General features: G+C 44.2%; 3 protein-coding genes across 8 annotated transcripts in view; 2 read left to right on the top strand and 1 right to left on the bottom strand.

Moving 5' to 3' along the window:
• The window catches only part of ABR (ABR activator of RhoGEF and GTPase), a 608,507-nt gene extending 606,595 nt beyond the window's left edge, over positions 1-1,912 (top strand). For all 6 annotated transcript variants that reach the window (XM_077480318.1, XM_077480319.1, XM_077480320.1 and 3 more), the window contains one exon: positions 954-1,912. In XM_077480318.1, the coding sequence (XP_077336444.1) occupies positions 954-1,043 (90 nt within the window). In that variant the 3' untranslated portion in view covers positions 1,044-1,912. The remainder of the gene's footprint in view (positions 1-953) is intronic.
• Positions 1,913-23,516: 21,604 nt separating this feature from the next.
• TIMM22 (translocase of inner mitochondrial membrane 22) lies at positions 23,517-46,895 on the bottom strand. Its single transcript, XM_077480317.1, has 4 exons — positions 46,438-46,895; positions 36,027-36,223; positions 27,017-27,089; positions 23,517-23,951 (listed from the first exon to the last, which is right to left on the bottom strand). Exons 1-4 carry the CDS (start codon positions 46,688-46,690, stop codon positions 23,875-23,877), a joined length of 600 nt encoding a protein of 199 aa, XP_077336443.1. The 5' UTR covers positions 46,691-46,895; the 3' UTR covers positions 23,517-23,874.
• Positions 46,896-53,357: 6,462 nt separating this feature from the next.
• The window catches only part of SPECC1 (sperm antigen with calponin homology and coiled-coil domains 1), a 580,298-nt gene continuing 561,566 nt past the window's right edge, over positions 53,358-72,089 (top strand). The window contains exon 1 of the mRNA XM_077480312.1: positions 53,358-53,440. The gene's annotated coding sequence lies outside the window, so the exon portion shown is untranslated. The remainder of the gene's footprint in view (positions 53,441-72,089) is intronic.

The following is a 72,089-nucleotide window of genomic DNA, read 5'->3' as shown; positions in this document are numbered from 1 at the left end:
TACCTACTCCCCCCCCAAAAAATGGCATGCCAAATGTGGCATGCCAGGGGGGTGAGGAGTGCTTAAAGAGGAAGTTCTACTTTTGTGTCGAACTCCGCTTTAAGTCAAAATTTCACCTTGCGTTTTAACAGGTGCTATCTAGGGATTGGTGGAAAACTGTTAAGCAATATATAAATCATTTTTATATCTGCCTCTATAAGCATAGGGGTATGGTAAGATGGGATAGCAGGAGGAAGGACATAGGTCACTTTAGATAATAGGTAATGAATTCTCTTAAAGTGTAACTAAAGGCAAAACTTTTTTTTAGTTTTGGATAGAGGGGAGAGGGATTGGAAGGGCTGCCACCCCCACCCCCATTATGGAGCTTCACTCTCACTATTTGTCCTATTTTCTATGATGTTCAAAAGCCAAATTAAATGAAAATCCCAAATTTTGGGTTGACTTCAGAACAGAAATTGAGGGGAAATCTTACAATGGGGATACTAGTTGTGCCACCCTTGTATTACCTCACTTTGGAAGGATTTACTCTCACTTCCTGCTTTGGCTATGGGAAAGGACGTGAAGTGAAGGTAAATCTCTCAAATTGGAACACCGATGTAAAAAAAACAAAAAAAAACAAACAAAGGGTTCTAACCTTCCCTTACACTATCCAAAATGAAACAAAAAGCTTTGCCTTTCAGTTAGTTTTACTTTAATTTGAATGCAGCCCATAATATACCTACCTTCCCAGTATGATAGCAACTGGCACATTACTCCAGGTTCATTCTGCCTGCTCCTCACTGGTCATGTTAACATGAATTACAATAAACTTTTACTCTACATTCACCTTCAGTCTAAGGCAAAGCCTCCTTTGTAACAGATTTGTGTACATTTTGTCATTCAATCACATTTTGTTACTTATCAGTGACTTTCATTACCACAAATAAAATTTCTCTTTTTCTCTCCCATCCCAGGTCCAGGTTCTGCTCTATTACCTGCAGCACTCACCGATCAGCTTCTCTGAGTTGAAGAGGAACACTCTGTACTACTCTACAGATGTGTGAGCATGCACTTCTGCCATCCAGGAGAAGACGGGGCGGCTCTGCTCCTCTTTGTAAATTAGGCAAGAGACATTGTGAGGAGAGCAGAGTAGTTGGATGTTGCCACCCAGAGCGTCTCTTAACCTGCTGTTGTGCATTTCTTGAATTCTTTTGTACAGAAGTGGAAAGAATGAACCAGCACTGTGCTCCCCGTGTAACGAGCTGTATTTTGTATATTGGTGTTCAGGCATTATTTTATGTAGGAGCCAGAAGCGTAGGTGGAGCAGAGCTTCGGAGAGCATTCTTTGTCCTCCACACTCCTCGACGTGTGAGAACTTTCACAAACTTTCCGTAACTCCGCTGACCTTAAAGGTCTTTTATCCAGTTATATTCTTGTGCTGGAGACTGCAGCCTGCACGGTATCCTTCCTCACCTTTGGGACCACAGGGGCCAAACTCTGCTCGTGCCCACCGGACAGTTTCACAGGACAGTTCTGCCATTTTTGCCAGGCACAGACTCACGGAACGTGAGTGGGCTCTCAGTCTTTACATTTTTAAATATAATTAGTTGCCATGACGTTCTCTTCTTCTCTTGTCCTTCTATTGTGAATGAAAGTGCTTCTTGGTTCTCTTTAATTTACTTTCCCTGGTGGAGCTGTCACTTGTGATTTCGCTGCTTTGAGAAGGTGGTACATTTCTGTTACTGCGCACGATTTCTTGAAATTACTGGTATATGGACTCTTTTGCACTTGGAGAAATGTACCCTCGTTGGACCAAACATTCAGTCCAAGGAGACCAGTTGTTCCAATGAAACCAAAACCCATCCAAGTCTCTGCAGATATTACATTTGACTATATTGACAGTTTAAATTATAAAGACAAATGGTCATCACAATGCAATGTGTTCGCTATATTTTTGTTCCTTGATAAATTGTACTTTATCAGCCTCGTTCATAACTCCTTAGACAAGCCGATGGCATAGCTTAAATCCCCAGTCAGGATGTTGTAGATGATTCAATGCAGTGCCAGGCCTATACTTATGCAGTAGCACACTGATTTCTCTGTAGTTAGGGCTTTACTGCTGAGATTTAAAGGGGCAGCCCACTCAAAGTATATATCGTAATTCTGCTTGAGTGCTATGAGCAGAACCACCAACTGGCCTTTTGGTTTGGTGGGAGAAGGTGAGCATGAACATTGGTGCAGAGATCTAGGTTTTGGATGGACTGACGTGTGTGACAAATGTGTGTTTGGGCGGATTGTGGAACACTTAAAGGGAACTATAGTGTATTTGCATATTTTAAGTTATCAAAATTGTTGCTTAAAGCACTATCTGATTTGATGTTCCCATTTTCACTTGCTTGCCATACCATGTTGTCATGTACTTTATACAGATTGGTAGATTATTCCTTTTGTAGCTATATATGTCTGGATCCCTGCTGACATAAACATCTCAGCCACATACAGAGTGCATTATCTTCGGTTAGACAGGCCTTTCTGGTAGACTTGCATTGAGGCAGAGGAACAGTAAGACACCATCCATTGTGCTGCACTACTAAGTAGCAAAAAGAGGCTGCATATGTAATTGTCAAATATGACTGCCTCCTGTATACACTAAACATATAAACCAGGCTTTTATCTTCTTAATCACACTGATAAGATTATTAACTGCAAACTGCCTTTTTACAATATCTGTACAAAATCTACAATGGCAAGGCCATAGTCTTCCTTAAGGGAAAGGATTCCTATGGACAGATGTTAAGATTGTATGAGAGACCACTGGGCACCTGTAATACACAATCTAGTAAAACTATCCATAATTGCACAGATTTCTCTCCTTTGTGTATGGCCACAATACCTGGCAGAGAAGATTCCTTCCTTTACACTGCATTGAGATTCTTTCACCCACCATAGATGGAGGAATTTCTACTGCCAACCTTTGGATTCAAGCTGGCTCTGCACCCGCTACTGCTTAAATACCCGAACAGTGACTACATCTGAAAGCCAACAGGGCCACCCACAACTCAAATTTCATCATACATCATGCAGTTTTCAGCCATGGGTTGCTGGAAAGAAAATTGCTTGGTTCCCCCATCAGCACAGTTTGTGTTGATGGGGGAATCCCTCCCATAGCGCTATTGTGTTCTGCCAGTGGGAATCCTTCACCACCGGGAAAATACAATGGATTTACCAGCAACAACGAAGCAAGAGAGTTTATCTGGCTGGCTGTACACGCATGGATTCTTTAGGTAGACTTCTTCACTACATAGTTGTTGATAAATTTAGAGGATTTTACAGTATATTTGTAATGTGTCAATCCTAACAATACCTTGAAAATGTTTTAAATCATTACTGTCATATAAAAAGCCACAAAAGCTCCAGTAACCAGAAAAAAAAAGCCTTTGTCCAGTCTACAATGTTCATTGGGAAAACTACGTTTTAAGTTAAGAAAGGATGCTGGGTAAGAATTTTTGTATCCATTTCCAGTGAAGGGTCTTGTTGATGCCTTTTAATATGCGCCAGATCTGTTACATTCATTGATTTCTGTTCCATTAAAACATGAAGTTACAGTGAAACTGTCCAGAGCTGAAGACGCTTAGGCCAGATTATCCAAGTGTATTATTCCTTTCGTTGTGCCAGCACATTGTGTCCTCATCCAGGAATAAACGGGAAAAATCAGCTTGCCATGTTCATAGGGTCCAGGGTTAAGTAAATCCATCCATAACGGCCCTTGTAGTTTCAGCTTGACGTGTGCCTCGTATAAGGTCCTGCTGAACATTCTAGTGGAAATGTAGAACCAGGTATCAATCTTTCCATTCTCTCATGTGTTTGATTACACTGGACCGGCTCCACTGAGCGTTTTATTGCGGTGTGATTTCTCCACTGAATTGGTTGTCCAGACAAAGGCTGTGGTTGATCTCTCCACAAAGCTCCTTTGTTATCTATTGTTTTCTGTACTTTCTAAATGGTTGAAATTTAAATGAAGATATATATATATATATATATATTTATATATAAGTGTGTGTATGTTTTGCAACTTGCCTTGCAGAACAGTTTAAAGGGAACTGGTCATTGAGAATTCCTGTGCAAACCTGCAAAGAAATGCCATAGCAGACACAATGGGGTTGATTTACTAAAGTGCAAAATCTGGTGCAGCTCTGCATAGAAACCAATCGGCTACCAGTTTTTGTTTTTTGTTAAAGCGGAGTTCCGCCTAATTTATTTTTATTTTTTTAAAGTCAGAAACTACAAATACTGCAGCTGCTGACTTTTAAAATAAGGACACTTAACTGTCCAGGGTGCCCGCGATGTCGGCACCCGAAGCAGACCCGTCCCTCGGCGCTCAGGTGGAGGTGCCGCCATCTTTGGTAAGGGAATCAGGAAGTGAAGCCGCCGGTGGCTCAGCTATCTATGCCCAGAAGTGGGAGAAAAATACCTGTATTAGACAGGTATCTGCTTCCCCCTCCCCCCTGAAAGGTGCTAAATGTGACACTGCAGGGGGTAAAGGTTTCGGAAAAGTGGAAGTTCAATTTTTGGGTGGAACTCCGCTTTAATTGAACAAGCTGAAGTTAGGCCGCGTACACACGCGGGGACTGTTCGCTCAACTTTGTCCGTCAAACAGTTTCAGCGGACAGTCCGCTCAAAATTAGCGTGGACGGACTTGGCCACACACGACGAACGAACAGTTTGCTGAAACCGTGCGCGATGACGTGAACGGCATGTACGACGGGACTAGAAAACGACGTCCTATACACTGCAATGCAAACTTCGGCGTGTAAATCCTTTCTGAGCATACGCGGAACTTAGTTTGACGAACAAGCCTACACACGAGGGGACTGTTCGCTGAAACAAAGTTTCAGCGGACAGTTTTTCGGAATTTCCGAAAAACTTTGTTCAGCAGACTGTCCGCTGAAACTGTCCGCTGAAAGCCCACACACGAGCGGACTGTCCGCCGAAACACTGTTCAGCGGACAAAGTTGAGCGAACAGTCCCCGCGTGTGTACGCGGCCTTAGACATTGTTTGGCTGCCATGCACATCTGCACTAGTTTTTGCACTCTCTGGTTTTAGTAAATCAGACTTCATAAGATGCCAATACTTAAGCTTTGCTTCAGCTTCTGCACTCCCTGGAAGCTACAACATTTTGGGGGGTGCCTAGAAGGGAAATAGAAATTCAGCTGCAGTTTAGCGGCCCCCCAAGTTCCATAAGGTTTGTCGGACTATTCCGCTGAGATATGCATATTGTAATGTGGATTGTCTGACTGCTGATTTATAGCAAAGTCCATATTTTCATAATATTCAAAACCAGAGTTCAGGTGCTCCCGGGGCATGCTGGAGTTGAAGCTGAACAAGCATAGGGCATACACTGCAATTTTATGGCTGCAGTTTATTACAGGACTTCCTAATCGCAGGTTTACTTTACATTGATATTGTTTTTTCACAACCTTTCACATTATTTTCTCTTCTTACTGATTTTTTGTTAAAGTATTGGAAGGGTACATGGCTCCTGAACAGTTTGATATTGATATTTCCACAAAGAAAATACAGTAATTTAATTCAATATCCTTTTAAAATGTTCAACCTGTCAGCATTACAGACTGAAAAATATAAATTCATTTAAAGGGTAACTCCACTTTTATGGGGGAAAAAAGTAGCAAAAAACTAAAATAAATAATATAGCACATATAATTTCCAACACTAATCGTATTGTAATTGAATGTTATTAAAAAATGACCTTTGCTTTTCGATCTGCAGCTGCTGTAATTTTCTGAGAATGCATTGCAGTATGGCTACATGGAGTTGTTCTGTACACAGAGTGTGTACTGACCACTCCCCAGAAACATAATTTCCTGCTTGTGTGATTGGCTCACCTATGTTGCGAAAATTCTGGTCAGATTTCATTCATCCCCTGCAACAAAAATGTAATTTTTGGAGAGATACTTTCAATAGGAGTACTTCTAAAGGGATGCAGGCCCAGCAGATTTCTGCAGCTGCACACCTGACAGTTAATTATAAAACCACTCCCATTAGACCCACTCGGTACAGAGGCACAGACAAACACACATGGAATTCTTTAGACTAACAAAAGGTAGGAATCTGCAATAAAGGTTGCTTTAATCCTTGCAATGTACATAGATCACCAGGAGGGGAATGTTTTTTTTTTCCTCAACGAAAGTGGAGTTAAACTTTAATAATATATTTAATCAAAGAGCTGCGCAAACTGTTGGCACTATATAAATCCTAAATAATAATAATAATCACATAGACAACAGGACACTGAGCTCAACTGATTTTGGTATGTACACAGGTTTCCATCCATCCTAACAATTGTTGATAGAAACTCTCTCTAAGCCTTCACGGCTCTGCTCAGGGGTTTGTAAGGACACTGAGAATTAGGAGGGCATTTGCTAAGACCAGCACCAAGCGAATCCAATGATTATCCACTGCAGATAAGTCGCTTTTCCTTTGGCCCTGTAATCAATGTGCCTGTCTCTACTGAGGAAGTTTCTGTACATGTGTGATAAATGACGTTTCAGTTGAAAAAGGATTCATATATCGTTGGTGCTCATTTTAGACACTGCCAAGCATTTTGTATTTTTGGTGCCACAACATTTTCTAATCACTCGATGGGAGAATTCATTAAGGCTCCCAAGATTCCTTATCCATCTGAGCTAGTCACATCGTGTATATATTTTTGTTTTAGCAAGGCCTGTCCCTATACCCAATTCCGAATCCTCCCTGTCCATGAAACATGACAGCGGAAAAACTTTTATTTTTGTAGTGTGCTCTGAAAGTCCCCTTCAATTTAGTAGGCTGTTTTTTGGCTCTGTCCAATATTTATGACATTTTAGTTTACTTGTTTACATAGGATAGTCTAAGTAAAGCCATGTATGTCAGTGATGTGACCCATTCCAGGTTTCTCTTGAACATAAAAAAAAAACTGTTTACAAAGAAATAAACTTCGCAAAGCCCCCAGAATAGTAAGGATGATAGTGTACTGCACCAGGATCCGCCTTTATACAGTCGAAAAAAAATATTTAATATTTTAGGGTTCATCTTTATTAATCATCTGGACATAAGATAAACCTTGGTTCCTGTGGCAAACTCCATAACTCTCCCTCAACAAGCTCCCAGTGTAGACTGTGGTGGTGCCCGAATTGGGCCCGCAGGTCAGATTTGTTCTTTGTAGGTGAATACAGATTCCGGTACTTTATATGAGGGGTTTTTAAAAGGTTTCCACACTTTAACTATATTAAATTATAAACAAAAAAAAAAAGTGCAGAAGCTTTTTGAAGAATCCTCGTACTAGGTGTATTAGAATAATAGATCATTGTATGAAATGATGATCTTTTATGGCTGCTTGAATTAACTTTGATTATTTTGACAGTGAGTTGAGCGTTTCCAAATAAGCTGCTCAGAAGAGTTAATATATTACTGGAAACGGCACAGTGTTCTGTTAGAGCGGGATATGGATGCTGGTAAATACATCAGCAGTTTCCGGTTATAGTAATCTGAAGCAACTGCTGTTCAGTAGCAAATTTACTGCATTGTGGAGGTGGCACAGTCTGTATAATCATTTAGGTTTAGTGAAATAGGAGATTTAACCATAACTCGCATTGCCTGAAATTGAATGAAGCCTTCCCCCCCTCTAGTTTACTGTATACCTTACCTGCCAGGCTGATGGACTCTATTAACTACCCACCACCTGAAAGGGGCTCCTGAATTATTGTTTTTGACTTGGGGTGCCCTAAAAGCATGATATTAAAGTCACCCTCAAAGAGTTTAGATCTACATGTAGAATGTTTTATCATTTTAAGGGTTTTACATGCATTTAATGACTGCTGTCACTGATTTAACTTTGAGTTAAAAATGAAGAGGTTCCAGCTCCTCATAAAGCAGTGGGAGTAGTGCTGTCCTTTCCTGACCTCAAGGGACATAACTGAGTGAGGCCCCTTTCACACAGTTTGGATACGGTTTTTCTCAGCAGGAGAGCCATCCACTGATACCCAGCGGCACAGCTCAGCTCAGCAGGGTAACGGGTCCATGTTTGCTCCTCTTATGCAGAGCGGACACAGACACTGCCCGCTCTGCTATTATGGGCAGTCAGAAATAAATAGACCGGCTATCCAATCAAATGGACCAAACGGATCCCCTTCCGTTTTGTTTTTATCAGATCAAAGGTAGCATTTTGTTTGCTTACATCCGCCCATAGAGGAGAATGCAGGGTCCGCCTGGAAAATGAACAGGCGGACCTGATTGGACCTCTCATGTGCAAGGGTCCTTAGAATAGGGTTCCTTCACTAACCGAGGCTTCTATTTTTGCCCTATAATGCTGGCCTTTGTACACCACTCAAGCACTGGAGATGAACTCTCTGCCATGATCCCATATTGACCATTCCAGAATATGGAGGCTGCCATTGATGAGTTCCTTTTAAAATATTTGTTGCCTGGCTGTCTTTGAGAGTTTGCCACACACCTGCCAAATCAATGATTCAGGCGCAGTCCGAACTCCTGATGTCAGTGATTGAAAAAACTACTAAAGCTATGAGATCAGCCATGATACTGGGGCCTCTAGTACAAGAAGTCAGCAATGGTAGCTCACATTTTCCTTTCACAGCACTTTCCCTTTACGTTAACATCTGGACGGAATGTTCAACATTTTTCACCACAACCAATGATTTCTATATTCTATCACAGAAATGTAAATCTTTGATAAGCAGGGCATTACTGGTCACATCCTGGACAGATTCCCAGTGACCGACCACATAGTGATCAATAAATCTCCCAGGGCTTGTTCACACCAACATTCTTAAACATGACAATCCAAAAAAAAAAAAATTCCATTGCTCTCTACAGAACCTGTACACACCGTTGTAGGGTCTTGATGCCGTATTTTTGGAACAATGCCCAGGGTTGTCCCATTGTAGCCAACTGAATGGAACACGGTTCAATGCCTGTGAATGTGCACTGCGATGTGTTGTAAGAACAAGGCCAAATGTGTGCTAAGACAATACCTGACATTTCTAAACTGGTCTTTCAGGGAGCATTAGCGTTAAGAAAACATTTTTAGCACCCATTTACATGAATAGAAGGGCTAACATCCATGCTGGCAATTACTATCAAATTACAACTGGTGCATGTTGCTTCTTGTGGTGGGCAGACTATTCTGTTACAAACCGGTTATCCTCTACAATTAGCACTACAGCCTTTTGGACCTACCAGCTTTACAATCCGGTTCTTTACAACACATAAACATTTACTTATAGATGTTATTTAGTGTTAAGAAACAAAAAGAAATTAATGTAACCCACAGCATCCAACAAAAATGTTTTTATTTCTTTCTAAAATACAAGAGTGGGTTGCTCCGGGTTACAATTTTATGTCCCATTGTCTTCACAATAGCCTGTTGTACTTGTTTATAAACATGTAATATTTTAATAACATTTTATACCAGAACCCCAAATTTTCAGCACCGGGATCACCCAAGCCCTGAAGCACCAGATTTATTTAAGGATTTATTTGATGTTTTATTTTATTTTTCACCAATATTATATTTATAAAGCCCGAATAAAAGCGAGATTTCTCAAGGGATTTAAGAAGAAAAGATGTTATGTATATTTTTATTTTGTGTCTGTACTGTTGCAATGTATGCATATTATTATGAAGTTAGAACAGAAACAAAAATAGCAAGGATAATGTTAGTTAATAAAACATTTCAAAAAAAAAATCTTGTGTTTTGATTTGGACACATCATTTATTTTACAGTGACCTTTCAACATAAAGTCAATTGGCTGCGGTGACATTCTTAGTTCTCCAGATAGCAGTGGAACTCCAGCAAACCACTGTTACACAGGAGAAAGACAAATGTTGGCAGGAAAGACAGTCTATGTATAGAACTCTGTTAAGTCAGTCTTGTGATTTCAACCCAACTGCACAGCCAAGCAGGTTACAATGCAGTTTCAACTTTACAACTCCAAATGTCACCCTGCCCAGCTAAAGCCTGCTTATTGGACTGTAAAGCTGAATTTTTATCTTAGGAAGTAGCCTGGCAATCAAAGTGATCTACTCAGCTGGTCAGTGTGGCAGAGCTGTGTAATTAAGAAGGAAGGCTGAAAAGAAATTCAAAATATGTGGCAGGGAAAAAAGTTCAAATATGTATTTCCATTTGAAGTGTAGATAGTTACCTGGAGTTGCACTTTAAGCTTAGCATTAATGCATTTGTGATCAACCACTGTATAATAAAGAAAACGGCAAGCTTTCAAAACCTACATGTGAATAATGGCAATGTTATGGTGGAAAACAATTTAGATATCCCAATTCTGTATCTCCATGAATACAAGGGTTAATTCCCTATAGGTTGAAAAAAAAGCACACAATATTCATCATTAAAGTGTATGTATAGCTAAAAATAAGGTTATGGAAAATCTTTTTCTTGGTGTACGTTATAGGACACAGGATGAAGTAATTCAGGTACATTAGGTTATGCTATTGCCTGGGACACTGGCAAAACAAAACTGTAAAGACAACAGTAGGAGTGGATCTTAAGAACAGGGTGGAGGGCAGATCATCCTGTAGTACCTTTTATAAAAGGGCTCTAGGGTAAATTGTGTGACCTGTGGTGTCATGCCACACCTGGTCTTCCACCTAAGACTAGGCTCTCCTCTCTCACCAGAGACTTGGAGTAGTTGAAAATTAGCACCAAGTTTGTAAAGGTTCCACTGTATAAGTGAATAAATTCCCGTCTGGATTTCCTGATCGTTATAACACAAGAGCACATAATATTCAGGATTGTGGGACTACAGTATGTCAATACAGGGTGACCCTGTCCACATGGCTGGTCCCTACATAGGGTCCAAGCTTTGCCCATCATGGTGGGCATATCCTGGAGGGGTCTTTGACCTCTGGGTTCTATAGGGAGAATAGGCCACAGCCCTGGAACTGTAATAGCACCCTGTAGCGAACTACACATGTTGCACAAAGTACCAAGGTGAGCACACATGCAGGATCCAGTGCCTAAAGCAACATTACAACATCCCCATTGTATGAGGTCTTGGGTCTGGTTCCCAAGGTGTTATTTTTTTTACTAAGGTTGCACAAAGACAGCGAGGAGCTGATTGAGATTTCCGAAGTTAAATAGTTAAAGGATAGGTTCCTCTTTACAAAAAATAATGCAAATTTTTTTTGCAGGTAAAAAAATATTTTTTTGTTAGGAGCCTATAAAGCTTTGCGCCCACAATCATCAGGTCATGGGTATAATGCCACAGTCCTGCAGACTGTCTGTGTTGCCGTCTGCCAGTAAATCCGATAGGGGCGGGAAGTTACATTCTGACAGACTCCATGGACTACCTACCTTGTAGTTTTCACATTTAACCCTTAATAAATGATGCGGTAGGGCAGAGCCCCACACTGACGCATTTGTTTTTTAGATTGTGACAGCGAGTGGGAGGAGGGGAATTGAGGGGGTGGAGGTGCAGGGGTCGGTGCATATGTTACACCCTGAATATGGGTGTAACATTACAAAATGTGATCTTATCCTTTTAGCTTTAATCTAAGGGTGATATATCCATCAGCTTAGGACACTAGCAAAAGATTTATGGCGTGTGAGAGAGTTATTAGGGGGGAGGGGGGTGGATGCTTAAAAGCTTGCAAGTGTCCAGTCACCTGAAAGTACCAGACGAAGCTCTGTGAATATTTAGCCTGTGTCCTGTACTGTACTCCACATCATGGAGCTTTGCAGGTAAGTAAAAAAAAAATCCTATTTTCTTAATCTCATGTTACGGGACACAAGATGTATAATTCAGGCACATTGGGACATCGAAAAGCAACCCAATTAAGGGGTGGGCAACAAAGCCAATGAAAGCGAACAGGCCCACGAAAAAACAAAACAAAAAAAACTGGTTGATGGGCTCTTTGGAACCTTACAACTGATCCCGACATCAGATGAGGCCTGAACATCTACCTGGTAAAACTGAACATGTGAACAGAAGACCCCAGTGTCAGTCTTGCAAATCTGAAAAACATACTTGATGTTGATAAAGCCCTTGAAATACTAACTGATCTAAAGGAGTGTGTGCTATGATGGGAAAGGGGGGAACCTTGCGTAAATGATGAGCTGTCAAATCCATCTAGAAATAGGTGGCTGTCCTCTACAGCAGTGGTCATCAACATTGCCCTCAGGGCCCACTAACAGGCCAGGATTGCAAGATAACTGAAATACATCACAGGTGATATCAGTTGCTGCTCAGTGATTGCAATATTCTAGTCTGCATCTCCCCAAGGTGGTAATACATGAAACATGGCCTGTTTGTGGGCCCTGAGGACAGGGTTGATGACCACTGTTCTACAGGGACCTTTGTGAATGAAAGACCATTTCCCCAGTTATTCCAAAACTAAATATATTATGGTATACATACACTATAGGAGTGGTAACGGCCCTTCTGATCATCATAAACCATTATCACTTTGTCCACCGCTGCTTATTGTTTCCTTTATAAAGGAGAAGAGGGAACAAAACCTTTACATGAAATGCATGGATAGGTTAACCAAATCAGACTGTGGCAGGTCCCTGGTACAAGGAAGGGCGGATTATTTTTTTAAAGTAATCTATCTTTTCATGTATGGAAACTAGATTTTCATCCGAGCCAACCAACTGTTCTGATGGGAACGATCATTGTCTACTGTTGCCTATGAACCTAACCCCCTTCATGACCAGACCATTGTTTGCCACTGCATTAATTTGACAATTTCACGGTCATGCAACTCTGTACACAAATAAAATGTATTTTTTTCAAATAGAGCTTTTTTTTTTGGTGTTCTTTGATCACCTCTGGGTTGTTTTTTTGTTTTTGTGCTTTTAATGAAAATATAGCATACATTTAAAAAAAAAAAATATTTTTTCCTTTCTCCTAGCCAAGAAAAAAAGTTAAATCAAATTTCTTCATAAATGTATTCTGCTGCATGTCTTTTGTTAAGAAAATCCCAATATTGATATTGGTTTATGCGAAAGTTATAGCGTGAACAAATTATGGGATATATGCTGGAATTTTTCTTTTATCTTTATACTAGTAATGGCGGTGATCAATGACTTATAGTGGCACGAATACAGTGATGCACTGTCACTGTACTAATGACACTGTCTGGGAAGGGGTTAACATCTAGGGCGATCAATTATGTTTGTGTACTGTAAGGTGCCAAGTGTACTAAGGCATGTAACGGTTTTTATCCCCTGCTTTTCAGGGAAACAAAAATCGCCACATTCCTGCTGACTGGACAGAGCTCTGTCCTGTGTTCCTCCTCGCCGATCAGCGAGTGCTGGCGGATATCCATTGGCTGGCACCTGCTGATCGGCTTGTGCTGTGTCTAATCACAGCCAGCACAGGTGCCCCCTGCCCAGAAGTGTTGGATCACGTACTAGGTACATGAGCTGGCTAAGGAGAGTCACTATGCCGCCTTACTCATACGTGTGGTGGTTGACAAGTGGTATAACAATGATTTTCAGTTAGTTATCTACCCTGGTCTAGTCAATGTAGTGTCACCATTGGTGGAAATGGGCAACAGGTTCCTGCAGTGCGGCGTTCACTGTGAGTACCGTGTGGCTCTGCCAGGATATGACTAATACTTTGACCTCTTTCATACTGGGATGCTTTGCAGGCACTACATCACTAAAATAGCACCTACAAAGTGCCCTGAAAGAGCCGCTGCTGTATCTCCAATGTTAAAGCCCCGAGGGCTTTCACACTGGAGGGGTGCGCTGGCAGGACACTAAAAAAAAGTCCTGCTAGCAGCATCTTTGGAGCTGCTAGCCCATTGAAATCAATGGGGCAGCGCGGCTATAACGCCAGCATAGCGCTGCTGTTAACTCTTTTTTTGGCTGCTAGCGGGGGGTAAAAGTGCCCCGCTAGTGGCTGCATAGTCACGAAATTTACGGTGAAGTGCTGCTAAAAATAGCAGTGTTTTACCGCCATCGCCTCAGTGTGAAAGGGGCCTTAGGTGGACCCAGCACGTACAAATTTGCCACCATCTTTACCCGCACTGGGTGAATGGTATATAGAGAGTAGTTAATAATGGATCTGAGTGTAAGTATTTATTATTTTGTGGGTCAGAGGACCTGGTGAAGGTGGCAGTTAGGATGCAGAATAAGCCAGTGCCAACATATATGGAACGCGCGTGTATGATTGATTATGTCACTTCTTTGGGTAATCTCACCTGATTATCTGCAGCTGGAGAGGAAAAAAAAAAAGGCAATGTTAGTGTTACTAAACCCAGGAACCTGCATTCGCTATGGCTGGTCTCCCACGGTAGACAGAACATGGAAATGGAATAATTTTAGTAAATATAAGATGCTAAATACCTTTTCTCATCCGCAGTATAGAGCAGCCTTGTGCCTTCTATCAGTGCCCGGTTAAAGCTTGTAGAAGGCGTTTTCATACTGCACTGGCTGTCCTATCAGGATGCAGGACCCCTGACCCTTTGTCTGGACAGTGCTGATCACATGCACTCTCCCAAGGAAAAAAAAAAAAAAAATAACTTTCTAGCAATATACACCATACTGAGCATGTGCAGCCTGACTCCAGTAACTCTGTCTTATCTGGACATGTTCTGGAGTCAGTGGAAGAAGAGGAGGATCTGTGCATACAGGATCAAACAGCCTTTTTACACAATGTGGAGGATTAACCCCTTAGGTTCCACGGTGATTATAACAAGCATGCTTTACTGCATATACAGACTGATTTTACTGTTGTGGGTTTAGTAATGCCTAAACTTTCTCAGCATGTCTCTATTGCTCTAAGGCACCTTTCACACTGGGGTGGGAGGAGCGTCACTTTACCGTTGGATTTGCGGCGCTATTTGGCTGCTAGGGGGGTGGTTTTACACCCTGCTAGTGGCCGAGAAAGGGTTAAAACTACCGCAAGGTGCTGCTGCAGCAGCACTATGCCAGCGGTATAGCCACACTGCCCCATTGATTTCAACGGGCAGGAGCGGTGTATACACCACTCCTAAGATGCTGCTAGCAGGACTTTTTTTTACCGTCCTGCTAGCGGACAGCTTCAGTGTGAAAGCCCTTGGGGCTTTCACATTGGAGAGACAGCAGTGACTGTTTCAGGTCAGTTTGCAGATGCTATTTTTAGGCAATAGCACCTGCAAAACAACCCAGTGTGAAAGGGTCTAAAGCAGGGGTCTCAAACTGGTGGCCCTCCAGCTGCAGCGAAACTACAAGTCCCATGAGGCATTGCAAGGCTGACAGTTACAAGCATGACTCCCACAGGCATGCTGGGACTTGTAATTTTGCAACAGCTGGAGGGCCACCAGTTTAAGACCCCTGGTCTAAAGACTATATACTAACTAGATAGAAGTTCTTGATGCTGTAACTTTTACTTCAGTTCAGGATTGACGGAAAAGTGTTTGTAGAGGATTGTTAGTGATGAGCTGGCTGGAATACAGCTGCAAGTACTTGTGTGGCAGACAACATATAATAAAACCCAGCTATGCTTAGTACTGAGCCGGACAGAGCTGTACCAGAAACGTGTTTGGACAATTACTGCACTGTGTCCCATCTGCAGGTGTTCACTCTGTACATCGAAGAGGTGGCTGGTTAGCGGCCAATGTAAGCACAAGCTTTTTAGAAGCAACACTATTTACTTTGAGGTTAGAAAGCATAAAATAGACAGAATATTCCAAAGTGTATCTATAATCCAAACAGGAACCTTTTGTGCATCCTTCAGCCCTGGAATGCTATTACCAGAGATGTCCGTTCTGCTCACGCTGGTTTTGGTCCAGTTTCTGTACAAGAATGTTACTGATTTTCTTTAACAAATCTGGCAATGTGCGTCATATTCATCCACCACTGACCTTACTATTCATTCTCCTGTGATTGTCTTCAGACAAATTAGGATAAATCACCTTTATGAAGTAAAAGGGGTCAGGTCATCGTCACAATGAACCATAACTCCTTTGCTGCATCTAGTTAGGAAATAGGAACTCCGATAAGGGTTCTTGAAGTAGAACCAAACGGATATGACATCTATGCCCATGTAGGTTTTAGCCCACATTTGGCAGCTGCAGTTTGCAGACCTGTGTTGGCTCTATGGGCTGTTGGATGTAGAAGGATCAGGCTAACGATGATCCATTGCGTTTAGTTATGAAAAAATGGAGATGGAAACAGTCCTTTTCCATTATCTTTCCTGACCTGGACTTATTCAGTTAGATGTAAACCGATACATGTGCCTGCCCATACACTTGGATGGCGCTTTCAATCAGGTCCCCCTGAAAAATTGACAGGTAGACCTAATTGGAAAGGCTATGTGGAAGGATCTTAGGAACTACTTGAATCTAACCAGGGGTCAAGTCCTGAGGGAAAAAGTGTGGGAACTCCCACCCAAGATCCACTCGCCCACCAAAAAAAAAAAAAAAAAAAATTTATACGCTGATATGCACGACGCTTCAAAACTGGTATTTTTCATCCAATTTTCGTATTGTGTGTATGAAACTTAACTGTTAGTACATTAAAAAAAAAATCCTCAATAAACATAAATACAGTAATTCTCTTTACACTTTTCATTAAACAGAGTTTTTAATAACACAGAGTTAAACGGAAAGGTCATAAATGAACTGCACATTATCTGGACAGAATGCTTGGGGAGATAGTGATGTGTTCCTGCTTAGGAGATGTATGTTCGCTTGGGGGGCTGCAAACTGCAGGGCTCCAACACACTCTCGCTGCTATTCCAACCCTTCACATATTTCCACATAAACTTCCCTCCTGGCATTAAACTTTGCCAGGTATTGTGCTCAGCTTACCACCCCAAACTGATGTTCCTCCCTCAGCTCACCTCTCTCCCTGCATGTCCTGTGAGCAGAATAGCTGTGCTCCTCCTCTGGATTCTCTCATCATATGGCACTGAAGATAGAGGTGGGGGGGATTCAGAGGGACACACAGAGCAAGTATGCAGGAGCCTGGGGGGGGGATGAGGAGACAGAAAATCAGGAGGGGCGGGCGGCGGGGAGGAGCGCATCACGAGAGGTCTGACTAAATACAATCTCTTAGCAGCAGGTACCTGATCTACCCATCAGCTAGCTGTGATTGACAGGTCGATCGAAGCAGAAGCTGTCATGGGGCCTCCTACTGGCAATGCCTGAATGGTCAGGTGTGCGGCACTTACTATTGCGAGCTGTGTCGGCAGCTGCTGGTGTAGCACCTGCCACACAGCTCGCATACTTCAAAGTCTTATAGGACACGGCTGCTAACAGGAACTGAGTTCCTGTTGTGGAAAAAGTACAGGAACTCCGTTCCCACAGGACTTGAGCCCTGAATCTAACCTAGTAACAACCCCCTCCATTTAATAACAGAAAAAAATAAAATAACAAATATGTTATACTCACCTGCTCTGTGCAGCAGAATTACAAAGAGCAGCCCCGATCATCCTCTTCTCTGGTCCCTTGCCAGCACTCCTGGCCCCTCCGTCCTGCTGGGTGCCCCCAGAGCAAGCACCTTGCAATGTGGGCTCCCAAGCTGCAGCTCTGTGAGCGAGTGCCCTGCCCGTCTCTCCTCGTTGGCTGTGATTGACAGCCAATGGCTCCCACTGCTGTCTCAGCAAATGAGGGACGAAGTCACCTTATGACGAAACGTATGTCAGGTGGTCCAGATGTGCTGACACAATTACGTTGACCTTCTGAACGGGCTTTCGCAAGCTGGCTGGCATTTCATGCTTTTTTTTACTGCTCTGTTTGTGAGTATATTTTGTTTATTTAAATAAAAATATCCTGCCTGGTTTACGCTATGGGAGGCTTTCTTTGTGTTTTCCGAGTTACCATCTAAACCATTGCCTGCTTATGTGGAAATCTCCATGGTCCATTCGAAAGTGTTTCCGCAATAGGAGTCAGGATTGGTGCAGTTCGGGTGACAAATTCAATGAGCGTTTACATACCGCTTTCTGGTAAGCGTGCATTCCCACTGTTGACTCACGGGTTTCTGGCTTGGTGAAGGTGGATCGCACGGCTGACTGGCACCCTCTTAAAGAGATATCTCTTCCATTATAAAGACTTTTTCTCATTGGTTGTGGTTCACTGGCTCATCTTCTTTATGGATATAATTTTTTTTATTAATTTGTCACTGTTTTTTTATCTTATTTAATTATAATTAATAATCACTGTATTTATTTATAATTATTTATTGATTATAATTAATTTAAATTAGTTTACTTATAGTCAATAATTAATGCATTTATTTATTCATTTATAATTATTTATTCACTTTTTAAATATAATTAACTGTTATTAATCACTATATTAATTTAATCATATTTAATTTTTGAGCATTTATCACTTAGTTTTGATTGTATATGAATTGTTCTAGCTGATTTCACTTAATCTATTGGAATTATCTGATTAATTTTAATTTCCTTGCACAAACAGTAATAGCCTCAGTGGGGGTAGGTAGCGCAGCTAATTTTGGTCTCTATATGAATTGTATTTTGGATGTGTATCATATCCTGGTAGCTGCAGCTGTAACTGGGTTTTTGTTTTTTAATCTTTTAGATTAGGAGCGCAGTAATTTTTTTCTCTTAAATGAGGGAGAGTGCCCAGAGAGCCAAGGCTCCCTGGCCAGCGCTGGATCACGATGGGGCTCAGGTAAATATTAAGGGGGGGGGGGTGTTGCTGCTGCACAGAGAAGTCTTTTTTTACCTGCTTGCATTGAAAATAAAAAAAAAAACCTTCAGCCTTTACACCCACTTAAAAAAAAAAACTTTCTCTGATAAACGTTTATAGGGTGTGTATGTCAGGAATACAAAACGAGGAAAAAACATGATTTGTGTGTGATTATTAACAGAGGGCCGAGCAAAACCCACAGCATCTTCCAACAATAATAAAAGAGACTTGCTGGACAACAAATTATTCTGGGGATTTGGTTTACTAAAGCTGCAAATTAATAGCACTCCCACCATCAGAGCACACAATTGTTAAGAGGTTATATTTAGAGACAATCATCCCTCTCAATGGAAAAATTAAAAAACATCTTTGGTTAGGCCAAAGCTCATTTTCTATGTATGTTGCCAATCCTGAGAAACTAGTAGGATACAGACAGTCTCGAAAGCTTTTACAGGGCCTATGAAAACTATTCACCCCCTGGAAGTTTGTGTAGCCACTTACTTTATTTTTACTGATCATATTGAGAATGGTGTGCCTAGGTCTAGGCAGTGTTTAGTATAATGGGCGAACAGTCCAAGTTTGTTCTCATGAGAGATGCCTCTAAGCTTGGTGAGGCAAAATGTAGGCATGAGGCCCCACTCACGTCCATAACAGGAAAAATAAGCACCAGAAGGTTTAGGTTACACAAGAGGCGAGTGTGACATGGCTCTTATCGCAGCCTGTGCACAGCAGTTTTAGGGTGTCCCGTCTCCTCTAAATTAAAGCCACGTTGCAGAGGTGTAACTACAACCTTCAGGGCCCCCAATGTAAAAAAAAAACAAAAAAACATGAAGGGCCCCTTGTCCCAAGCCTGATGCCTTTTTTTTTTTTTTTTTTCAATGGTCCCACTGCAGATCCCCTCCCTGACTTTAGATTAGAATCCCCCCTTACATCAGCTTTCCCAGTATTCCCAGAGCCCCCTTTGCATCAGAGTTGCCAATATTCCCATTACAGCAGAGTCCACGGGTTTGCCTTATGCCCTGTACACACGATCACGGTCAGAATGTACGATCGCACTGTTTTGTCGGAAATTCCGATCGTGTGTGGGCTCCATCTGACTTTTTCCGTCGGAATTTCTGATACAGAAAGTTTGAGATCTGGATCTAAAATTTTCCAACAACAAAATCCGATTGTGTAAATTCTGATCATGTTTATACAATTCTGAAGCACAAAGTGACACGCATGCTAAGACTAAATTACGAGATGAAAGCTATTGGCTACTTGCCTCTTTATAGTCCCTCGTTATGAACGATTGCATTTTCAGACAACTGTGTGCGATGTGTGTGTATGCAAGACGTGTTTGGGATCTTTGGGGCAAGATCCAATGTATTTTGTCGTCAGAATGTCCTACCATGTGTACAGGGCATTACAGTGCAAGCAGGAACTCTGCAGACCCTGGTGCTAAAGTGGAGTCCTGGTTTAAGAGGTTCTCTGGTCACCAGAGCCCTCCTTACATCAGTTTCCCTTGCACTGTAACTCTAACTTTAATGTAAGGGATGGATGTAAAGGGGAATCCTGGTTTTAGGAAGTTCTCTGGTCACCCTTACATCAGAGTCCACAGAGTGAATACACAAAGGTAAAGTGGTTCACTGAGAGGGGAGTGAGGACACTGATATAAGGGGGGACCTTTATATCAGTGTGTGCCCCCCCCCCCATCCCTTACCCCCAATAGAGTGACTGACTGTGTCACACACTAACCTGTAACTGCCTGCAAGCTTGGTCCTCTTCTCCCCCTTGCCCCCCTTCTTGCCGATGCCTTCAAATTTGCTGGAAAGGCACCAAGCATCATGATGTCAATGAGCACTTGACCAGTGGCCAGCCCACCAACCAGACCCCCCCCCCCCCAAGCCAAACTTAGCCTATTACTAATGCACAGTTCTGATTGGCTTGAGTGGGAAGGCTGGTAAGCTGTGCAAATCAGCTTTAAGCGAGACAGGGATCTTAACAGTGCCTGAGCACAGCCCATTACCCCTGGGTTAATGCATTAGGCGGCCACGAGGCCTTCAGCAACTGCCTAATTATAAAGGCACCTCTGGGTCTCATCAGACACCAGAAACTTCTCCCAGCTGACTTTAGTCCCCCACCTCCTTCCTCTAGGTGAGATCCCATGTGAGTTTTAGTTTACAACAGTTTCTTTCTTCTTTTTTTGTTGCCATTGTGCAATGACACTACAACTGATAAACAACCCAGACAATAGTTGTATATATTAGAGACTATACCTACAACTATATGTATACAGGCATTGAGGCTTGTAACTAACTTGTATTCTCTTTCTTGCACAGTCACTCATAGGGCTGGGCAACATACTTAATTTTAGGATCGATTTAAGAATATGCCAAGTGACAGTCACAGACTTAGAAGAACTTTTCAATCCATCCATCTATGGCATAAATAATATGCTCCTCCTTTCACCCTTTGACTGCCAGACCATGCACTCAATACAAACAGCAACCACCCCAACATAGATGTAGCAAGGAGCACATGGAGGGCAATGCATGTCAAGAAACAAAAAAAAAAATTCCCAGCTCACTTACCAGTTAGCCTGCACCAAAAAAACAATTGTCCCAACAGTTCACATTAAAACCAAGGGGCTTAATTTGCACACATTTTGCAAATATGTAATAATGGATAGATTAAGGGCAGGTATGCCTGGGGAGGAAGCCCACTCCTCCTTAAAGTGGATGTAAACCCTCACATATACCCAGTAAAGTGAACAGACTAGGATGATACAAATATCCCTGCATAAGTTTTACATGTATATCTGCTGTCTTCACCTTTATATACTGTTTATAAAGTGCACATCCTGTTCGATTTTTCACTTCCTCATTCGTCTGTAGGAGTGGATTATTGCTAGACTGATTGGAGAAAAGGCAGGAGCACGCACGCACACACAGAGATGCCTGTGAATAGTTTAGCAGTGCGCAAATCTTTTTATAGAAACCGCCCACAACACACACACGTGTGTCTATCTCCTGTCTAGGAGAGCTTGTCAGGCATTATCAGGCTGATAACAGAGCAGGAGAAAGCTACTGGACTTAGTGCTTTGAAGAGAGATAATAAAAGACTACAGCTATAGGTTTCCAGCTTAAATTTCATGAATCGGGTTTACATCCACTTTAATAAAGTGCCATAGCTGAAAGACAACTACAGTGCATCTCTGTTGTTCTGGGAGGGCATCTGTGGACATCCTCCCAGAACACACCTCCCATGCACCCCCTGGGGTGAGCATCAGCTGCCCATGGTAAAGGGCCAATCATAATGGTGCTTTAGCATGTTAGCAGCTGTATCCAATCACAGCTGATCGCATGTAAATAAACTTGCCATTTAGCAGTAGTCCTTTCCTCACACACTGTGTGTGAGGAAAGGAGAGCCAGTAATTAGCAAATCTGATGGGGTACATTTACACTGCGTAACAGCGCACATCAGTGAAGAAGATAAATTACTGATTTGTAAAATTTTATAACAGAAATTAAGAAAAAAAAAATTTTCTCAAACTTTTCTGTATTTTTTTTTTTTTTTGGTTTAGCAAAAAATAAAAACGCCAGTGGTGATTAAATACCACCAAAAGAAAGCTCTATCTGTCTCCAAAAACAATAAAACAATGTCATGTGTAGTGTCGCATGATCATGCAATTGTCATTCAAAGTGGAACAGCAATGAAAGCTAAAAATTGGCCCGGGCAGGAAGGGGGTGAAAGGGCCCAGTATTGAAATGGTTAAAAGGTATAGGGATGCACTAGACACCCAGCAATGGCAGCAAAGATATCCAGCGCACCCCCTTACCAACTATACAAATGGCAACCACCCCAACCTATAACTGGTGAATTGGTGAGAAGAAGGCTTACCCACCATCAGAATACACTGATCAGTGATGGCCGCTATCTCCTGCGGGGCTGATCAAGCAGAAAAATATAGACAGGCTAGTTGTACTAGTCAATCAGTAGACAACCAGCCTGCCTATAGATGGATGAAAATGTGGCCAGCCACTGCTCAACCAGTCCAATTTCGACCTACATATGACTGACTTTAGGCATACTGACCCAGCCAGCTGGAAACAGATTGCCGTAGCATGCCTTGCGTCAGTGAGAGCGTTAAACTGGACACATAGCGCATCACTGGTTATGCCAACTCTCTTCCATCGTAAGGCAGGATTCACACACAACGTATATTACCGCACTAAGGCCGCGTACACACGCGCGGACTGTTCGCCCAACTTTGTCCGTCCAACAGTTTCGGCAAACAGTCCGCTCAAACTTAGCATGGACGGACATGGCCACACACGACGGACGAACAGTTTGCTGAAACCGTGCGCGATGACGTGAACGGCACGTACGACGGGACGAAAAATACGACGTCCTATACACTGCATTATAGCTTTCGGCGTGAAAATCCTTTCTGAGCATGCGCGCAACTTTGTTTGACGAACAAGCCTACACACGGGCGGACTGTTCGCTCAAACAAGGTTTCAGCGGACAGTTTTTCGGAAATTCCGAAAAACCTTGTCCGTCCAACTGTCCGCTGAAAGCCCACACACGAGCGGACTGTCCGCCCAAACACTGTTCAGCGGACAAAGTTGGGCGAACAGTCCGCCCGTGTGTACGCGGCCTAAGCATACATTACTGCATTGCCGTGCCAATTATTTACCTGTAGTGAATGTTTGACATTGAGGGACATCTTTATAAAAAGATTCATCAAACAGGCCATGTTAGTATCAAATTTAAAGTAACTACTACGTTTTAAATGTAACTGCTACACTCATATTCCTGAAGCCATACACCCATATTCTATGGTGGGAATACAGCAAAATCCACATCTAGCAGCGATGCTAATAAAATAGAACAGAATATATTACTGATGAAGCAATTACCCAAAAAGGTCTGTAGATATAAATAACAGCAATCAACTATTATATGAAAAGTGAAGCAACAAATACAGATCACATAAAAAAACACACTGGAAAATCTAGCGTTAGGCAAGACATATAATAACATATTTCTATACATTTGTATAAATACACCAACACTCTTCATAGATGAGGTCTCCGCTCGTCATAAGGAATCATCTCTTGACAAAACAATAAAAGTCTTTTCTTGGAAGAGTCCCTGTTGCAGGAATGTTCATTGGTTCTATAAAAAAAAACGTTCCTGATGCAGCAGCGCCACCTTGTGGCACAAATCCATTATCGCAAATAATAGTCTATGACGGCAGAAAAAGCCGCAAATCCTCCACATCCAATAGTACCAGCTTTCAGGCCAGCTGTAAGAGAACACAATATTATTATATAAAGAATTAGGAATCAGGCCTACTTACTTTATTTAGGACTAAGAGATAGGCAGAACTAATTCTTAAAAATGGATGAAGAATTTACTGGTGTTTAGAATATTGTGTTTTGGGTATGTTGTTATATCTGTCATTTCAGCATCTAGCAACTACTTGTGAGGTCATTACTCAGCTCTCGGTCATACCCTCCACCAACACAGAAGCAGCATATACTCATCTCCTGCAGGACAAGGAAAGAAGGAGCTGTTGGAGTGTGATTGCTGGACTTATGACCAAGGTATAGAGGTTGCAGGTGGGTGAGTTCAAAATTCAGTCATTACATGATGACATTATCACTTGCTCTCACTACTGTGTGTCCGTTTTTAGAAAAACATGCTCGAACAAATTTTTCGACTGGTGTATGGCTAGCATTAAATACTAAACAGAACCGGGTTAAATAGTGACACAGGAAAGGCTGCTTAGAAGTCCTGAGAAAAAACAGTAGACAAAGCACGCTGTGGCCCTCACTTTACCCTTGTCCCCGGATAAATTAATTAAAAAAAAAGTAGGCCCCAAGTTCACATGCTATCATCATCTGTCATCATTTATCTCCCTTCTGAAAAAAAGTTACTTGCCATGCTTTGGCCCAGAACCTGCTATGTTATTCCCCTTTGTCTAAACAGCCGGAAAGGCTCAGTGTCCCTTTGTTTGGTACAATTGGTTCTGTGAAGTTAAACAGGTAAGCATGCCAAGTACAACTCTACCTACAAGCTAACTCCATAGTATTTTACAAACAGTAGGAACACAGAGCTAGAGCAAGCCTTACACAGTGTACCAAACCAGCGATGTGGCAGTTGCATTCGTTTTCATTTTGTTCAGGCATTTTTTACTTTTATTTTATACCCAGATAGACATTCTAGGACAGGAAGTGTGTATCTACAAAGGGGAGGGTTGTCACCCTAGGCCAGTGATGGTGAACCTTGGCACCCCAGAGGTTTTGGAACTGCATTTCCCATGATGCTCCGCTACACTGCAGAGTGCATGAGCATCATGGGAAATGTAGTTCCAAAACATCTGGGGTGCCAAGGTTCACCATCACTGCTCTAAGCTATTCTCCTAGTTTGATCTACAAGTACATCCTCCCCTCCCCTGCATAGGTGACAGAAGATAGCTAGCAAAGCATAGAACATAGTTCAACTCTGTACACAGGAAGATATAATAAGTTATTAGTAAAGTCTAAAAATATATTTTTTTTTTTAAATAGGTCCCACGGTAGCCTTAAGCCATAATGTACTAGCGTACACTGTATACTAGTACATTATGACAGACTTGCCTACAAACACATCGCTGCACTGTCACTGCTCTCCCTGGCCCCTGACAGGCTCCATCTTTGCCCAGTCTGTCTTCCAGGTTTGGGATTTTAGGCCGCTTGATTGGTGGGGCGACGTCATTCCTGCGCATTCGAGTCACATCACAGCGGCACACAGATCAGCCCGTAAATTTAGTCTGAGCTGCACATGCGCAGCTCAGATCACATCACTCGCCGACAGGCAGGGTGGAGATTTAGGACAGAAGAGACCTTTAGGCCTCATGTACACTGCTGCTGTTAAACGGACGTTTAGGAGCAGTTGGGCATTTTTTTTCCAACTGCTCCTGAACTCTCCCCTGTTATCTTATCAGTACATGTATACAGGGTCATTTACAGTCGTTTCTAGGCAGTTGAGTTTAGAGGCTTTTTTTGGAATGCAAAAAATTAGTTCAGATGCGTTTGTCGCTTGAAATGCCTCTAAATGTGGTGCGGTAAATCATGTTTAGCCGCATTTCGTTTACAGCTGGTTTTAATTTTTGGCTATTGTGAAAAAAAAAATATATATTTTTTTTAAATGTGTCTAACCACAAACGTGGTATGTAAACGCAGCATAACGGACATTTTAAACGTGAGTTACTGTCAAGTTAAATAGTTCAGGAGAGATTGTAAAAACGTACCGTGTACATGAAAGTTTTAGGGTCTCTTCTGGTTCTAAAAACCTTGCCTGTCAGCAATTTTACCCTTCTCTCTGGCTAGGTGGAGGATGGCGTTGTGGTCTTTGTAATTAAGACATTTTTTGCAATGAAGACCCTTGGCGGCGCTCCCAGAGGTGGTTTCTTGGCAGGCATCCAGATTGCACGCTCCACCATGAAGGACTGTGAGAAGGCCTCATGCCCATAGGATGCAATATCTCCTTGAGGAATGTAGCAGGGTTGTTGCCTTCAGGAAGGCCTATGAAGCACAAGCTGTTCCTGTGCATGCGGTTCTTGAGGTCGTCTTGCTTCTGCTGGAGCTGAGCAGAGGTGCTCCGATTCCCCGACTCTTTCGCAGTTGCTGCATATCTTGGCGTAGTAGAGATATAGCCACCTTCACCTCCTCTAATCTGGTGGTAAGAGAGGTTTGGCGGCTAGCGATCACCAGGATCTGTCTTGTCCGCAGCACGGGAGGCAGCTGGGAAGCCACCATCTTTGGCCTCAGATTGTCCATCCTGGTGACGTAGTTTCTATAGTTTAGCAGCAGTGTCAGCCATTTTGCGTGGTGGAGACATGTCTCCAGAGTAAACCAGCACTTTGGAGGCAGATTATCGGGCGGGTAGCTCAAGTATGTATTCTTAACTTAACACTGTACCTTCTGTTGCTCTCAGCCTGCTCCAAATTCCTTTGTTTTTGCTGCTGCGATTTGACTTCCTGTTAAAGGGCAGCTATGTTTTTTTTCCCCCAGGGTTACACTGTCCATAGGAATGTAGCCACCCTCATTTGCTCCCTCCCGTGTTGAATTAGGGACTATGAGATGTGTAGTGTACATCACCGCAACTAACATGCGCTGCTCATTCCAAACAAACAGAATGGAGAGGAAAAAGGAGAAGTTCGGGCAGGAAACACATGGCTGAAAAACTCAGCAAGAAACTATTTAAATGAAAAATAGACTGCAGGGCCATTAAGTAGTGGATGTGTATGAACTTTTTTTGGAAGATAAGGATATAGGTTGGTGTCACTTTACGGAATCTCATGCCCCACAGACAATCATCACTCACCTCTGAAGCCAATTGCACCCCCTGTTATACAGCCGCTGATCACACTGTTCTTCCAGTCAGACTTCCCACGATACTAAAATGAAAAAAATAATATACTGTAAAACATTTTTTGTATTTTTAATTGGAAAAAGCCAACTTTATTTGGATAAAAGTTATTTTACAAAGTAGTTGCTTATTTGGAATAATAAAGAGTACATTATAACAGTCATTTTGTGTGAGAGTCTTTGTACATACATGTTAAGGCACAAGTTTATGAGGGTATAGACATCCAGTATTTAAGAGACTTCATGTCATTCTGCTACCAATACAGTTCTGATTAAGATTTTCATGGTTTACACCTTCATAGAACAGTCAGTCACTTTCTACTTTCATCCAAGTAAGCCTGTCTGTAGGGCTTGGAGTATTTTAGGCATGTTTCTCCATCCACTAACCATCTATCCCACACCTTTGAGTACTTATGCGCGCACTTTCTATGGGCATAGACTAATTTTTTTTAAGTGGCAGTGCATCATTAATGTCCCTCTTCCATTGGCATAAGGAGGGAGGCGGAGCCTGCATCCATACCTTGGCTATGCCCTTACGCGCCATCAACAGAGTTTCATTTAGAAATGTAGCTTGGTATTTGTCAATTTCTACATCTGGCAGAAGTCCCAGAAGACATAGTTTGGGGTCTAATACTACTGGGGATCCCATATTGTCATTGGAAAACTGAACAACCTGCGTCCAATGTGTCTGAATGTTTGGGCAGCTCCATATGAGATGGAAGAACGTACCTGGTGCTGCGTGGCACAAATGGCATGTCGGGTCATATCTATGGAGGAATTTTGCCTTTTTTTTTTTTTTTTTAAGGGGAGTCAGGTAGGCTTTGTGTACAATTTTTATTCGTGTCAGTCTGTCAGATAACTTGGGGGATGTCAGTCTGGTCCCTTCCATTATTTCATCCCAGTCTTCCTCCTCTATGGGGCCTATGTCTTTTTCCCATTCCATTTTTACCTTTTGTGCAATGGTATTTGACCTATGGTTCCTGATCTTTAGATACAGGGCGATATGAGTTTAGAAGGCTCACTGTAAAACATTTGTAAGCAGGATATCTACACTGAGACTTGGATATGTAGAGTAACACAAGGTACAGGTACAGAAAGTCAAATAGGAGACTGTTAGGTCCCCAAATACAGAATTCAAATCAAGACTCTCCAAGTCCTTCACCATTTGTGGACTTGTAAAAGTTCTCTGAAGTTATCTGCTGAGCAGCCACCACCCATCTTGGATGCCGGGTTATTTTTTGCTTTAATGACCATTATAATTTATGGTCCACCCTATCTGGTAAGAAGCCTTTGCAAATTGTTGGTGCTTGGTGGTAGATTTCATCAATTAATGTTACTTATACACATTTTTGCACTTTATGGACACTCCTGTTTATTACTGAAAGGACTTTTTCATTGTTCACCTAACACTGGATTTTGCACCAATTTCATCATATCACGTTCATACGATTGATTTTTTTTTTTTTATATTTATGTTATATTTTGCTCATATTTTATTCACTGCATATTTTAATTGTTTTCATGCCACATCATTTACCATATGATTATATCAAGATTTAGTGTTGCTTCTTATGTTGTATATATAGTCCCAGTGGCATTAATCTGCTGTGTGACTGCTGAAGACATATCTTATGTCATGGGAATCAAAGTGTTAAAATAAGGGGACAGCTGCAAGAGAAAGCCATCTGATAACTTATGCAAAAGTTCCCAATGGCCCATACACACGATCAGAAAATTGTACAAAAAATATCGCTTTTGAACCGATCATACGATAATCTGATCGTTAGTACCCAGTTTTCAATAGCCAATCACGACAGTTCATCCAATGTTATAAGCACAAAAATGTTCCTCATACGATACCACATCATATGATTTTCATTTAATCAGCACAGTTGTCGTCCATAAATACAATACAAATACACTACAGCACATCGATTTTTTTTTATTCTCTTGTACAAAAATTTTCATAATTTTAGGAAACTATTCAGTCTCAAACTGAGATTAGCATGCAAAAAAAAAAAGATAATTTGTTCGATAATCTCATTATGTGGCATGGCCTCACAGCTCTAAGTGAATCACAAGACTGGCTTAGCACAAACATATATGCAAATATATGTAGTTGCTGCTGTGTATTTAACAAATCTAATTATCAATCAGCGCAGCCACTATGCGTTTACCCCTTACATCACAAAAATCACCAAACATGTAAAATGAAGTACGAAACTGCATATAAATAAACAAACATGAAGTTGCTGCAAGCACCATAAAGTGGTTTCACTCCACAACTCAGTAAATAATGTAGCAAAAGATGCCACGTAACCCACAAACCTTTACTATAAAATAATAATAAAGCCCAAAATAGTAAGATCTTCCACCAAATTATTCACGTGTCCCAGTATCTCCATGCGCCAATATCTTCTAGAACTGATCACTAGTGCTACTCATTCATGCACCTCCCATGAACAATATATGATCACCTCCAGAGTTGACCCTGATGGCTAGTCAAGGGTCACATGCACTTTTGCCCCCTTCATGGGCTGCAAACAGGACGGCTCCAAATTCACTCCACCACAGATGGCTCCCACTGTGCCATGGATCCTCCACTCACATAAGATGTGTTATTTTATTCATGAAAGAAGATTAGGGTCTAACAGTGTACTTCGTGACACTTCTAGTTCAGGAGCCGACCACTATGTCACTTCCTGTTCACTTGGGGTTGCTGTGGTAATGGCTTGGAAGGTATATAAAGGTCACACTGGCTGGCTCCAGTCCTACTGAGGAATCCTGTTGATTGGGTGTAACATGTATAGGCATACTGCGGGGTCAGCCGGTGGCCATCTTGATGTCGGGAGTGGAGGGGGTGGGACAGAGAGCTGCCTCTGTTGATATGAGCTGTACATCGTGTGAGTGTCATTTTAAAATATTGAATGTTTTTACTGTATGGAGAGCACTATCAGCGCCTATTCTTCTTTCATTTATGAAATAACACATCTTATGTGAGTGGAGGATCCATGGCACAGTGGGAGCCATCTGTACAGGCATACCACGCATTTAAGTACACAATGGGGTTTATTTACTAAAGCTGAAAAGTGCAAAATCAGGCTCACTTCTGCATAGAAACCAATGAGCTTCCAGGTTTTATTAACAAAGCTTAATTGAACAAGCTGAGGTTAGAAGCTCATTGGTTTCTATGCAGAAGTGAGCCTGATTTTGCGCTTTCCAGCTTTAGTAAATAAACCTCCATTGTGTACTTAAAAGTGGGGTATGCTTGCAGTTGAGTGAATTTGGAGCCGTCCTGTTTGCAGCCCATGAAGGGGGCAAAAGTGCATGTGACCCTTGACAAGCCATGATGGGTTAGTCTGGAGGTGATCATATATTGTTCATGGGAGGTGTATGAATGAGTAAAACTAGCTATAGAAGATATTGGCACATGGAGATATTGCGACACGTGGATAATTTGGTGGAAGATCTTATGATTTTGCACTTTAATTTTATTTTATAGTGAAGGTTTGTAGGTTGTGTGGCATGCGTTGTGTATTTAGCCATCTGCCAGCTTTAAAGGATTCCCTCACTAAGACCCCTTTCACACCACACCGCCCATAGCGTTGGCGCTAAAACGCCGCTATTTTTAGCGTCGTTTTACTGCCGGATTTGCGGCACATTCCGCTAGTGGCCGAGAAAGGGTTAAAACCGCCAGCAATACGCCGCAATAGATTTCAATGGGGAGCAGCAGTGGAGGAGCGGTAAACACACCGCTCCAAAGAAGCTGCTGGCAGGACTTTTCCCTGACGTCCTGCCAGCGCACCGCTGTAGTGTGAAAGCCCTCTGGGCTTTCACACTACACACAATGGTGCATCTTTTTTAGGGCGGATTGCAGTCGCTATTTCGAACGCTATAGCGCCTGCAAAACGCCCTGGTGTGAAAGGGGTCTAAGAGAAATATGAAGCCAGCGATTGATGACCTCCTTTTGAACATTGCTAAAATGCACGATGGTTTAGTACTTTGAGCCCCAAACAAGCATGTAGACTGGGAGAGCCAGAATAAAGTTAGAACTCCTTATCTGCATAACTATTTCTAGTTCAATACACAGAAAGTATTGAAGACACTGGACTGGCATGACCGCTAGGGAAAGGCAGCAGTAGCAGCCTTCATATTTCTTCAGTACAGGTTTCCCGCTGCACAGAAAGTGCTCATTTACACTAGCAGGCGACCTCTAAAGAGCAATCCATGGTGGCCATTTTTTTCAGAGGCAGTTTGACAGGCAGTGAAGTAGAGCTGCAACTAATGATTAATTTGTCTGTCGACTAATCTATCGATTATTTTTTCAATTAGTCAGCGACTATCCGATTATTTATTTATTTTTTAAATGAATCTAGTGTTTTTTTTTTGGATTAGCTAATCAATCCTTTGGATTACAAAAAATGTTAAGTACATATATTCTTTTATCTTTTTTTTTTTTTATAACTAGTACATACATATATTATATATATATAAGTATGTACTTATATTCTTACCTTTTTTATGTACTTATTTTTTGTAAAGTTAAAGAATATAAATATTATATTTATATTTCTTTTATCTTAACTTTATATTTTCTATTCAGAAGTTCATGAATGTTTATAATTTATTTTTTGCAATGTTTTCTTTTTTTTAAGGGGGAGGGTGTGTGGGGATAGTGTCAGTGTGTGTTTTTTTTTTATTAAAAAAAGAAAAATTCTTTTTTTTATTTATTGCAATTTTTTTTAGCAGCCCTGTTGGGGAGGCTATGGTGACATATTAGGGTTCTTAACATACCTCTGACATCTCCCATTTGAGACAGGGAAAGGGACTGGGGACAGAGATTCCCCAGTCCCTTTCTCTGCTGCACTGATAATGGAAAGAAGACAGCGGCTTCTCTCCATTCATTAACTGAGACATCGTAATCACAGGAGGTTACAATGTTTCAGTTATGTGAATGGACAGAGTCAGTGGTTACCGACTCTGTCCATTCTGAAAACGAAGGAGCCGGGTTTACCGGTGTTCTGCCATATAGTGTCCGCCCCGTACTGCTCATGTGCAGTACGGAGCAGACGAAGCTTCGGAAAATCCCTGAAGATGAACGGCGCCTGCGCCGTGAGTGGAGGTGGTAGCCCCACCATCCAAGTGGACATAGGGTTGTGAATTTTAGACGGCCCCTCGCTGCGCTCGGCTCTTTTATATTCCTACTCTATGTCCACTTGGATAGTGGGGATAGAACCTGGACTCACGGCGCAGGCGCCGTTCATCCTCGGCAATTTTCGGAATCTGTGTTGCTGTGTACGGCGCATGCGCCGTACGCAGCGGACACTATTGGATGGAGGACCTTATATGATAAGACACCGGCTCCTACCTCCGCTCTCCATCCTGAGATACCGAGGGGAGGTGGCAGCACAGAGGGGGAGAAGAGAAGAGAGAGGGGGCGGCGGCACAGAGGGGGACAGATGCACGGAGGGGGAGAAGAGAGGGGGACGGCAGCACGGAGGAGAGCGGGAGATACTGAGCACTGACGCATCGACGCCCTGCACGCACGTCGATGTAAACGATTACGTTGAGTCGTCGTGGCAGCTCTACAGTGAAGTGTTACATTGTTACACTGTTTTAACCTCTAACAGCCCATGCCACAACCCCTATTTACTTGAATGGGTCTCATTCAAACGCAATGGGGGGGGGGGGGGGGGCTCATTTTTAGTGAGCTGCATTGTGTTGCACGTGTATAACCCCATATGGCTGCAGGCCGTAAACATGGAGGTCGACTGCCTATTTTTTATTGCACCCCAACCACAAACTTAGCCAAAGACAATCAATCTCTATGGTAAGGCTTCATTCTAGACATCCTTAGGCATCCAATAAACTCCCATCAGTGTAAACTAAGCAGCGATATATCCAGCCTGACAAAATGTACAATAGGCTGCATGGATGAAGCAATTTGTATTTATATACAGTATATTGACGAGACTAGCAATGTACAGTTATTTTATTACAAATAACTGCCCTCTAGTTAAGCAAATTGGATATCCATTCTTAATCCATTGTCAAGCTATCTGATCCAAACTCAATAAGAATAATGTAGAGTGGTGAGGGATGTGTCATTGTCCTCAGTGTGTGGGCAGAGAGGAGCTTTGTGTCAGGATGTAGAATGACATGATTTCTACAGACGAATAATGCCCGGGATCACCGTGTTCTTCGGCTCAGTTTGGCAACTGCTAAAAATATCAACAGCACAAACTCAGCCCCCACATTGCTTTATGACTTCTATTCAGCTCATTGTGTGCATCCATATGACTGCTGGGGGGGGGGGGGGGGTGAGCTCGGGATTCACTGTACAAAAAACAGTAATCATTGGAGGGGAGAAATCAGCAGCCTGAAAAGATTAATGACATGTTAACCCTTTCATGGCTGCAGGTCACGAATGCCCAGCCCTAAATTTAGCAGCTTCAAAATTAGGCTGGATTCCCAACCATGCAGTTTTAGTGCTTTTTGAATTTTGCAGATTTGCACTACAGTCCATTTAACATAGTTTTGAACATGTTCTGTAGTGCAAATCTGCAAAATGCAAAAAGCACTAAAAATGCATTGGTGTGAATCCAGCCTAAGGGTGGATTTGATTTAAATCATAATTTTTAAAGAGCAACTGTCATCTCTGTCCCACAGCAGTTCCTCCTCTGACCCGCTGTTGACTCACCAAAACAGTGGGGTCATTTAGAAATTCAGTGTGTCCAGGATCAGACATTCTAACTGCATGTAGGTCCGTGCAGACATGCACAGAAAAACGCGTTAGTTGCGTTTGGGAGCCAATAAAGTGGTTCTAGAAGCCTAAACATTTTTTTACCTAAATGCATTCTTTGCATTACGGTAGAAAATGTTTAGGCATCAGTATCCACCTTATACATTCCTGAGCCCTTCATTAGATGCAGTACTGTGCACATCTGCAGTGTTTCTCTCCCCTCACTTCCAGGTCTCACTGGCTTTGCTGGGGCACTGGGAGCCATTGGCAGTCAATCAAGTGGCTTCCTATGGGGGCACTGAACAGACGAAGGGTCCAAGTGCACAAGTGGTGGGCCCGAAGAGAAGTTTTGGGCTGCTCTGTGCAATTCTAAGACAGTATAAATATGTTTCTTAAACTTTAATTTTTTTTACCCTTACAATCTCTAACCCTAATGGCACTGGAAATCACACCCTAAAATGCTGCAGGAACCTTTTCCCTGCGTTTCAGGAGGCACGGCAGCTCTTTTAAAGGAATGGGCTGCCATGCCCCCGCAAAATGCAGCTCACAGAACCGCATATGTGTGAACCTAGAATCAATGGGACCATACCTGCTTTGAGGCAGGGCCATCAAAACGCAGGAAAAAGTGACTTGAGAGGCATAAAAATGGTTTATACTTCACAGGTGACTTGGCCCAACTCTGATTAATTTGCCTACATAATGATTTACAGTAGAAGACTTATTTGGTACAATGCTTTAATAGAAAAACTGTGCTGGATTTTTATTGTAGGTAGAGAAATAGACAAAAAAATAAAAAATAAATTGAATATATTATGAGGCACTACAAATGTAGTCTTAACACAGCAGAGCTGTAAAAAATAAATATAAATTATATATACACACACACACACACACACACACACACACACACTCCTAGGACATGCTAGTAGTGGGTAGGGGATACAGATTGTTTGCCAGTGTCCAATCCTCCTGTAGACGGCAGTTTAATATAAACAACTTCCTGTGTCCACCAACGGACAAGTAAAAAAGCATTTTTTCTGTGTTCAGACAGGCTGAGCAACCAAACCACATCAGCAGCACTGGTCACATACATAACAATGTACTGGATTCTTCCACTGGTGTCAGGAACCCAATAACACAACCCAAAGGAAACATTGTATATTGGGTTGATCACCATCACCTGTCTTCTGTATAATATCCTGGCTAGATTTAGAATAAAATTAAAATGAAAAATGTAACAATCTGCATCCAAATAAACATTTTTATAGTCCTTTTTGTGACACCCCCGTTGAGGCCGATTTACAAAAAAGTCAGGGATTACTGTATATTCACCTAATAAATGATGTGAAGATTCAGTAACATTTTCCAATTATGCAAAAAAAATTAAAATTCCTGATTATATGTCTGCACATGATAAAGGCTGGGTTCACACCTATGTGAATTGGATGTGGCTTTCCCAGCATTCAATTCACATAGCAGGAGAATGTGACCGGTTCTCTATGGTTCACATATCTGCGTTGTATTGAAAAATTATCCGCATCTGGTTCCAGTGTGAACCAAGCCTTAAAGTATAGTATAGTGTGAAACAGCAGTACACTGGTCTTCCCAATGAATGACTGTGCGGGGGGGGGGGGGGGGGGGGGATCAGGTGTCAGGACAAGTCTGATCATTTAGGCTTGGTTCACACTTGTGCAATGCGGAAACCCTGCGAATGCACTGCGGGTTCCCACATCGCACCCCACTCACACAACAGTTCACACTGCCATATGCAAACTGCCAGAAGTGTCAGTACATTGTGAATGACACCCCCATTTAAGCTTGCATATCGCACTGCAATCTGACAGTTGGAACATGAATGCAATTCTGGTGTGGACCAAAAAAAAGGGTCCAGTGCAAGTTTGGTTCAAATGCGATATCAGCCATACTATCTGTATGGCTGAAATAACATCACACGGACATTGCATGTGATTTGCACTACTCTGGAGAGCAGGCCGAGTTCTTAGCATATCGAGCGAACTGACCACACTGTACTCAGTTTTTGAAAGGAGAGCTGAGGGACTAGCAGGAACACCAAGGATTTCACACAAGGGAAACAATACCAAGAACAGGAGACTCTCTCATACAAGTACATGGTACAGCAGGCACATATCAGGAATATGAAATGTTGGGTTTACATATTCATATATAACTGGAAGTGTTAAAAACAACTCAGAAATATACTTACAGATTCCACTAGACACTCCGTGCAGGAGAACATGGCACCTACTATTGCAAAGTTTTTGGCGTAGGACATTCCCCTCTGTCCCATGTCTTTCAACACCTCTTTGGCCGTAGGTGTACGAGAAGGATCCTTAGGATCAAAACCTACGTTGGTGTCAATTCCGGCAGTGAACACGCCAAAGGCGCCACCCAAGACAAAACCTTAAATAAAAAATAAAGAGAGGAAGCATAAGGGACATTTTCTCTACAGGGACTGAATGAGGCACACTTACAAGGAATGTATATAGAGAGTGAGAAAATTCAATCCGCAACCTCATCTCTGCTGCCAGATTTGAATCTCTACTATGTGCACAACTTAAAGTGGTTTTAAAGGTTCAAGGTTTGTTTTACCTTCATGCATTTTATGAAGGTAAAAAACCTGTGTGCAGTGGCCCCCCACAGCCCCCTTAAAACTCACGTGAGCCCCCTCTCAATCCAGCAATGTGCACCAGAACTGAGCTTATCCCAGGTTTATCATTCCTCATTGGCTGAGACAGCAGTGGGCACAGCCAGTGAGCCAATGAAAAGAGTGTGGGGGGAGGCAAGCCATGGCTCTGTGTCTTATGGATGCATAGAGCAGGGCCCCCAAAGCAAACGGCTTGCTATTTGGGGCACTGGTTAAAAAGGAGGAGCCAGGAGCATTGGTGGGGGACACAAAAAGAGGAGGATCTGGGTTGCTCTGTGCAAAACCATTAGACAGAGCAGGTAAGTATGATTTTTTTTTTTTTTTTTTTTTAATTAATCTTTATTGTCACTTTAATTATCTAGGGGAGATATCCTTCCAAAGGTCAACAATATATCCAAGAATCAGCCACCAATTGATTTAAAGTGGAATAATAAAAAAATAAAACGATCACCCCATGTTTCCATCACTTTAAGAAGGAAGAAAGCCAGGTTACAAGCGTATTGTCTAAACTCCTCTCTATGTCGGTCACGCTCACCCCGGAGGTGTGTCTTTTGGTCCTATCAGATGAAGAGCAACGGACTCGTCACCTTAGAACGCTTCTGTGTGAATCCTCATTTTTTGGCCTGGAAACAGGTAGCAATTAAATGGATTCAACCCTCTCTCCCCCCCCCCCCCCCGTAACACAATGGCTGACTGCAGTTAACCAAATATTACCTTGCATTAAAGTTTTATATAAACACCGGGATGTCCACAAAAATATAATAAAGTATGGAATGTTTGGTGCTCCTCACATTTCACCATTGTTAATGACCGATATGTGTACGGTCTTAGCGTGCTTTGGCCCAAACAGTTGACTATATTCAGTTTGAGTATCTTCACAAGTCATCTTATTGTAGAATTTGTTCTTGTGCTGTAAATGTTTGTCGTCTTTTGTTTTAGTGTATTGATCTCTTATTTTAGAAGATTGTACACATTCTGGTTTGTAACCGGATTATTCAGAATTTCTTACGTGTGTATTTTATTTACTTTTGCAATAAAAAGTTTTTTTTTTCCTTTTTTTTTAAAAATGAAGAAAACGACCTGTTAACCACTGGGCACGTAAACCCCCTTCCTAACCAGACCATTTTCAGCTTTTGGTGCTCTCATGTTTTGAACAATTACTCAGTCATGCAACACTGTACCCATATGAAATTTTTGTTTCACACAAATAGAGCTTTCTTTTGGTGTTATTTAATCCCCGCTGTTTTTTTATTTTTTGCGCTATAAAAGAAAAAAGAAGACTGACAATTCTGTAAAAAAAAAAAAAAAAATGCATTTTTCTTTGTTTCGGTTATAAAATTTTGCAAATTAGTCATTTTTCTTCATGAAATTTTGGCCAAAAAGTATACTGCTACATATCTGTTAAAAATAACCCAAATTGGTGGATATTATTTAGTCTTTGTGAAAGTTATACACAAGCTATGGTGCCAATCTCCAAAAAAAGATGACACCTGAAGTATTGTCTTATTAGCATGCTATTTCTCTCTCTCACACACACACCATATGCATATCACAAATTACACCCCAAAATACATTCTGGTACTCCTCCCGAGTATGGTGATAAACACATGTGGGAGACTTTTCTACAGTGTGGCCACATACAGAGGCCCAACATGCAGGGAGCACCGTCGGGTGTTCTAGGGGCATACATTTCTCAAATCAAATTTGACTACCTATTACACTTTTGTGGGTCACTGTAGTGGCATGGATGAGCATGAATGGGGATGCATAAGCCATAAATGTGGATGGCCGAGTATGGATGGGGTGACTGAGCATGAATGAATATGGCTGGATATGGCCGAGTATGGATGGGACGGCTGAGTAGGGCTGGGGGTGTATGGGGTGGCTAAGCATGGATGAGTATTGCCGAGTATGAATGGCTGTGCATGGATGGATAAATGAGGCTGCAAGGGGTACAGAGCAGCGCTGTGGGCACTACAGATTCAGCCCACAGTGCTGCTGCAACCGATCTCTCCCCTCTCCACTCACACTGTACTGATTGTTAAAGAGGGGCGAGAGGAACCGGACATGACGCTGGTTTGTTTACAAGTGATTGCTCCGTCATTTGATGGAGCGATCACGTGGTAGACGGCCGCTGTCAGTGGCCATTTACCGTGATGCGCTGGGAGCTCGATTCTGGGAGGACGTCAATGTACACCCTCCCAGAGTTATCGAGTTGCGCTGTAGCCGTCATTCGGCTATAGCGCGGTTGTTCAGTGGTTAATCTAGCAGAAACCAAGTTAGCTCAGATATTACAGATATCCCACCCAGTGTAATCCCTACCCAGTTCTCTTCTTTTGGACTACAGAACACCCCCCCCCCACATCTTTATACCACAGGGGAAGGGGTTCTGTAGTCCAGCAGAAGAAAATACAGGGATTTTCAGCCCAGCAAAGGCCCCTCTGTGCAACTTGTACCTACAGGTTAGCTATAATAAGGCTTACTTATTAGGTAGTGTAAATATCTCCCAAACATGTGCCATTTAGGAGATATTTACCCTGTAGTGCGCCAATGTCATTGGCGCGTGTGCTGTGAAGAAACAGCCCTCTGTGCCGTTTCTTCACTAGCAAGTGCCGTGACTGACCACTCCCGCGCGCATGCATGGGAGTGACGATACATGACTCCGGCCAGTCACAGAGCTGGAGTACGTGGGTGGCCCCGGAACAGAGGGGCGAAGACGGATGCAGCCATCAGCGGAGACAGCGTGGGCTTCTTTTGCAGGTAAATGCCACATAATGGGCTGGTATGCGAGCCCATTATGCTTTTACTTTGAAGGAGTAAAAAAAAAAAAAAAGAAGGATGAACTAAAACCCATCAGGGTTTACTTCCACTTTAATGGGTTCCTAGCAGATCAACAGGAATTATTTCTGCAACTGCAGTGTTGTGAAGAACATCTCCCTAATGGGGTAACAGGTAGGAATAAAAAGCTGACAGAAATTGTATCTCATTTCCGCACTTGTCTGGAATTAGGCTGTAAATGAATGATAAAATCGAGTACAGCTACAAACTATTGATTGATCTGACTCACTTTATTAAAACTGCCACATAAAATGCTTTCCAAATGTCATAAGAAACTACGATTTTCATATACTCGAATATAAAGTCCTACTGAACAGGATGCACCATGTAAATAATCGGCAGCACTGGGTACAGGTAGTAGAGAAGCTCAGCAGATGGAGAATAGGAAGGGGTGTGATTTTATTGGCGGTACACAAGAGCAGGGAGTGTCTTCATCAACATTCAGTTCAAACAAATGAAATGGGATCTCTTCCCTCTCATTACTGACACAAGACCTGTGCTGAGGACAGATTTATCCCAATGACAATCTAAAGCAGATCGTGAAGCTCTACCTGGACAACATGGAAGACATCAGAGATCATTGGGGTGCATCACCGTTTAGGAAAGAAAAAATAAATCAGCAAGGCCCCCAAAAAATAAAAAAAATCAGTGTACAGGGGCAGTAGTTTTCAGGGTGGAGTACAGAGGTCATGAGTGTGTAGGGCTGATTATAGGGGGTCAGTGTACAAGGGTTAGCAAAAGGGCAGAGGACAGAGATCAGCAGGGCAGTGTAAAGGGGTCAGCAGGGTGGCAGTGAGGTAGGTCAATTTAGAGGTCAGCAGGTAAAAAGAGGTCAACAGGGCAGTAATTTTATCCATATGCACAGAAGGAACAGGGTGGTGATAATCTCTGCTAATAATCTCTGCTAGCCCTCTTCCTCTGTCCCATCCCGTATCTTGTCAGGCACATGGCTTCTCTGCATCATTCTAAAAGTGGGGCAGGAACATCAATGTCTTCATCTTACCAATGGAGGGTCAGCAAGATGGAAACTTAATACATGCGGGTTTCCCACTGGGAAGTTGTCAAAGCAGACAGCCATTCATAGACAGGTTCCAACTCTGCCACCTGTGAAGTGCTATCAGCTTGGATAGATTTCTGGCAGGATAGCAACACCGTAGAGGATCTCTGGCAGAATCAAAACTATTGGACATTATTAGGTAAAAAAAATAATAAAAAATAAAAGTTCATCTAAAGTATGGGATGACCGATATTCCTTTCGGTCTCAGGGGGGCCAGTGCCTCCGCCAGGATTTTCATAAATGAGGACAGGCTGAATAGCAGGGTGAATTAAAAATGTCGGGCCCAAACTCTCTGACCGCCTGACCCAAATGTATATTGTTCATAGGGCCTACATCACCCCATCCCGCATGGCTCGGTTTACTCCGGTACAAGACCCTAGCTGCCCCAGATGCAATGGCTCGCCCGGTACCTTCTTCCACATGCTGTGGTCTTGCCCGGTAATACATGATTACTGGTCCCATATTGTTAAATTTATACATGATGAGATGGGATCCCCCTTGACCATGTGCCCCAAACAGTGCTTACTGGGGATATTCCCAGATCCAGACTTTGACAAGCCCCATATCACTTTTCTACAGGAGGTATTATTTCTTGCCAGGTTGTTGGTGGCAAGGAAATGGATGAGAGGGACACCCCCGAGTGTGCAGGAATGGATAGCTACCGTCAATGGTGTCCTTCCTTATAAGAAGGAAATATATGCACATAGGGGCTGCCCTGCTAAGTATGGGAAGATATGGGATATATGGTTAAGTAACGCAGCCACTTGTAATGACATAGAGGTTGATCCCTGATCCCCAATATAGTTGTCCTCTGGAGGATCCGGCCGCCTTGGTCTCCCCCCTTACCCTATCTCCCCCAAGACTGTCCGTAATGTTGCTCTGTACCCCCTGCGCTGCTCTGTTTCAGTGCTTTGCTTTACCCCCTATCCACTGGACCGTGTTATTTGTTATTACAATGCACCCTCTTCATTAGTTTGGCTCATGCTACCAGCTGTTCCCACTCAGAATGATGGTTTATTTTTTGATGTAACTCCGTTTTATTTACGTACTGTATGTATTATGTACTTTGTGCCTGTAGTTTTTTTTTTCTCAACTTAATAAACATTTTGTTTGTAAAAAAAAAAAAAAATGTCGGGCCCGTTTTCAACACTTTATTGCCACCCTTAAAAAATTTAGATTTTTCGCGGATCGGGACATGTAAATACGTGTCCCTCAGATCAAGCAATCCGAGGGGAAGAATTTACTTCACCGTAAAGATTGTTTCCATCCTAAATTTCTTCAAGGTCACCCATTTGTTCAGTGATAAAGTTCAATATTAGGTGGAATTTGTCAGTTTCCTTACTATGAAAATGTGAGCGTGTGAGTGGTTTATTTCTCGCTGTGGCACTGGAATAAAAACTCGCTGGTCTACCAATTTGACAACAAGGCTATCATCTTCTGAGGATCCCTGGGAGGCATGGTTACAAACGTCCTTACGGGCGGAGTGCCCTTGAACTGGATTTGATAGCCTTCCCCGATTATCCTCAGTATAAATGCATTTGGGTTAGTCTTTCCGCATTGTGGGAGGAACTGCCCCAATCTCCCTCCCCTGGAAACAAAGTTACTGGGATTTGGTGGTTCTCTTAAGAGAGGAAAAACAGGACACCTTTATGCTTCTGCCTTCCCCACTGTTTCTAAGAGGGTGACCCTTAGGGGTCTGTGCCTAGGAAGGCTCTTGTCTTTGGGGGAGGGGTGAACATTTTTTTTTTTTTTTTTTTTAAAAAGGTTCCCCAGGGCTTTCTTACTTTTAAAGGAAAAACCTTTTTCTTGTCGGCAGTATGGTCTAGAACTTTTCACAGATCTTGCCCAAACAAGAGGTCTCTTTCAAATGGGATGCCACACAGCCTAACTTTTGAGGCCGGGTCCCCTGACCAGGATTTTAACCATAAAGCCCTGCGAGAGGAATTTACTAGGGCAGCGGTCTTTGGCAATAGCTTAACTGACTCAGCAGATGCGTCTGCCATATAGCCTGTCGCTTTGTGCAGCATGGGAAGGAAATCCAAAATTTCCTTCCTTGAGGCCCCACTTTCCAAATGGCCTTGTAACTGGTCTAGCCAGACCTCCAAATTACAGCCACTATTGTTGTAGCCATTTCTGATTTAAAATTTGTCATGGCTACTTCCCATGACCTTTTCAGCAGTACTGCCAGTCTCTTGTCCAATCGGTTCCCTAAGGACACCCATGTCCTCAAAGGCAAGGTCCGTTGATTTGTCGCACTGGGAAAAGGCTGCATCCACTTTGGGCACTTTATTCCAAATACAGGCCGAATCCTCACTGAAGGGGAATCTCCTCTTCAGACTTTTAGGAAAAAAAAAAAAAAAATTCTCCGGTTCCACCCACTCTTTTTTGATAGAGTCCACCATTGCGCTGTGTACCGAAAATACAGTTTTAGTCTTCTTTCAGGGTCTGATACATCTGGCCATGTAGGGACAAGGAGGCCTGCTCTTCCTCGATATCTAGCATCTCATAGATCACCCCAGGTAAGGCATCCACCTTCTTGAGCAAGAGCCTATATCTGGGTGAACTTGTCCCTTGGCTCTGAATATCTTTGGATGATGCCGTCTCACTTAGCTTTTCCAAAGGATCTGATTCCTCTCCCTCTGATTCCACACCCTCCTCTGGGGCTGAAGTGGGGGGGGGGGGGGGGGGGGAGGGAGACTGTGGCTGGTTGTTTAGGGATTTCAAGGTTTGACAGCATCGACTTTATGGTCTTCATTTCTTACTGAATGCCAGAAATCAAAATCTTTGCATGCCCCCGTTGCCTCTTTGTAAACCAATTTATCAATACAGGGTTTACAAAGGGGCTTGTTCCACCCTTCTTTAAATTTGATCGTACATAACTGACAACTCTTCTTCCCCCCGACCTCTCCAGCCACAGGACCGTCCTGTGGCTGGCGTTTTTTAAATAGACCGCCATGGATCTGGCGTCCACACTCGCCGTGTGACTAGGGCTGGGGGAGAAAATAAAAATAAATCAATCTTAAATCGAGTTGTGAGTTCAAATAGATTCAGATTTGAAGAAAATCTATCTTTTTCCCTTCAGAATTTCCGTAGCAGGGGGCGTAGCAAGACAGGCAAAATAAGCGCCTTTGCAGAGCACACAGAGGACACGGCAGGCTCTATTCACGATCTAGCCAGCCGTGAGGGGGCGGGTCGGGAGCTCCACTGACGCGCTGACTCCGCCCCATGTAGCCTATATGCTCAGAAAAGAACGGCTGTAGTTAGAGCAGTGATCGGAGTGGGCACGTCAGTGGAGCTCCCGGCCAGAAGCTTCACTGACAAGCCCAATCCAATCATTGCTCTAACTACAGCCCTTCTGTTCCGAATGGAGCTCCTGTGTGCAGCCCCCTCTGTGCTGGCTAGCGCGCGAATACAGCCTCCTGTGTCCTCTGTGCAGTGCACTCTGCAAAGCTGTCATCAGGTCCCCAATTCACAGGTAAACTCGTGCAGCATGTCCGCGCTCTCTGGTAATCTCCTGCAGCATGTCCGCGCTCTCTGGTAATCTCCTGCAGCATGTCCGCGCTCTCTGGTAATCTCCTGCAGCATGTCCGCGCTCTCTGGTAATCTCCTGCAGCATGTGTATTAAATGTGCCACTTTACTTTCTCAATGACTTTTCAGGTAGAGAAAGGGTTTGCCTTTGCAATTTTGTTTGTTGATGCACTTTAATTAATATAATAAAAGAAAAAAAAAAAACACACGAATGAATCGTAAACTCGAGATTTTTTTGGAGGGGAAAAAAAATTAAAAAAATAAATAAATCACCCAGCCCTATGAGTGACCCGGAAGTGCTGTGTCAGAAGTCCCTGCCCTCCTCCTGTGTTCCACAGACTGAAACTCGAGGCAAACGCCTGCCACCCCCCCGTTGGAACCACTGTGATATACCATAGTATCCGGCCAGCAGACCACTGTGAGCCTAGTGCGGGGGAACGCCAGCCCTCCCAGGCTATTCTGGAGGATGCCAGTACCAGCTCCTCTGCAGCCTGACTGGGGGACTCAAAAGCCTGTCATCCTTATCCAAGTACTTGCAGACCTCCTTCCCCCCTCCCTTAGGCAGCCCCTATGCTCAGGGGAAGGAGAGCTCCCACCCAGCATCCTCCAGTAGAGCAAACACAAAGACTGGGGAAGAGGGACAGCATCTGCCCTTTATGAAATTGAATGTTAGGCTCTACCTCCGGAGGTAGGAAACATCTCTCTAGTGCTGTCCTGGACAGACTACTAGAGAAATTGTTTTCATTGATGAAATTAACACTGATGAACAATGGAGGGAAAATTGCAGCTATAAAATTGATCGCTCCCCCAGGAAATATGGATGTGTGACCGCAGGTGGGGGACAATATCCACCGTTATGTTTGGTGTTACTCACTGTCAGTGGAAAGGAAAATCTGCATAGGAAAAGGAATGCTGTCTGCCTGACATTTCTCCACAGCGGATTTTCACATCTCTGTCTTGCTGTGTAAAGCGTCCCCCAAGCACTGCTCTGTTGTCTCTGGCAGAACTGTTGTATTGGGAGGCCCCAGGGAGAAGCAGCACTGGTAAATTCAAAAGAGCAGCTTGGCTAAAACAGAGCCCAGCAACCGGAGCACAGCAGGAACACAAGGCAGCCTTTCAAAGCAGACGGCCAATAAAGGAGCTGCGCCGACGGGAAGCTGACAAAGTCAACAGCCAATCAGAGCTGGCAGAAGCTTTCCCAGACATCCAGCAGTATCCTCACCTGAGCCGATTCTTCAATCGGCTATAGGGTGCTGGTGCCCTGTGGCTTCACAGCCAGTTTCCTACTGCATATGCCCAAAACATGCTGCTCTTTGTGAATGGGCTGCAGTCTGATGGGATCTGTGAACCCCCGCTCCCCCTCCAAAATGTGAAACGGAGGAAGCGGGCGAGTGAGGCAGACATGCAGAGTTATCCTTTTGGGTGGAGCTCCGCTTTAAGGAGATTTTTCCCACACCACTAAATAGAATAGATTTTTCCATGGGTTATTTTTTTGGCCCCAAATGTCAGAAAATCTCTGAATGAGGACAGCAGGATGTAATAAACTGCAACACTTCTGATTGCCAGCGAAGACATTAGGGCTCTTTCACACGGGGCAGATCTGTGCTGATCCGCCCTGTGGAAATCTGCTTGCTCAGCGGGGGGAAATCGCTCTGTTGATCCCCACTGAGAAGAAAGATGACAGGTCCGTCTCTGCACACTGTGCAGAGACGGACCTGTCAGAGCGCCGCTCTCCCCTATGGGAGATCGGATGACGACAGACCGCAGAGTCCGTCATCACCTGGTGGAACAGGGACAGGCCTCCTGGCGGGACCGTGGACAGAGAGACCATGGGGATGGAGTGGTGGGATCACGGATAGGGACACGTCTCCTGGCGGGACAAAGAAACCATGGGGATGAGAGAGGTCTCCTGGCAGCACAGAGAGATCATGGGGATGAGAAAGGTCTCCTGGCGGGAGAGGGGACAGGGACGGGTCTCCTGATGGGACGGAGAGACCATGGGGAGATGTCGGCTGGCGGGACCGGAGACAGGGACAGGTCGCCTGGCGGGACAGAGAAAGCATGGGGATGGAGAGATTTATCGTGGCGGGACCGCGGACAGGGACGGGTCTCCTGGCAGGAGAAACCACGGGGATGAGCGATATCTCCTGGCGGGACCGCGGACAGGGACGGGTCGCCTGGCGGGAGAAACCACAGGGATGAGAGATATCGGCTGGCGGGACCGCGGACAGGGACGGGTCGCCTGGCGGGAGAAACCACAGGGATGAGAGATATCGGCTGGCGGGACCGCAGACAGGGACGGGTCGCCTGGCGGGAGAAACCACAGGGATGAGAGATATCGGCTGGCGGGACCGCGGACAGGGACGGGTCGCCTGGCGGGAGAAACCACTGGGGTGAGAGATATCGCCTGGCGGGACCGCGGACAGGGACGGGTCAGGTCACGGAGATGTCTCCTGTCTATCGGGGGGGGGGGGGGGGTAGCACAGCCATATCAGTAATGAGGGGTGATTGCAGTCCCTAGGAGCAGCCCTGCCCCTCACACTCACCCCCCACACAGGCCAGGACCGCTTTGAAGGCACAGGACTCCATCACCCGCTCCATCGTCTTCTGCTCATCTGATTTGATGGGGGTGAGCACCCCTCCGAGGCCCCCAGGGATCATCTCCTTCGGTTTCCTCTTGTCCCCCACAAGGTGCTCCATTATCATACTGTATTGCAGAGTTCCATCCCCAGGGGGTATATGGGGGGACTGGGCACCGATCCCGGGGGTCATCATGGAACTTCCACCGGGCGCCGCCATGACACTCCCACGTGACGGATTCCGCCCCGCACTTTCCACACAAAGAGCCAAAGTCAGAAAATCATTGGAATCAGCTGATAGAGCAGAGAACGCAACGGATAGTGTTCTCCGGTCTGTACGGTCTACAGGCGATTTTTCCCTCAGGACTGGGTGTACGCGAGACCGATAACCAGAGGAGTCTTCTCAGTGAGAGCGACAGATTCGCCTCAATGTGTGACAGCGCTCAGGTGTTCTATCATAAAGCCGCTGGTTCGTCAGAATATGTTACGGAAGTGACGTTCCGACGTCGCCATCTTGCTACACCCTGCACTTGTCCTCAGTAAGGCTAGAGTTTAACCACTTGCTTACTGGGCACTTAAACCCCCCTCCTGCCCTGACCATTTTTCAGCTTTCAGTGCTGTCGTACTTTAAATGACAATTGAGCGGTCATACAACACTGTACCCAAATTAATTTTTTAGCATTTTTTAACACAAATAGAGCTTTCTTTTGGTGGTTTTTAATCACAGCTGTGGTTTTTATTGTTTGCTAAACAAACAAAAAAAATGGAAAATTTTGAAAAAAAAAATCTTGTTTAATAGTTTGTTATAAAATTTTGCAAACAGGTAATTTTTCTGCTTCATTGATATGCGCTGATGAGACGGCACTGGTGGGCGCTGATAGGTTGCACTGGTGGGCACTGATAGGCACAGTTAAGGTGGCACTGATTGGGACAGATAAGTCGGTACTGATGGGCACAGATAAGGCGGCACTGATAAGATGGCACTGATGGGTGGCACTGATGGGCACTAATAGGTACCACTGATAGATGGCACCGATGGGCACTGGTAGGTGACACTGATGGGTCCTGATAGGTAGCACGGATGGGTGGCACTGATAGGTACCACTGGTAGGTGACACTGATGGGCACTGATAGGTGGCACTGATGTGCAGCACTGATTGTGGGCAATGACAGGTGGCACTGTGGGCACTGACAGGTGGTACTGTGGGCACTGATGGGTGGCGCTGGTAGGCGGCACTGTTGCCTACTGCTAGGTGGCACTTGTAGGGGGCACAGGTGGGCACCGAGGAGCTGGCGGCAGCTCGCAGTGATCGGCACTGATGTCCCTCTCGCTGCCGCCGGTGATTGACGATTACCAGCTGTGTTGACATCACATGATCAGCTGTCATTGGCTGACAGCTGATCACGTGGTAAGTTGTCGTGATCAACCCCTTACTCCGATATGTGATCCAGCGAGTCTCATAGACTCGCTGATCACAGAGTGCGCCGTGCGCTCCCTTCAGGGAGCGTGCAGGCCGCTCGTGCACGGTCCACGCTGTAGCCGTCATTCAGCTATAACACGGATCTCATGTGGTTAAAAGAAAGTGGTAAGATGGAAAAAAAAAAAGAGAGATCATAAAAAAAAGATAGAGGATAAAAAGAGAGATGATAAAAAAATGGTAATAAAAAGATAAAAATAGACAGATTTTTTTTTGTTCTTTTTGATTTGTGTTTATGTAAAACTTTATATAAACACCTTTAAAAAATAAGATTATTGTAGGGTGTACACCAGGTGCTAGGCAGAAGTGTGGCAGTCAGCACTTTGCTGGGCGCCCCCTGTTCACTCCTTCCAGCACACAGGATGCAGGGATCCTGCTCACCAACCTCCGCTCTCTTAAAGCGGGAGTCCACCGGGACTCCGCGTTTTTTTTTTTTTTTTTAAAAGCCAGCAGCTACAAATACTGCAGCTGCTGACTTTTAAATAGTGACACTTACCTGTCCAGCGCGCCCGCGATGTCGGCACCCGAAGCCGATCGCTCGCTCGGCTGCCGGGTCCCGCCGCCATCTTGGGTATGGGAATCAGGAAATGGAGCCTTTCGGCTTCATTTCCCGGGTTCCCTACTGCGCATGCGCGAGCCGCGCGGCGCAATCCGGACGGTCCCCGCTGCCTCTGGGAGCTGTGTGTTTCCCAGCAGGCAGCGGGGCACTTGCTGAAGGGGGCGGGCGCTTGCGGAACGTACGCCCCCTTTCCGCAGAGAGCTAGCCCGGAAGTGGGTGCAGTTACCTGGATTATCCAGGTAACTGCACCCCCCTCCCCCCTGAAAGGTGCCGATTGTGGCGCCGGAGGGGGGGGGGGATTCCGATGAGCGGAGGTCCATTTTAGGGTGGACCTCCGCTTTAACATGAATGACACTTCCTCCTTTCTGCACACTCCCCCAACCTTCCGGGGGAACACACAGCTTGCTTGGTAATCTCCCGAAGCCACTGAAGCGAGGCCAGACATCTTAGTTAGGGGGCATACAATCCCACGAGGATTAAGGAGGGTGACTGCGTTTAATACCAGAAGAGGCCATTATAAGTACCTCGTAATGCCTTTTGGCCTTTGTAACACCCCCCCCCCCTGCAGTTTTCCAGGAATTTATTAACGATGTCCTCCGAAATTTGTTGCAGTTATGTGTGGTGGTTTATCTCGATGATATCCTCATATTTTCCAAGTCCCTGGAGAGCCACCACACAGATGTCTGTCGTGTACTTCAGAAACGAAGAGAGAACAATCTCTATTGTAAACTAGAGAAGTGTGAGTTCCATTGTGAACAGGTTAAATTTCTGGGTTATGTCATTTCCACTGCTGGTTTTTCGATGGACCCAGAGAAACATTTGGCAGTCCTACAGTGGCCCCGACCCATGGGTTTACGTCGTCTGCAGTGTTTCCTGGGCTTTGCCAACTATTATCGGAAGTTTATTCATAACTTGTCATCTTTGGTCAAGCCCCTGACTGATATGACCAGAAAGGATGGTAAACCACAGAGCTGGTCTCCGGAGTCCATTAAGGCCTTTGAGAGTCTCAAGGCTGCCTTTGTTTCTGCTCCTGTGTTGGCAACTCCTGATCCTACGTTACCTTTTATCCTTGATCCTTTATCCTTGAGGTTGATGCTTCGGAGACTGGTGTTGGCACCCTTCTGTCTCAAGGTCCTACCTCTGAGAGCGACATGCATCCTTGTGGCTACTTTTCCAAGAAATTGTCACCAGCGGAGTGCAATTACGAGATTGGTGACAGAGAGCTGTTGGCAATCATTTTAGCTCTGAAAGAATAGAGACATCTCCTCAAAGGTACCACTTCTCCTTTTGGTGACAAAATTCTTGCTGCTCGGGTTCATGCTCCTCCTGAGAAATTTTGTGACCGCTGCTTTGTTCCAGAGAGTCTCCGTATTGCCATGCTCCAGACTTACTATTCTCCCAAGGCTGCTGGCCACCCTGGGAAGAATCAACTCTTTTGGCCCATTTCCCAACAATTCTGGTGGCCTAGTCTACATGCTGATGTAACTGCCTTCGTAGCTGCCTGTTCCGTGTGTGCTTAGAGTAAAACTCCACGACACCTTCCAGTGGGCCTCCTACAACCCATACCCAATTGAGAGAGGCCCTGGACCCACCTGTCTATGGATTTCATTGTGGAGTTACCCAACTCCCAGGGCAACACAGTTATCCTTATGGTGGTTGACCGGTTCTCAAAGATGTGTCATTGTATTTCATTTAAGAAGTTGCCCACTTCTAAGGAACTGGCTTCCATTTTTGTTCGGGAGAGCTTTCGCTTACATGAGCTACCCAAGGTGATTGTCTATGACAGGGGTAGTCAGTTTGTGTCCCGGTTCTGGCGAGCCTTTTGTACACAGTTGGAAATTCAGCTTGCTTTCTCCTCTGCGTATCACCCACAGTCTAATAAGGCTGCAGAATGAGCCAATCAGTCCTTGGAGCAATTCCTACGTTGCTATATTTCTGACCATCATAACAACTGGTCAGATCTATTAACATGGGCAGAGTTTGCTCACAACAGTGCCTTGAAGTCTGCTTCCTGATTGTACCCGTTTATGGCGAATTATGGTTTCCAACCTTCCATGTTGCCTGACTTGTTTGTTCGTCAGAGTATTCCTGCATTAGAGGAGTATCTTCCCGTGGTTTTTGTTCCACTTGGAGGCTTTGTGACATGCTAATGATAGGTACAGACTCCACGCTGACCACAGAAGCCTGCCTGTGCCTTCCTACCAGGTTGGGGACAAGGTCTGGCTGACATCTCACAACCTCCGACTTCACGTTCCCTCACTGAAGTTTGCACCTCACTTTATTGGGCCTTTCCATATTCTTCACAGGATTAACACAGTGGCTTACGCATTAGACCTTCCTTCTAATATAAGTATTTCGAATGTATTTCATGTCTCCTTATTAAAACCTTTGCTCTGCAATCGCTTTACCACCTCGGTGCCACGTCCTCACCCTGTACAGAATGGATCTTCAAACTTCGGCCTTCCAGCTGTTTTGGAAATACACGTCCCATGAGGCATTGTAAAACTCTGACATTCACAGACATGACTAGGCATGATGGGAATTGTAGTTTCTAAACAACTGGAGGGCCGTAGTTTGGAGACCCCTGCTGTACAGGTTGAGAACCATGAGAAGTATGAAGTACAGTCCATTGTTGACTCCCGTAGGTTCTGTGGGCGCATGCAGTACCTGGTGCATTGGAAAGGGTATGGTCCGGAGGAACGCTCTTGGGTCTCCTACTCGGCCGTACATGCCCCTGTCCTCCTCCATGTTTTCCAGGGGACGTTTTCCCCTCACGCCTGGTGGTCCTCCGAGGGGGAGGGGTCATTGAAGAGGGGGTACTGTCAGGGCTAGGCTCAGCCCTTCTTTCTCTGAGCTGGTCACTCAGCTGTCTGCTAATTGCCAGCTTCTATCTCTCCACAGTTACTCAGCTGTTGATGATATCCTGCTTGTCAGTCCTGCCTACTTAAGTTGTCCAGTCCAGAGGATCTCTGCCTTCTCCTTGGTCAACATCACAGAGACTATCTCCTGCTATCCTGTTCAAGACTTGCTTTGCTGACATCCCTTTTGGCTCCAGATCCTGCTTGCTGTTCCACTACTTTGATCCCTGACTCCTGGCTTAGCTGACTATCTGTTCCGGTTACTGAACTTTGGCTATGTTTTGACTATGTTTGTTCTTTTTACTTTTGTTATTAAACAAGTGTGATTTAACTGTACTTCTGTCTCGGGCTGATTTCATGGTTTCTGACAAGCATCCCCACCACATGATGCAACCACCATGTTTCACAATGGGGATGGTGTGTTCATGGTGATGTGCAGTGTTAAATTTCTGCCACACATAGCATTTTGTGCTTAGGCCAAAAAAGTTACATTTTGGTCTCATCTGACCAGAGCACCTTCTTCCACATGTTTGCCGTGGTCCCCACATGGCTTCTCGCAAACTGCAAACGTGACTTCTTATGGCTTTCTTTCTACAATGGCTTTCTTCTTATCACTCTTCCAAAAAGCCATATTTGTGGAGTACACAGCTAATAGTTGTCCTGTGAACAGATTCTCCCACCTGAGCTGTGGATCTCTGCAACTCCTCCAGAGTTACCATGGGCAGCTTGGCTGCTTCTCTGATTAATGTTCTCCTTGCCTGGCCTCTCAGTTTAGATGGACGGCCATGTCTTGGTAGGTTTGCAGTTTTGCCATACTCTTTCCATTTTTGGATGATGGATTGAACCGTGCTCCGTGCAATCTTCCAAGCTTGGTATATATTTTTTTATAATGTAACCCTTCTTTAAACTTTCTCCCTGACCTGTCTGGTGTGTTCCTTGGCCTGCACGATGCTGTTTGTTTACCACAGTTCTCTATCAAACGCTATTGAGGATACTACAAGCCCAGAGGACCCCCGCCACCAAAAAACCTGTCAAGGGGATTGGAAGGAAACCTGCAGATATCAGCAACGGACAAGAGGAGTCTGCAGAGCCAATCCAAAAGGTAGGTAGGATTCACCCGGACAGTCCAGGTTTGGAATTATGTGTCCGGGTTTCAGTCTGCCTGAAACCCAGACACATTATTCAGACTGGGCTGTGGCTCCGCAAGTACCTGAAAAAAATCTGTTGCCATTAGGGAGCTGAGTGCTGCTGTCTGGGGGGCAGGTTTGGCATCAATGGAGCACTGGGGGTGATGATGGCAGCAAGAGCGGTTTAGCCACACCCACTTTTTGCCGCAGCGCGCTGCATTACCACTCTCCTTGGGACACCCAAAGATGTCCCAGGTCTTTTATAAATCTATAGTGTATACTATGAAAATAAATGTGCCCTGTGCCGCTAAAGTGTTCGGGTTTGGCTTGAAGAAAAGGTGGCAACCCTGCCAGGGACAGGAAGTGCTGTACATAAATAACAGTAAGACGCATAGCTGCCTACAATCACAGACAGCAGATCTCTACACTTTTCATAAATGATGTTACAGGAAACAGTTGTGAAATCTGTTATTTTATTCCATTGAATGACTCCACATCATCTGATCGCCACTTTCCTGTGTGTAATAATCTGTTATACATATTCATCAGCTCAGGGACAGCATAGCTCAGCATTAATCCTGCTGGGATCACAAAGTAGAGGGGGGGATGGCTCCGTGAACGAGTTAAACAGAAGAAAAACTGCATTGTATATCTGCAAGGACATGTGGGGGCGCAGGTCGTTGCCATGGCGAAGACTACAGCCCCCAATAGAAGCTTGCGCTCTACTGGTCTTTAGGCATGCCGGGAATTGTAGTTCTCCGAGCCCTGGCATGCTCTCGCACTAAAGCAAGCTAGAACTACATACACCATCATGCAACGCGGCGACTGCGGAGGCGGCGGGAGGGAGGCGTGCTGATGTGTACGCCTGCTGCCCTCTAGTGCATGTGTGTGAGTATGACACCTGGTACCTGTCGGCTGCAGAAGAGATCGGGGCACTGGTAAAGCGAGGTAAGGCAATTAGTGGGTGGCTGGTGGGCAGAGACTGCGGTGGATCTAATTCTAATGTGGGATTGCTGGTGCAAGTGGAAGAAAAGCTTGGTGTGATGTTCTTTTAGCTGCAGCTGGCATCACCTGTTCAGTTTTTATTGCATAATATTTAAGAAATGTGCAATGCACGTGTATGGGGTAGATAGATAGGTGGGGTGATGTATGGGGCAATGTGTGCTTTCCTATGGCCATGGAGAGGGATGCTGATGTTGGGTTGGATGGGTAGGATACACTTGTTCCTGGGCTCCTCTGCTGCTGCTAGGGAGACTCTGCAGTCCTCTGACAACTGTTAGCCTGGCTCTTCTATAGGAGGAGATGTAATAATGAATGATGGTCCCAGTATTGTGTACAGGACATACTGAGTGGGGTGAAGGACACCGCATGTACCCGCCATATATGTTCTCCTTATTTCCAGCATCATCTTATCCCAGTTCCCTATATTCTTCAATGCAGTCCCCAGTCGGGTGACTGTGCATAGACATGGTGTGATCTGGATGATTAAGGAGGACCTGTCCTATGGGGCAGGCTGAGACCATGCACCAATTTACCTTTAGGGCTTATTTACACTAGCTTCAAAACAAGGCTTCGGACAGGCTTTGTTAAAACTCTCTGAACGCAAAGCCCCTGCCACTAAATAAAAAGGTTAGCTTACAGTTCTGTTTACACCTTGCTTTTGTTTGGTGCTTCGATGAGCCTTTGGTGAAGCTTCATTGAGGCTTTGATGAGCCATTGGTGGGGCTTTGATGAGCCTTTGGCGGAGCTTCGATGAGCCTTTGGTGGGGCTTTGATGAGCCTTTGATGGAGCTTCGATGAGGCTTCGATGAGCCCTTGGTGGGGCTTTGATGAGCCTTTGGTGGAGCTTTGATGAGGCTTCCATGAGCCTTTGGTGGGGCTTTGATGAGCCTTTGGTGGAACTTCGATGAGCCTTTGGTGGGGCTTTTTGACGAGCCTTTGCTGGAGCTTCGATGAGCCTTTGTTGGGGCTTTGATGAGCCTTTGATGGAGCTTCAATGAGGCTTCGATGAGCCTTTGGTGGGGCTTTGATGAGCCTTTGGTGGAGCTTCGATGAGGCTTCGATGAGCCTTTGGTGGGGCTTTGATGAGCCTTTAGTGGAGCTTCGATGAGCCTTTGACGAGCCTTTGCTGGAGCTTCGATGAGGCTTCAAAGAGCCTTTGGTGGGGCTTTGATGAGCCTTTGGTGGAGCTTCGATGAGCCTTTGTTGGAGCTTCGATGAGCCTTTGGTGAAGCTTTGATGAGGCTTCGATGAACCTTTGGTGGGGCTTTGATGAGGCTTCGATGAGCCTTTGGTGGAGCTTCGATTAAAAATCCTTCTTGATAAATTTTTGGTGCATGTTTAGTCAGTTAAAAAAACAAAACCTCCCCATTTAAATACATTTTTGGTGCATGTTTAGTCAGTTAAAAAAAAAAAAACCTCCTCATTGAAATGCATTGAAAACGCAGCAAAAACACATCAAAAATGCATTTTTATTGCATTTTTTATGCATTTTTGGAGTCACATGGCCTATGAAAAACACACCATAAGCACAGTAGAATCCCAGCAAAAACCCGGTATAATCGTTTTCGGCAGCCATTATCAGGACCTTTTCTTCTTTTGGCACAATGCTGAAAACCCTAATTTTCGGGCGATAATTTTTGGCTGCCTAAACTTCGGTGCATTACTAGTTTCCATGTATTGAGACAATGCAAAGCACTCTCTGAATGGCACCCATACCGAGTGCCCGATGTCATGTGTTCAGAATGTAGCAGAGCGGCCGCTCAGCACAACACAAGCAAGTGGAGATTACTGGATTAGCAGTGACTACTACAGTGCTTTCCAGTTTCTAGGGAAATCCCACATGTATTTGATATCCATACTTACATTGGTCCCGGATGAACCAATGTAATTGTGTAAAAAAATGTCATACCTGGAGTTCTTTAAAAATGTACCATATTGCAGCTTTCCAATCCTTAAATGCAGTGGTTGCATTTAGTTTTTTTTTCTTCCCATTATTTTTCCCTGGTGACCCTGCCAGTAACATATTTGCTGTCAGTGGCGCCCATGCACAAGGGGCGCCACCCCCCTAATCTTTGCGCCCGGGCACTAATCTACATGCAGGGCGCTGGACGCATGGATTTTAATGGCGTTTATGTTTGTTTTTTTAAGCACATCTGATTAGAGCCGGAGGCTCAAATTGGCTTCAAAAAAGGGTGGGCTTGGGGCACAGAGCACTGTGCCCCGAACCCATCCAGTTGTGTGACAATAGAAAATTAATATTCACTACCGTCTTCCTGACTCTCTTCCCGGCCAATCAGGAAGCGGGTCCTTAGACACAATTGACAGAGAGGAGAAGCGATCGTGTTGGCTTCCGAGGAGGAAGCAGCGGAGAAGGAGATGCAGTGTGAAGCCGCCAAGTAGGAGGAGACGCAGGAAGGAGCCGAAGCTGGCGGAGACCTAGATATGGCTAGTGGGCGGACGAACGAGCATGTGAGCGCAGGGGCGGATCCAGAGTCTAGTCTCGGGAGGGGCACTGCCAGAAAATAAGGCTGCTTTCACACTGGCGGTAAAGGCCACTAACGGGGCTATTTTATCCCATTTATTTCTACTGAGACACACAGCCGCTATATCCCAATATGACATGTTGGTGCGGGTCCTTGAATAAACCCTGCATGCATTCTGGGATCTGCACGCATGACATATTGGGATATAGCGGCTGTGTGTCTCAGTAGAAATAAATGGGATGCATGTAACACTTCATGCATCCCCAAGCCAGTAATAGACAGCCCTGCATGTCAGACGCATGTCTGCCCTATGTGAATGAAGCATAAAGATACATTTTTTCTGTCATTCTATATCATTATTATCATGATAATCACACAATACAGGTGCTGTGGCTCAACACACCTGTACTGTGTGATTATCATGATGATAATGATGATGATTGGTAATTGTAATATGACACATGGAGGGGGTTAATGTACTCACTGATGTATTACTGACCAGTGGAAATCAATTAACCCATTGTGCTGTATTAGTGGCACTAGTGGCAGTGTTTATAAACCCCTTCATGCTGTAGCATAAAAGGGGTTAATTAACATTGATGGTGCCACTGTCATTAATGCAGCACAAAGAGGTTAATTGCCACTGGTCACAAATACATGAGTGAGTAAATTAACCCCCTCCATGTGCCATATTACAATTACAATTGTAAATTATTTCACCCCCCTACCCCCAAAGCATTAATCACTTCACATGTAAGACAAGGTGCTAACTCATTAACATAGCAAAGCCCACCGTAGCTAATTAACATAACAATGACCACCATAGCTCATTAACATAACACTGCCTTAGCTAAGTAAGTGATCACTCACTTGCAGTGCACTGAGCTGGCTACAAGTCCATCTTGTCTTCAATCCTGCCCACCTCTGAATTGTGACGTCATACCAGCCTGGAGTAGGAAGCTCCTGTCGGGTAGAGATCACTCCGCCTGACAGGGAAGTGAAGTGACACTCGCACCACTCTGCTGCAACTCTGGCAGCATGTAGCAGCGGCCCATGTCACATCAATTACAGACCCCCATAGTGACCCACTGGCCCCCTCTAAATGAACTGATGGGAGCCAGGGGAAGCAGCAATAAAGTCCCAGCTGCATTTAGATGCCTCATGCAAATCTGGTGAGGTGGCGGAGGGAGAAAGCCTTGGAGTAAGTACTGCCCCCTGGGAGGGGGCAGTTGCCCCCCCCTGGATCCGCCCCTGTGTGAGCGATGGAAGGGGGGTGATGGTGGGGGGTTTGGCTGATCGACCGACCTAACGTGGGGGTGGACTGTTTGCCCCCCCTCAAAAAATGGAGCACCAGCCACCACTGCTTCCTGTGTTATGGTGTCTCCACTCTGGTTGGAGGAGCAATGGAGACACTTTTGCCATTGTCAGTCTGTGGAGAAGGTAGTGTTAGATCCACTAGCCAATTTAAATGCACTTGACTAACAAATTAAAACTGAACTCTTGCTAACTTTTTTGTGCACAAAAAGTTGAAATGTTCCTCAAAACGGTATTAAACCCAAAACCAAATGTATTGTATTGCAGCTTACCAATCCTTAGATATGGTGGCTGCATTGGTTTTCTTTTCTAAAGCCCCATACACACTATCAGTTTTTCTGCTGAGTTTTTCCTTCAGATTTACCAAAACCATTTTCAATTTGTATACAATCAAGCAGGCCCTTGCACTACATGGTTTTGGTAAATCTGAAGGAAAAACTCAGCAGAAAAACTGATAGTGTGTGTGGGGCTTTAGCCCCCCCCCCCCTCTATTTATACCTTGGGTTGTGGCCAGTCACACACCTCTTGTATTTGAGTGTGCCCACTCTGGATGAAGGAGCACAGAGGGCATATTTGGACAGCAGCATTGCCAGTCTGGGGGGGGGGGGGGACAGTAAGATGTGCTAGCAGATTTAAATACAAGATGAAGATGAACTCTAGCCAACACTTTCTAAACAGTTACAACATTTTTTTTTTCCTTTTGGGATAATTATTTTGCAAAAATATATAAAATCGGATCATTCTAAGCACCCCTGCCTGTGTTAAAAGTTTTGTCTTAGCCCTGTAACTGGGGACAGTTTGTTCTGTTGAAAAACAACAGACAGGGTGAAAATAAAGAAAAGAAAGCCTACAAAAAAACAAATGCAGCCATCATATCAAACAATTGGTAAGCTGCAATATAATAAATGTTTGCTCTTGGGTTGAATATTTGCAAAATATATACAGTGTCTTGAAAAAAATATTCATACCCCTTGAAAATTCCCCCAAAAATTATAAGCCAGCACAACTGGCCATGTTGTACCGGGCCCGGCGTCCTCGGCTCTGCAGGGGGCCTGGACAATCTGAACAGAGTGCAGAATACAGAAAAGCCTTTCTGAACCGCAATCTGACCCCAGTTCTCCTCCTACTAACTTAGCTTGTTTTTTTATCAATTTTCTGGGCCCCTCTCTCCCTCTGTAATGTGATAGTGGGTGTGCGGTAGGAGGGACTATTTTTTGTGTTTCGGGAGCATGTCAAATCTGAGACTGGAGAAGCTGTGAGGCAAACGGCAGCAGTGGCAGAGGAGGCAGCTCAGCTGACATTTGTCCAGGCAGCAGCTGGAACAGAGAGGAAAAATGCATCGTGGGGCTGCCAGTGTCTAATAGAGGTGTGTCCTTGCTTGGGTTTCAGACAAGATCTAATGATTACACTGAATCTATCTCTGTCTGCAGCACATAACATACACATTATGGCATTGGCACGGTCTCTGCAGCACATTATGGCATGGCATTGGCATGGATGGAATGGTCTCTGTAGCACATGCACATTATGGTATGACATTGGCATGGATGGAATGGTCTCTGTAGCACATGTACATTATGGCATGGCATTGGCATGGATGGAATGGTCTCTGTAGCACATGCACATTATGGCATGGCATTGGCATGGATGGCATGGTCTCTGCAGCACATACATATTATGGCACACTATAACTTTTGTGCAAACCAATCAATATACGCTTATTGGGATTTTTTTTCCGAACAAAAATATGTAGCAGAATACATATTGGCCTAAATTGATTAAGAAATTCGATTTTTAAATTTTTATTGGATGTTTTAGAGCAGAAAGTAAAAAATATCGTTTTCTTTTTTCAAAATGTTGTCTTTTTTTGTTTATAGCAGGCTCTGGGGAGGGTCCAGGGGCAGTGTCAGGGTTGGGGCTGAAGGGGGCCCCCATCAGGTAGGCTGTACGGGGCCCCATGATTTCTATCAGCAGCCCTGAACCAACACAAAGTGGCACAAAATTGTGAAGTGGAAGGAAAATGATAAATGTGTTTCATTTTTTTTTACAAATAAATATATGAAAGTGTGGTGTGCATTTGTATTAAGCCCACTTTACCCTGATACTACTAACTAAAATCTAGTGGAGCCAATTGCTTTCAGAAATCACCTAATTAGTAAAAAGAGTCCACTTATGTGTAAATTAAAGCGGCTGTATACCCCTTTTTTATATTTTTACCTAAAGGTAAGCCTATAATATGGCTTACCTGTAGGTAAAATTAATATCTTTTACACCTGTACGGTTTAGGAGATATTTACCTTGCATGGAGCCGCTGACGTCAACAGCGCATGCAAAGTGAAGGTCCGGAAAAGGTCTGGCGTATCGTACATGTGTACGGGAGTGACATCATCGTGACTCTGGCCACTCACAGCGCCGGAGCCACTAACCCAGAAGAAACGCTGAGGGGAAAATGTTAACTCCCTCGACGGAGACCGGGATCCGATGATGACACTTTGTTCTAAGGTAAGTATAACATAATGAGCTAGTATGCGGTACGTGCATACTAGCTCATTGTGCCTTTGCCTTACAGGCTTTTTTAAATTTTAGTTATTTATTTATTTTTTGTGGATATACAACTGCTTTAACCTCAGTATAAATACAGCTGTTCTGTGAAGCCCTCAGAGAAATAAGTGGCACAAGGTCAGAGTAATAGGTGGCATAAGGTCAGAGAAAAAGATGGCACAAGGTCAGAGGAAAAGCTGGCACGAGATCTGAGGGAAAGGTGGCACGAGGTCAGAGGAAAAGCTGGCACAAGGTCAGAGGAAAAGGTGGCACGAGGTCAGAGGAAAAGCTGGCACGAGGTCAGAAGAATAGGTGGCACAAGGTTAGAGGAATAGGAGGCACAAGGTCAGAAGAATAGGTGGCACAAGGTTAGAGGAATAGGTGGCACAAGGTCAGAAGAATAGGAATTTTTCAAGTTAGGAAACAGACAAGTACAAAAATAACTCTTTTTTTATTAAATGGGGGAAGGTTTGAACCTCTGTAATGCTTTTATTGCTGCCTGTGCCTTCCTGTCTTGGTGACCCTTGTTCTCCTCTTCTAAAAAGTGAGGGAACTGCCTAGTGGAATCACACATTGCTATAAAACCTTGCCCTTTCTCTATTTCTAGCTGGGGTTAATATGCGGTACATGACTTCACTTCTATTTCAGTTACCAGCACATACAGAAACTCTGTACACTGTTATGCTGAGGGAAGAAACAGAAGAAATGATTTACTATTTATTTATGAATTTGAGTGAAGTTTGCAGTAAATGGGAAAGGTCCTGTGACATACAGAAAAGCTGAGAACTGGTATTTCCCATCCAGCCACATATGGCGGATATAATGACAATACAGCAAGCTGCTCTACTATTACAACCAGCAGGCAGCATCATGCACACAGATTGCCCAGACAGGGTCGTCAGGAAAAAGCGAGGAAAGTGTTTATGTAATTGATGAATCACTGAGCCCTGAATCGTGAGCAGCCCGTACTAAGCTGGTCATGGCAAAATTAAAGCACAAAGTGTAACATTATGTCAGAATAAATACGAGTAATATGGCTAATTGCCATATTACTTTGCAGCAGTACAGTCCTGGGTTAGGAACACATATTCAGATTGATTCAATAAGGCATTTCCAACACATTACTGGTGCTGTGGATGCTGTCATAAGTCTCGTGTCAGAACCATGAAGGACAACAGTTCATTAGAAATACTGACATGTGCACCAAATTCAAGTAGGTCATAGTAAAGACAATTTTTTTATCTATCAGTATTGTTGTGACAAATTCAAGAAGTTATGCCGCCACAATAGGTCTAAGCAGTGCTGGGACAAGGTCATCTAGGTCATCAAGCCCAGGGCAAACATTCCAATCTGCGCCCCCACCAAGATGTATAAGCATTACATGTAAGCAAAACCCTCCGTCCCCACGTAAATCGAGCACTAATCTTTATGTTTACCCCTAAGCATAAATTTATCCTCTTCCCAGTAATGAAACTGCCCCCCTGCTGAAATCCCCCCTCCCAGCACAAATGTTTGCCCCCTATCCCCCCTCCAAGCTCAAATCCTCTCTCTCTCCCCAAAGTCCACCAGCACAAATCTTACCCCCCCCAAAAAAAAGTTTCCCGCCTAGAACAAATCCCCCCTGTATAACACCTCTTCTAGCACAAAACCCCCAGACCCCCCCCCCCCCCCAGCGCAAATGCTTTTGTCCCATTCCCAACACAAATCCCACAAATCACCATTCCTAGCCACACCCCTCTAATTTTCCCTCCTAGAACAATTCTTATCCCCGCCACCCTCCAAATCCCCCCTCCCAACTCAAATCACCCCCTCCAATCTGCTTGTGGTGCCCCCCCCCACCTCACATGATACCACAGTGCCCAGGGAGCTGCTCCTTCTGCCTACCCCTTGCCCCAGCCCTGGGGCAGCAGAGTATAGTAGGACTATTTTCATGTTGGTGTTGTGTGGAAACTTGCTTGTCTTCCAAGGTTGTAGAGGACGGAATTGGCCGTCTTTCACATGGCTGTACCAATCCATATACCTGTGTGAAGGACCATTTTCATCCGCGTAGGATGCACCGGTGTACTGTGCAACCATGTGCAGGCAGCCTGTTCAAATTAATGACAGGCGGGTGGCTGTATGGTGTTCTGATCCACGCATTTGAGAATGTGCTTGGGAAATCATGCAGCCCTTCACCTGTCATTGAACAGACTGCCTGCACTAGAGCTGCAACTAACGATTAATTTGTCTGTCGACTAATCTATCGATTATTTTTTCGATTAGTCAACGACTATCCGATTATTTTTTTATTTTTTTTTTAATGAATCTAGTGTGTTCTTTTTGTGATTAGATAATAATCCTTTGGATAACTTTACAAAAAAATGATACGTACAACTTCTAAATATAATATTTCAACTTTTATTAAATTTTTTCCAAAAAGTACTTCAATGTGGTAAAGTTTTTACAGTATAAAAAAGTGCCAAAAATAAAATGTAAACAACACTTTAGCATCAGGCACGAATAATGGTTATGCCATTGCCATTAATTCAGAGCCTGAAGCATTAAAAAAAATGCCATATAAAATGCTACAAAAGCACTGCTGCTCTGCACTGCTGCTCTGCACTGCTGCTCATGCTCAACACTGTGTAGTGTGTACAAAACACATGAAAGACATAATATACCAAAATAAAGTGCCCAAAAATAAAAAGGTAATGCTTTAGGGCATGAGGCATGAAAATTCCATATAAATTCTGCCTAACACTTTGCAAAAGATGCATTCTGAAGGCATTGTGTGTTACCTTACTACTCAACCACACATAATGCCTTCAGAATGCATCTTTTGCAAAGTGTTAGGCAGAATTTATATGGCATTATGCCTCTTGACCTAAAGTGTTATTGTTTAACACCACAAAAATGCTGGTCAACATACAATAACACTATGTATTGTAATCATCTTTGATTGAATTAAATACATAGTGTTATTGTAGAGAGTGCTGATTGAGCAGTATTTATGTGTCGTGTTACTTTAATTCTAATGCAAAACATACCTGAGGAGGTAACATAGTTTTCAAGAAGGAGGCGGAGCCATATCCACAAAAGCACTGCTGCTCGTGTCTGAACTGCTGCTCAACACTGTGTTTGCAAAAAAAACACAAGTGGCAAAAAATACAAGGTAACGCTTTAGGGCATGAGGCATGAAAATGCCATATAAATTCTGCCTAACACTTTGCAAAAGATGCATTCAGAAGGCATTGTGCAACAATGTGTGGTACTAACTAACCTTACTACTCAACCGCACATAATGCCTTCAGATCAGAATGACATATTTTGAAAAGTGTTAGGCAGAATTTATATGGCATTATGCCTCTTGACCAAAAGTGTTGTTGTTTAACACCACAAAAATGCTGGTCAACATACAATAACACTATGTAATTGTAATCATTGATGATTGAATACATAGTGTTATTGTAGAGTCAGAGTGCTGATTGAGCAGTATTTTTGTGGTGTGTTACTTTAATTGTAATGTAAAACATACCTGAGGAGGTAACATAGTTTTCAAGAAGGAGCCATATCCAATAAAAGCACTGCTGCTCTGAGTCTGAAGTCTGAACTGCTGCTCAACACTGTGCAAAAACACAAGTTCCCAAAAATAAAACGTAACGCTTTAGGGCATGAGGCATGAAAATGCCATATAAATTCTGCCTAACACTTTGCAAAAGATGAATTCAGAAGGCATTGTGCTGGGTAACCTTACCTTACTACTCCTCAATCACACATGCCTTCAGAATGCATCTTTTGCAAAGTGTTAGGCAGAATTTATATGGCATTATGCCTCTTGACCTAAAGTGTTGTTTAACACCACAAAAATGCTGGTCAACATACAATAACACTATGTAATTGTAATCATTGATGATTGAATATATAGTGTTATTGTAGAGTCAGAGTGCTGATTGAGCAGTATTTTTGTGGTGTGTTACTTTTAATTGTAATGTAAAACATACCTGAGGAGGTAATAGTTTTCAAGGAAGGAAGCAAGGAGGAACCAAGCCCACCAAAAGCACTGCTCAACACTGTGGCTGTGCAAAAATATGGCCAATACAACACTGAAGGCAGCCATGAGCCATCTCAACATAAATACACTAATACAGCCCAACAAGAACACAACACAGTCATGACAAGTGCAAAAGGTTGGGGGCCTGTGTTACTTCCTCCATTACAATGCTATATTTTAGCATTGCAATGGAGGAAGGTTAGCATATCAACATGCTCTGATGTTAGGCTTGCTCTTTTTTTAGTCACAATGTTGCCAGCAACTGAGAAAAGCCTTTCAGATGGGGTTGATGTTGCAGGCACAGACAAGTAACTCTTTGCCAGCATGGCCAAGATGGGAAACCTCTTTTCATTTTCCTTCCACCATTTCAGCGGATTTTCTTCCTTTAGAATAGCCTGCTCACTGAAATACATGTGTATCTCATTCCGCACAACTTCACTGTGGGTTTCTTGATCTTGGATGTGACCAGTGTCATCCTCGCCATTACTGTGGTGGTCATCTGAATCTGAAGAACCGAGCAAAGTGTCTAACAGAGACACTTGCCTCCTCTCAGAAAATTTCATGTCTGCACTGGTTGACCGTTGTTCCTCACATCGATGTTGCGTTTGCTCTTCCTCGGTATCTTCTTTTCACTTCAAGAGCAAGAGCTTGGACCTTGAGGTGAACTTTTAAACTGTCCTCTGCTGGCAGGAATTTTAGTTTGCGGAATCTGGGGTCCAGGGCTGCTGCAATAAGACATATATTTTCTCCACCATCATCTCTGAATTTAGTTTCCCGCTCCCATCTTGATGTCATCTCCTGTGCAGCAACACTTTGGAAAGCTTTAACTGCTGCTGTCTCGCAAATTGTGCTCTGTATGGATTTCTGGAGGCCCTTTACCAGAGGAGGTAGAGCAGAAGCAGTCACATAGGACTCTCCACTCAAGAAAACAGTAGCACACTCAAATGGCTTCAGGACTTGTTCCACTTCCTCAAGTAAGCTCCACTGATCATGTTTTAAATCTAGGAAGCGCTTCCCTCGTGGTGTGACATCAGGATCGGAAAGAGTTGCAGTCACAGGCCACCTCTGTTCAAGCAGGCGGCTGATCATGTGTAAAGTACTGTTCCATCTTACGGATACATCATTTATTAGTGGATGCTCAGGGGTACCCATTTGTTGCTGCTTTGCTTTAAGCTTTGTAGTGGCCAGCTCACTTTTTTTTAAATGTTCCACAAGGCACTTTGCAGCCCTCAGGGTCTTGCTGATCTGGGAATCCCTCAGGGCATGGTTGACAACTAACTGCAATGTATGACCAGCACACCTGAGAGAAGAGATGCCATGCTTTTCTTCCAAAATACGCAGAGCAGCGACAACATTTGCAGCGTTATCATGGACAACTACATTTACATTGGCCATGGATATCTCAAACTTTTCAGCTGCTTTTTCCACCCAGTTAGCCAATGTTTTCAGCTGTGTGCTGATCTTCAAGTGGCATAGTGGTCAGATTGTACGATGTAAGATTCTAGTCTTCATTGATGAAGTGGCATGTGACACCCAAGTATGCCTCTGTGGCAATGCTGGTCCATGCGTCTGTGGTGAGAGCTATTTTTGATTTCACATCTTTGAGTAATGCTTTCAATCTTTCAAAATTCTCCTCATATTTCTTCTCCATCAGCATAGTGAAATGGGACCTGGAGGGAAGTGTGTATCCTGGGTAAAACGTGTTGATCATCTCACGAAATCCTTGACCGTCTACAATGGAAATTGGTCTCATATCTTTTACAATCACGTTGAGTATGCTATTGGTATATGCAACGGCCATTTGGGGTGAGCAAACAGTGACATCCTTTTTATTGAAGAAGAACTCCTGTACACAACTTTGCCTCTTCCTGAGAAAAAAAAAAAAAAAAAACACAATAATAATTAACATTTAGGAACCTGAGCCAAGTTTAACCAACATGAATGCTCAATGCTGCTTTTAATGTACTTGTACTGCATATTTAAAAGAGGGCACGGGTAGTGTAGTAAATGTCTGTCTGCAATTAAATTAATATTATATTGTTGCTGCTCTGTGTATTGGAAGAAAAGCATGGCATCTCTTCTCTCAGCTCATACATTGCAGGAAGTTGTCAAACCATGCCCTGAGGGATCCCCAGATCAGCAAGACGGCTGCAGTGCAAAAAGTGCCTTGTGAATGTGAAACATTAAAAAAAAACATGAGATGGCCACTAAAAAGAAATTAGCAAAGCAGCACAGCAACAAATACCCCTGGCCCCTGAGCATGCACTAATAATGATGTATCTTACTTACTAGCAGTAGCAGCATGAGCAATAATATATTAATAAATATTGACCACAAATTACTCCCAAAATGAACAAAATACTAGTAAGTAAGTACTTACAAAGATGGCTCGTCCGTTTGAGGCCGTAGTGCGCCAGGATGTTTTCTTCTGAGGTGCTCGTGCATCGCAGTAGTGCTGCCGTGGTACGCCAGTTCGGTTTTGCAGAGGGAACAAAGGACCATTTTATCTGGCCTCTGTTTAAAGAATTCCCATACCTTTGAAAGTCGTGGTCTGGATTTTCGCGCTGCACCGGAACTTTTTTCCCCATTCCCGGGAGTGGGAGTGGGAGCAGGAGCAGCAGCTGCCGCCGCCATTACCGCCATTTACCCGCGAGATGACACGTGCGTGACGCGTCGACGCCATTTATGCACGTCGACGAATTTTCTTAGTCGACGTAGTCGATTACGTCGACGCGTCGTGGCAGCTCTAGCCTGCACGCAGCTGCACAGAAGGCCTGTGTATCCCACATGGGTGAAAATGGCCCTTCACACTGAATAAGACCTAATTCCTTACTGTACAACCTAGGAAGAGCAAGCCCAAACGCATAACACCAACATGGAAGAGATCCTACAGTACTCCACTTTTCTCAGAACTGACCATAGAACCGAACTAAACTATTACATAGAAATATATAAAATAATAATACTAGACACGTGCAAAACTGATTTTTTTTTTTTTCGTTTCGGATTTAGTTTTTTATGTTTTGGCATGGAATTTGTTTAGTTTAGTTTCGGAATGCATTTAATTTAATTTCTTTTCCATTAAAATTTGTTTTGTTTTCGTTAAAATTCATTTATTTTATTATTTTCCAACTCCGAACGATTCGAATTTTAATCGGTTGAAAAACGTTCAACCACTTCAAATTCTGTGTGAAGAAAAGCCGGTTGTTAAGCAGCGGGCCGGGAAGCAAAATGTGTAGCAAAGAATGCCAGCATTGCCTGACAATAGAAACATTTTAAAAAAAAAAAGAGTGTGGGTTCCCTCCCAGTCCATACCAAGCCCTTCGTCCATACCAGGCCCACGCCAAAATTAACAAAATAACTGTGTGGCGCCCCCCTCAAAATCTATAACAGAAGCTTATCTGAGCATGCAGCACGGCAGGTCAGGGTGGGTGCTTTGCGGGGGCAGGAGACAACTGGCCCGGAACAAAGAAACTTTGTGTCGCAGCTTTCCAGATTCAGCATGTGAATCTCGTTGGCCCAGGGAGAGCTCGGTATGCCTTTGGTCCCCTATAGATAACATTGCGAAGATCTAACAAGGACCCCAAGATGGCAGCCCAACAAGGACCCCAAGATGGCAGCCTCCAAACAGGTGGCCGCATTGGCTCTAGAACTCTGCAACCACCAATAAGCAGATACCAGTACTGCCGGCCAGAAATAAACCCTAAAATTAGGTAGTGCCAGACCTCTCAACTGTGGAGGCAGAGACAGTGTAGCCTTAGCCAAATGGGGGGAGGCCCCATTCCAAATAAAGAAAACCAGGCATCTATCTATTTCTTTGAAGAATGAAGTGGGAACCCATATCGGGCAGTTACAGAATATGTAATAGAATTTTGGGAGAAGCATAATTTTTACCAAATTTATCCAGCCTAGTAAATTCAATGGGAGCCCCGACCATGTCGAGCAACATGCTTTGAGTGATATTAATAGTGGTTGGAGGTTACGGGCCAAAAAAGTCAGCTATTTGTCTAGTCGCCCGCACTCCCAGATACCAAAACTCCTTAACCCATTGTAGTGGGGAGGAGGGGGCTAAGTTAATTACCTGGTCGTCAATTGGGAAGAGGATAGACTTGGACCAATTAATCCGTATGCTGAGAATGAGCTAAACGTGTCAAATATAGTCAGGACAGCTGAGAGCGACGGGCCCGCATCATTCAAATAAAGTAAGGTGTCATCTGCGTACAATGACAACTTCTCTTCCAAGCGCCCCACCCTCAATCCCCTGACCTCAGAAGATTTCCTAATCAAGACAACCAAGGGTTCCAAGGCCAGAGCAAATAAGGAGGGAGACAAGGGGCATCCCTGTTGTGTACCTCTATGTAGAGAGAACGTCTGGGACAGTCAATAATTGGTACGGACACAGAGGTTAAGAAATAAGCATCTTAGGGTTATGTCTGTTCCCTTACCCGGCATGAAACCCATCTGACCGGCATTGAATCAGGCCTTCAATCACAATGGTCAGCTGACCAGCCAAGACCTTTGCTAGAATTTTGGCGTCAACATTTAAGAGCGAAATAGGCCTATAGGAGGCGCGGTCTTGGGTATCCTTAGCAGGCTTGGGAATCAGTACAGTAATCGCCTCTTCCATGGATTCTGGGAGAGTGTCAATGGAGGATAGATCCGTAAAGAGGGCAATCAGCTTAGGGGTTACAGTGTCCGCAAAGTTGGAGTAAAATTCAGCTCGGAGCCCGTCTGATCCTGGTGTCTTACCCACCTGCAATTTCCCAATGGCTGTCTGTATCTCCTCCAGAGACCTATCCACCTGTAGGCATTCCCTATCCGCCAGATCCAGCGTGGGGAGTTTAATGGTATCTAAGAAGGTACTAAGCTCACTTTGGGAGTAGATGACCCTGGATTCATAAAGTTCCCTATAGAACTATGTGAAGTGCTCATTAACAAGATCCAGACCCACTATGACCTGGCCATTCTCACCCCGTATACTTGCAATGTGAGCAAAGCTAATAGGCGACCATTTTTGTCCCCATACTCAAAAACCTTTTGTTGAGAGTAAAAGAGGGCTTTTAGTGTTGTCCACCAAAAGAAGGCATAATTGTCTCAGGATTCGCTGCCAGGCCCTATACCTATCCAGGGTCGGGGAGGAGATATACTCCGCCTCCATTCCAGCTGCCTCAGTCTCCAGAATCTCCAACGAGCAAAATGCCTCTCTCTGGATAACAGCAATTCTGGAGATGTATGCACCCCTGACCCATGCCTTAAACAAATCCAATCTCCCAGAAGGCGATCCGGTGTCCACATTCATATTCCAATAGGTGCACAGGGATTCCATAATAGGTTCTTGTAATCTACCTTCCGTTGCCCAGAACAGGGTCAGACGCCACAACCTAGAGCCAGAGTGGGGCAAGAGGGAGAGGGTCAGGCTGAGTGGAGCATGGTCTGAGACACCTCTTGGGAGTATACTTGCATCTGCAACTCAATGAAGGCCGGCAGCTGAGGCATATGCCAAGTTTATCCGCGAAAGGGATTTGAAGGAAGCAGAGTGACAGAGTCCCTGGTGAACGGATGTATATTACGCCATACATCCACTAAGGCAAAAGTGGACTCCCACTGAGCCAGTGAACCCCTCATCCTTCCCTGCAGCCTGTCCATGTCCGGGCAAGGGACCATGTTGAAATCACCCAGCAAGAATACTTCTGGGGTATCAAAACGCAAATACACACTCCCACCATAACCAAATTTTTTTCATAAATATTTGCATGCAATAAAATATACTTGCCATCAGGGTCAGTATGCACCTCCAGTACTCGAAAAGGCAAAGATTAAAGATTAAAATACTGACACCCCTAGAATAGTTGAAGTAGGTGGCATGATAATGCGCACCCACCCAGGGTCACCAGAGACCATTGATCTTGGAGAACTGGAGGTGAGTCTCCTGTTGTATGCAGACATGAGGGTTGTACCTATGAAGAAACTTGAACACCAGGGACCGTTTCACTGCCGAGTTAAGGTCACGGACATTCCATCAAATCACGGTTATGTGAGACATGAGAGATTGTAATTATACAGTACAGGCAAGAGTAAAGGGGCATATAACAGTGTCGACAGGGAAAGAGGTCCAGGTGGAAAACACCTCACAGCAAATACACAATTCAGCACAGTTTGCGGTAAGCAACAGGGCTCCTCAAAGCCCTTGTCATATAAGCAGTCATAAAGCACCAAACATATCAAAAGAAAAAAAACAGAACATAGCACTGCTCCCAACCCTTCCCAACTGTCATGGAGCAAACAAAAATCACCCCCCTCCCCGCGACCCCATCCCAATCATGGAGAGCATAAACCCCAAACAACCAGTCAGTAACGGTTAACCTAAAGGGACGTGAGCCAGGTAGATCGGTTCGTATAGAAAAGCACCTACAGTACAATGGAGATGCTGGCAGACAGTCAGAACAGGAATGCACTTGTAATAAAAGTATACACTCTTCTGGGCAAAACAAGGTAGAGGACTGCAGTAAATAGTAAAGTCAATGCAGGGACACTGAACCAGTAGAGACCAAGGTTACAGTTATCCCAAGGGGGAGAAAGAGAGCATCTATAAGCTGAGACAAGCAGGGGCACATACATGAACTGTTGAAAACCAAGTCTTGAAAAGGCACAGCGGTGGTAAATTGATGGTGGAACCCCTACGACATCTGTGTACTGAAAATAGAGAGGGGGGTCCCTCAAATAACAAAGAGATCAGGGATCCAGGAGAATAGGTAGGAGGCATGGTACCTCACCTACGCGCCGGTCAGCGATGGGATGGCAGAGTATCCATCTATGCAGGGGCCTCACACGGGGAGGCAAAGAAATGGACCGCCTCTCCATCTTTGACCCACAGATGAGCAGGGAACAGAACACTGTATCGGATGTTACGGGCCCACAACGCAGCCTTCACCTGATCAAATGATTTATGGAGCTTCTGTGTCTCAGTGGAGTAATCTGGGAAGATTAGTAGTTTGATGTTCTGCTATCAGACATCTACCTGAACTCTGGCAGTGCGGAGCACTTCATCCCTGTCCCGGAAGTTTAGGAGCCTTAGGATGAGAGTATGTGGGGGAGCCCCAGAGGCCCCAGGCCTGGGCAGAATGCGGTGCGCTCTCTCAATAGTATAATATGAAAAGGGAGAATTCGGCAACAGGGTAACCAGCAGATCCTCCACAAAGACCTTGGGATTAGTACCCTCCACTCCCTCCGCCAGTCCTACTATGCGGAGGTTGTTTCTTCTGTTATGAATTTCCGTTTCATCCACTTTATATTCCAGGGCTTTTAATTTAGTTTGCAGTAAGCGGAGAGCAGAGGAGTGCTTGGTAACCATGTCCTCCGTATGGCTCACACGCTGCTCCCTCTCTGTGACACGGGACCGGAGCTTATCCACATCCTGTTGCATGATGCCCATATCCAGCTGATCCAGCCTTGATCTTTGTCGTGAGTGGGGACTGGCAGAGGGCTATCGCTGACATTATGTCAGCCACGTACAGGGCAGGACTGAGTGTGGTGGGGGCCCCTGGACTTGAGTCACTTTCGGGCCCTACCTTCTATACATTACCGTATTTATAGGCGTATAACATGCTCCCCAAGTTTAGGAAGGAAGTTTAAGGAAAAAACGTACATTTAAATGCCTATCAATGCAGCCTTATCAGTGTCCGTCTGCAGCCTTGCCCATCCATCTGCACCCTTGGCCAGTGTCATTGCAGCCTTGTCATTGCGGTCTTGAAGTTTAAAAATGGTGCCGCCGAGATACAGAGTCCTGTCTATCTCTGCAACTCTCGGGTCCTCTCGCAGTCCCGAGCAGAGCCGAGAGTAGCCGAGTGTACTTGGCTTGGCTCACAGTCACGCCCAGTCCCTGTGTTATGTCCATCATAGGGCGGAACTGGGCGTGACTGTGGGCGAAGCCGAGCACACTCGGCTATGCATCTCGGCGGGGCCCCCTATTGGGTGGGGCCCTTGGGCTTGAGCCCAGTCAAGCCCAATGGTAAGTCCAGCCCTGGCCACGTAGCTCGGATGAGGAGAGGCATCTGGCTCCAGCAGCTCCATCTTTGATGCCATGTTGGTCCTCCTCGTGGCGTGGGCCTCCACATTTGCAGGAGGAGAGGGAGTCCGTGTCTCCTCAAGTGGCGGGAATCTGAGCCTTTTACCCCTACCAGCTTCTGCCCTGGACAAGCGGGGTCTCATCCGTGTGAAAGTCCTCAGT

The sequence above is a fragment of the Lithobates pipiens genome, unplaced genomic scaffold (genome assembly GCF_037356315.1).
Source record: "Lithobates pipiens isolate NorthernLeopardFrog02 unplaced genomic scaffold, aLitPip1_a1.2 Scaffold_16, whole genome shotgun sequence".
Lineage (NCBI taxonomy): Eukaryota > Metazoa > Chordata > Amphibia > Anura > Ranidae > Lithobates > Lithobates pipiens.
The sequence above is the reverse complement of the archived record's forward strand: the minus strand, read 5'-3'. Positions and strand labels throughout refer to the sequence as shown.

Excerpts from the sequence above, each read along its gene's own strand:
- TIMM22 (XM_077480317.1), bottom strand. The coding sequence starts at position 46,690 with ATGGCGGCGCCCGGTGGAAGTTCCATGATGACCCCCGGGATCGGTGCC. Across the intron at positions 36,224-46,437 it reads GGTCCTGGCCTGTGTGGGGG|GTTTTGTCTTGGGTGGCGCC; the intron begins GTGAGTGTGAGG and ends TTTTTATTTAAG. Across the intron at positions 23,952-27,016 it reads GGGTGCAATTGGCTTCAGAG|CTGGCCTGAAAGCTGGTACT; the intron begins GTGAGTGATGAT and ends GTTCTCTTACAG.